The following is a 72,089-nucleotide window of genomic DNA, read 5'->3' on the forward strand; positions in this document are numbered from 1 at the left end:
AATTCCTAAACTAAATATTATAGCGACATAATAACGCCATGGCCTAATCTGAAAGTTTAAAGCTAACATTAAATAGGTGGACAATATCAAACTAAAAAAAAGGTCTTTTCAATAAAAGTAACGTTTTATGTTCCAATGACAGTCTGCTTTTCTAGAGCTTTGTCGGAATTGAATATCTAAGTGCGCTGATACGGCATGTAATATTATAGACCAGACATGGGCAAAGTACGGCCCGGGGACCAAATCCGGCCCGTGAGGTGATTAAATCTGGCCCGCCGATGCTGCCACAACCATACTAAAACCAAATTTCATTGTTTTAGCTAAAAATAGATGAAGAAATCCGTTGAGATTGCGATCAACTTTAGTTTTGACACGAGGCTTATTGTTTTCAGTTTTGCTTTTGTAACACTAAATATTGTTCATAAACTGTAATTTTTTACGTCTCACTTACATGGCCCGCCAAACTAGGTGGGCAAAATGTTTGGCCCCTGGTCCAAGAACAGTGCCAACCCTTGTTATAGACGTATCTAAACAAAGTCTTCAAACTGAATAAAATCGTTTTGTACGTAGAGTAAAGAAAAAAAAGTACAGAAAGGGGGTTTTCGCTCTACTAATTACTGTGATTTTAACAGCATTTCCTCGCCTGTAGCAATACTCGTTTCAGTGTGTGCTGCTTTCATGTGAACCGTTCTTCGACATAGTATAACTTTTTCTTCTTTGAGCGTTTTCGCTTTCTGGATGATGACGTGTCTAATATTTTCGGTCCTAACAAGGCTCTGTACAGCCAATAAAAGTGATGTGGAAAAGTAATATTGAATTCAGGATCTTTTCAAACCAACCTATTTAAAGCACTCTAAATAAAAAACGTATATACGGGCCACATATACGACTGAAGTGCCCAACTTCGGATAATGTAAATTCTTTCCAACAACAAGTTTTACAAAATAAACCTCTAAATACATTGCCACTGTGGTTCATAGTTGGTTATCAATGTCAATGTGCATTTTTGGATTCGTATTCCCCGTTCGTCTGCTTTCTGATGTCTCTCGTACAGTATTCCTATAATTAAATTACCCGATCTTTTTAACTAGATATTGGAACTTTGGGTGTCGCGCTTGATAACCAGATTTGGATCCCCGCAGCTTCCATTCCCTAGTAAAAATGTACGATTACTTGTTTTTTTTTTGAAAATTGTATGTGATTGTTTGTTGCTCGACAGGGCCATCGCCCTTCCTGACGCCACGGACAAAGGTCTTCACTTGGTACCATTCGCATTGACTGCGTTAAGTTTTAGTAAATTGATTGTATTCTTCTTTGATTCTTTGACTAATTTGCATTTCTTCTTTTTTACCTTCTGTTGACTTTCTTATCAATATTTTCACACGCATAAAATAACTGAAAGAAACGCGTTAAAGGCATTATTTTTATCACAAAGTCTTGAGAACACACATGTTTAACTTTATAATCTAACATTAGTGTCAATGAGATTCGTAATGCGTGTTTTCTTTAGACGGCTGTTCCGCGTTGTTGTTTGGGGTTTTCCGCGCGACAGGGATCGAAATTACCACTAAATTGGTCGCAATGGTATTCTCGCCGTAACTTCGGCGCCTCCGGGCCGTAAATTTGTCTCCGAACTGGCGACCAGCAAGCGGACAGGCCTTGCTATCTAAACGATCGGACGGACCACACTTTGACGAACGGCGTGGTAAAAAGCGTAGGTGTTTCGGGGCAAAATAAGTTCGTGAAACGCTGCATTAGAATATGTCCCAGGTGACCTATATTCGGCTTTCGGGCCATCCGTATACTTGTGTGTATGTTGTTGTTGTTGCATGTTGTGATGAATCTAACACAGAAATAAACAAGCTTGTACACTAGGTTTTTATTAACTCAGTCGTCAACTAAGAGTCTTAAAGCAGCACAAACTAAAGAGTGACTTTCAAATCAAAACACCATGCTATTAAACGACGAACAATATACGTCAGCATGGTATAATGTCGTGACTGTTTGAACTTTTTGAGCCGAATTTGTCAAGTCTAGCTAACAATAAGCTACAAATACCAGATAGTAAGGCGAAAGTATGTTTCATTCAATAAACACGTTGAAAACATGCGGATGAAACGTAAATATCCAAAATAAGACGGGCAAGATTAAATCTAACAAATATTTTTTATTTTTAATAAGCTTCACGCTCCCTCAAAAAATTGTCTACCCCAACTCGTGAGGCGCGCCCCACCGATTGAGAACCACTGCTTTAATGCTTTCCTAGATTTTAAGACACAAATCACAATAAACACATCTCAGGCAATATTCGCCTCCCCAGTCGTAATTATTGCAAGCGTATTCCATGTATCTCGGATTATAATGAGAACATGTCTAATTTCACATAACCTCTTTTACTTTGTCTATTTTATTTTCAAAAATAAAACGAGTGACGCATTATATTGATATACTAATTTTCCCAAACCTACGTTTCGTTGATGATCTCTAAAATGTAAATATTTAAAGCTATTTGAAGTGTGTCAAAGAATGAAAATCTTGTATCCCCGGGCGTTGAAAATTTCGCCATAATTGAACATTTTTGAATAGTAATTATTCAACCCGATATTTTTATAATATTTATTGCCCGCGAATTGCTTGCGACAACTAGCGGGATAATTAAAATTTGATAGTTGAAATTTAAGGGTCTTAAGGTCACTAATGTATATTGGGCCAAACTGGGGTACATGCAAAGCGTATATATAATATAAGCGAGGCAACGCTCAGACAATGGACGCCTTCTTGTGCCTATTGTTCACGGCAATTTAACACGGCGCCTTATGAGAAGTTACAACACCATTATTGAAACATACCTAATATTTTCACTAATATTTTATGTAGAAAAATTTTGAAGGTCGCATTTTGAAGTAGAATCTTAACTGTACATGCTTATATTTTTTCATGATGGCCAAATTACATTTATAGTACATTAAATTGTCTTTGAAGACAGGTATACCAGTTCCGAGTTGCTTCCAAAGTGAATTGGCCATTCTAATCGTCATAATTAACCATTTGAAAATGGCGTTCCTTATGACGTTACAGATGAAAAGTTGTATTTATTCGTCGAAATTACCGGCCGACCCAACTTTGCTTCAATGGCCGTTTCTATTTTCATGTTAACAGTTTTCGTCTGTCAAGCTCCATAATGCCCTACTGCTCAGCTCCAAGCTGCGCTAGAATAACAAATGACATTGTAGGATTGTTGCGAAGACATTTTTACAGCGTCAAAATGTCGAATCACTATAAAATCTTCCAAAAAATGCCCAAAAATGGTTCTACGTTGTGTTTGTGGTCAAATTTAACGCATTATATAGTTTTTTATTCTTAACTGCGTTATATATTTAGGTAGTACATATCTTAAAGTTCAAAATCCACCCTTCGGCTTTATTCTCGCCCTTATAACTGCTGGTTAATTCGATTCGGTACAACTACACGACGAAAATTTCCCATTAGACTATATTGTTTCGCGTTTTCCCAATATGGCACAAGGTGGCGTCCATGAATTTTTTCAACATTAGGCAAGTTGGTTGCCGGCCGTTGGGTAAAGTATTACTGGCTGGTTATATAATTATATTTGATATATAGGAAATCGACGACCAATGCTATCAGGTATGTCCCACATCATGACTTTCTCTGCTGTTTGTTTAAATACAACATAGAACTCCAGTAACTCAGGCCTTGTCTGATAACCCACTCAACATGAGGGAGATGACCAGCAGATTCTATACCATTGGTTCGAACTCACGTTGATCAAGCAGCCAACACTCTCAAATAAACCATTTTACCCAGAGTTCTTTATATAAGTTTGGCCGCGGCAAATCAAACAGATTCGAGCATTCAAAAATTAGTCTTTGTCAAAGGCTTTGTTATGGGATATGGCTTACTTCTTCACACATTTGGAAAGCCTGTAGTTATACATAGTATTGTGGATTAGTTTTGTTCCTATCTCTCTTTTAGTTCAAAGAAAACCATGGAGAAATATGATTCCGAGAAGAAAACCTGGGTGATGGTTGACATTCCCAAAGATATGAATCTTCGTATATGGGACTCAGTGGTTATAAAAGCCATGTAAATACTCGTACCCGACATATTGACTTTCGAACATTCCATAGCTCCGTAATTTTTTATTTTTAATTATTATGGCAGAGGATTTTTATATTCTGTATTTTTACCAATCAAACAATGTTATAGTGACAGTTATAACATGCCCCAAAATGAAGTTGTGGACTGTCAACTCCGATGTTTTTATGATTATGCTAACTTGAACTACTCATCTCAGTTAAAATTTAATGATTTTTGTTTTCAAAATTGCAATTTTCTGCTGTTGAGTGCAGTAAATTATTTGTGTTGAAACTATGATTTTTTTCAATACAATTCTGTCCTGAAATTCCCTAATAAAATCTGATTTTCTTTTTTTATTCCAAAATATGCAATTTTAATTTTTTCAATGTTGTTTTTGTGACCTTGAGATTATATATTTTAAATTAGTATTACTGTACTGCCAATCAAGTGCGATGCTTCAACAAAAGACTTGTTTATAAATTTTAAATTGCCATTGAAAAATGGTACAAAATATGTCAACATCTGTAGTCTCTATTTCTGTGATTTACTGAGTTATCAAGGCATTAAAATCAAAAACTTTGAATACTTTCTGAAATCCCAACTATGCAATTGTACATTTTTAAGTTTGTTATAAACTGGCATAAATGTTAAAAATCTTACTTAAATCTATGCGCACTATTCCACTGCTTACCAAATCTTTGATTTATTTTTGTTTCAAATCTCCAATATGCAATTATATTTTACTAAATGCTATGAATTATAAATTCTTGCAATAACGTTATGAATTTTGCTAAAAATCTGTGTGCTGTTTTGCTAAATGCTGGTCAATGTCATTGACTATCTACTATTATCTGATTTGAATACTTTAGATTAAATAATTTAAAGGTATACTTATCAGCATTATAAATTATGCAATTTTCATTTTCGAATGCAGATGCTGTGAGTTATATTTGTGTTATTCGTGCACTATTTCTCAATATGCAATTATATTTTGTTAAATGCTTGGCAATGTCATTGACTTTTTACTTTTATCTGATTTGAATACTTCAGGTTGAATATTTTGAATGAATAGTTATCAACAATATATTGAATTTATCAATGTTAAATCACTGTTTTATTCCGATATATGCTATAATAAAAAAAAGATTCAAGATTCCTACTTGTGTGTGTACAAGTGTTGCTCAGTGTACTTGTGTCAGCATCGCAAAAAAAGCTTGTTATAAGAACCAGACAGAAATACAATAAATAAACCTCGTATACATCAAAGATGTCTACTCTTATTTTCATTTCCCTTCATAGGATAAAATAGAAGGTGTAAGGCTGCCTGTGTATCTGTTTCGAATGGAAGAGGTGATATGCTCGGGACAGAAACCTGTGGGCAGGGGGTATATTCACTTGGCTAACACAGACATGCCCCGAACTCGTAATAGTACTAGAATAAGTAAAATCGGAATAAAATTATGCCCCAACCCTATCCTGACTGACACTAATTTTATTTTTCTTGTAATTTCAACTTAACTTCTTCAAGTATCACGGTATTATGTAATATTTCTATAAAGTTCCTTCCGACTCGCAACAAAGTTTCTGGATAGGGAAATCACAATTTATGCACATTTGCCTGAGTAATTTATCATGTCGGCGTCGCAAGTTTGAAACCCGATGTCTGAATCTGGGATAGGCAATACCGAAGTAAAAACGTTCAAACCGAACAATGAACAACTTTCGCTGTTTTACATTACATCTTTTACATTAAGGGAACACTGTAATATGACATCTGGTATAAATATTCCAAAATTGGGCTGAAGTCCTGCGGGCATTGCGGAAATAATTTGACCTCCATGGCCATATATCAGTGCATTACTTTCTTGTTTTTAAGTATAAATATTGTTAGGTTCATTAAAGCAACTCCGACATAAATGTCAAACTAAAATATGAAGTCTATGCAGAACTGAAAACGTTGACACTGAGCAATGAGTGAACATATTCTATTACCTTGTTTCAAGTGAACTTGGGAAACACAACATCGAAAAGAACTCTGACTTTCTCAAACACATAATCTTACCCTATCGATCAATTATTTACGAAAGCGGTCTTGAACTAACCAAAACTTGAGGTTTGCTTTATTTTGATATTCAGGGTGTTCACAAAGTCCCTTCGCAATTTCAATTTTGTTATGAAGTCGTTCTTAACCAGTTTTGTTGTTTTTTAATCAGGAATTGAGTATTTTTACTTCAATTTTAGATCAATACATCTGTGAGGGCCAAAACAATATATGGGGTATCGATAAAATCCCTTCGAATTTTAAAATTTTTTAGGATTTTATAGACACCCCATAGTTTTGCTTAGGACATCTAGCGTGTCAAATTTGATGTAACAACATAATAATATGTAAAATCAGAAAACCAGAACTGCAAAATCTGCAACCAGAAAAATTACTTGACTTTGATATATTTTTTCAAGTACCAGGGGCGCGCAGGGTTGGATTTTGACATGCTTTTATTGATATTGAAGTTGGGCAGAATTCATATTTTTTAAACTTCCCGAAGTCGATTGCGATATACCTGTAAGTCATTGCTTGTTTGGACGGTTGCTATAACAGCGGAAACGTGAATTACATATGCAAATACCCGGAACAGGGATAAGGCTACAGGTACCCGCAATAAAAACGCATAAAATCAACAGGTTTCTGTGCAATATCCACATTTTTATTATTCACTTTTCAACGAACATTTAACGTCAGAAAGATTCTCTGCTCATTCAATAAAGTAAACAAATGGTTGTTAATGCAACAAAAATAAACATAGTGGACTGGAAAAGATATAACAGTTGTTAATGGAAACCGGAAACTTTTATTTCAAAATATCCGGTATTTATCTCAATTACTGACTTTAAACAACCGAACGACGTGAAATTATGATCAGTCTTGTGAAAGTTGGATGGATGCCAAATTCAGTGAGCTTTAATAAGTATTGGATCCAACGTTGTTGGTATTTCAGGTTATACATCTCGGGTAAAATTCCATCTCCACACAAACGGCTTTCAAGCTATAAATTAAGGTCGTATCTATATGATCTTCCTATTCAGGTGTGGATGCCTTTAAATGGCTTTGTTCGAAGTGAAGGCGTATAGACATTGTTTATCAAATTATAGAAAAATTGTCAAACTCTTACCCACAAGATTACAATAGCCACCAATCGGAAAAGTAATTGGAGATAATGGGGAGCTTTTAGGTATTTGTCGTTTAATAATGATTAATTACATACACGCGATTGGACAGTGTTGGCCAGTAGATTCCGGATAGATCGTTTAACTATGCATTATTATTAAAATACAATAAACAAACGACGAGTGTTACATCCATCTAATAATGGAAAATATTGAGCATTGATAGTGATAAACTGAGAAGAAAATCGGAGAAAAAATAATTGAAGAAAGCCGGTAGGCGCCCAGGACCCCGCTGATAGTTGAGCCCACGCTCAAGCAACCGCTTGTCATCAATGGAAACTTGAAGATCTTTAACTGCGCGCGATTAAAAATTGAGCGGGTTATCAAAGGTCAGTTCATTTCTGGCGCTGCGCATTTTGTAGACATACTTGCGTGACTGATATAATGTGAAAATGGCGGAATATGGTGAGAAAACTGAAAAAAATTGACGGATCGGCGCGTTTTTTTGTTGTTACCATGGAAACGGAACATTAATCCTGAATTTAGGTGAAACGGATAATATTAGAGTGACATGATACCACATGTGAAAAATTTCATCCGGATCTGTCCAGCCATTTGGGCGCTACAACTGGACAGACAGACATACAGATCGACAGAGAATAAGGGTTTTTTATAGCGGAGATCCAATAATGAAACTCACTTGAAGGAGTTACTCAGACTACTAACTACATGTGCTCAATGCTGAAAGTTTGGGAACTAATCCAAGTATTTATAGGTTATACTAGTCGCAATGACCACCTTTGCAAGATGAAGTTATTTTACTGAATTTACTCCAGTCATTTCAAGCCATTCTCAAACGTTATGTATTTAGCTCGAGTTGAAGTTGTAAAAACGTCACCAAATCAACTTCGAATTGTGAGGTTCTATGACAAAACATTCCCATATTGCAAAATATTGTTTCTTTCAACGTACCATGTGTTACCTAATTATAGGCTTGCTTTGCGAGAGAATATTTAAAATATATGAACTAATATAAAAAATCCATTGCTTTTTACATCGGTTTTCTCAATTTCCACAGGTTCTGAGTTTTTAACCCATGCATTCTAATTTGCCGAGATTGTGCCATCCATTTTCTCCCTTACTCCCCATGTCGCCGAATCTTATTTCTTTGACCGGTAACTTGGTCTTGTCGGTCAGGAATCCTTCGTCTGCCCTGATGGTGCCGTCGTTCTTATCACAATTGCACTTCCATGCGTTGTCAGCACATTGGCCTTGAAATATAAAACAAGCTAAATTACGTTTAGAATGTCAGCAAGACTATCGCGTGAATTAGCGACTTGTGTTCCATTCCAGTGTGGATGCTTCTCTCCGCCTCGTAAACGATTGGTAAATCAAAGAAAGGCTTCGGGCTTCCGCGATGTATCGTCAATTGAGCACAAAGCAACGCTTTGATACCAAACACACATGCATAAAAATAGATTGGCTGCGTTTTTACATCACTCTGATTTCTGTAAAGATATTTAAAATTTACGCATACAGAACCGGATTTGCCATGAGACGAGGAACGCTCGTAAAAGCTTGTTCCAAAAAAAAAACGGTTTGAAATTTAATAAAACTAATATTTGATTAATTTTTAATCAAGTTAATAATTCCCAAATATTCACCTTTAAAATGTTGAAAATTAAATGCGATTGAATAAATTGATTTGTCTAAATTTAAAAAAACTCACCGCTTAAACTTTAGAAAAATATACTAAATTAATTAAATGAATTGAACTTGAAAAAGAATAAAAAAAATCGATATATAGCCGTACTTATTTATCTAGTCTAGACAACAACGAATTGAAGAATTACTGTATTTTCTACTATTCCGAATCTTTTATTATAGACTCATTTTTTTCAGCATGGACTGATAATTTTATTTACCAGCAATAATCATGTCATGCCATGTTACCCTGTCTGACTAGAACAGGTATTGTGTCGTCGAGTTTTCCCGAGCGATGGCGTTTTATTATAGACTTATGTTTATTAGTGCCTTCAAATTCAACTATGCAATCTACTCGGGTGATTAGCGTACATGTCTATGGTGGCCCATCGTTGTCACGCGTAAAATTGAAAATAAAAATAAAAAATAAAATAAAAATAAAAAGGTTGACAACGATGGTCCGCCTCGTGTCTGAGCAGTTAAGCAGCATTTTCCAATTAAATTACCTTCTACACGTAAAAACAAATTTTCGTATCCAATTCTATATTCTCTTATCCTTATTATAAATATATTGCTTGTGGTTGAACTTGTAGCATGGAGAATTTGTAGAACATTTTCATGTTGAATTTATTGGATATTGGTCATGAAAATCAGTAGTGAGTTAGAAACCCAGGAAACACATTTGTGCGTGTAGGATTAAGTCTGACAACGTTGGTCCCAAGCAGCATCAAATTTTCTAAAAATAAAAACGCGTGACAACGATGGGCCACGAGGCGGACCATCGTTGTCAACCTTTTTATTTTCTTTTTATCCAATTTTTTTTTCAAATTTTTTTTTTTTTTTAATTTTTTTTTTTAATTTTAATTTTTTTTTTAATTTTTTTGTTTGTTTTATTTTTCAAATTTTTTTTTTAATTTAAAATTTTTTTTATTTTTATTTTTTCAATTATTTTCATGTTTTTTCACAACTATTTTTTTATTTTCGCTTTTTCATTTTATTTTTTCATTTTTTTGGGCCACCATACATGTCTCGCCTTTCATTAAAATTTCAGTTTCCATGACCGTAAACAATCTATAATGACGTCATAGTAAATGGTTTGTAACGTCATCATTAAAGAGGAATTTCACAAATTACATAACCTCTTTCATCGTCTAAAACCTGCCCTGGCTGTATATGAATGTGGCAGAAGCCTCACAAAAATATTCAAATAGCTATATATGAGTTGGCTGTATATTCATATTGTTGCTTCTATTGCTTGCCTATTGTTGCTTCTAACAATATCACTCAATGTATTGGTTTATTAAGCAGAACTCGAGATGGTCAAAAGCCAGTGACGTTACCTGTCTCTCCACAGGCGCAGTAATGATTTCTCCTAGAGGTTGCTCCACCCCAATACAGCATTTTCTCTCCGTCTCGTGAAACCCACCATGCATAAGGGTTATTGTGAAATATCAGCATTCCTTGACAACGAGCCTATTTGAAAGGAAGAATTGATTTGGTTGATTAACTGTGGCATTCAAGTTTTTGTATTGTGTTTGTACGGTTCTAGAATAATTCGCCGCAGTAAAATTCGCCGTAGGAATTCTTGCAGAAGGAAATTTCGCCGCATAGGAAAAGTCGCGCATTTAAAAAGGATCGTTATAAAAAAGCATATCCTAACCTTATAATCCCAACTGTTTTTTATCGCAAATACTTGTTTTACAGCAATATGCTCTAGCGATTTTTCCTATGCGGCGAAATTTCCTTAGGCAAGATTGCCTACGGTGAAATTTCCTGCGGCGATTTTTCCGGGCACGTGTTTTTACAAGTAGTATGTAGATCTAATGAACCACCGCACAAGAAAGTATCTAATTTGGATATAGCTGCGAAGGCGATATTTTGATATGAAAACACATCAATCATTGCGACTAGTGTAAATTGTAGTTACTCGGAATAGCTCCAGAACTTTATAAATGCCAAATGATTTTTCAGCAGTGGGTACACGTAGTTGGTAGTCTAAGTTATTTTTAGTGAGTTTTAATAATTTTATTAGTATGGTTTTTCCCGTTTTCCCTTCAGTCTAATAACGCTTAAACCTATATGAACTCTTATAAAGAAAAGAATCTTTGTGTTAATGACCTGCTGTGGTTACAAGGTTTGACTCCAATTCCAAAATAAAAAACTCTGGAACTCTGAAATAGTAAAATTTGACTCCGACACAAAAAAAAATGACTCCACAAACCTCTAAATACTTGAAACATCTGTTTCTGGCTTTAAACAGTAAAATTGTCTAATTTGGCTCCAGCCTCATACTTCGACTAACTAACGCTGTTCGCTCGGCGAGTTGGGTATTACGTGAGATGCCACAGTGTTTTGATTTACGGGCTCTTTCTTAAATATTTAAGCAGCGGATTTTCAAAAATGCGCACTAAATGCGCTTTGCGGAAACAGCCCAACACCAATGTCCTCCCGTTAGTGGTCACGGGATAACAATGCACGATATTATTAACACAACGGTTTATTGAGAACTTCATATATAATTACCCACAAAAACAACCGGTTGATAATATATATTTTGATCCATTGAAATGAAACATATTCCAGTAAGTCAATTTTCCATTACGCTGCCCGAGTGTTTTTATGTATGTTTGTGTACATCAGGGTTCGGCAACCTACGGAGTAATATAATCCGGCCCTCGACGCTTCACTGAATATAGTAACAAAACATCGTTTCGACCATTATATTTAACAGCATTTATTGCGAGACACGCGTAGACTAAATTATATTATAATCTAACAAGTATAAAATTCACAATTACTCGTATATTGAGCCTATAATTTAATTATAATTAGAAACATGGCAACAAAACGCAGAAAAGTCGATGCTAAGTGCAAAGGGTTCAATGGCGCCAAAAATATTCAAATGAAATCTTTTGAGATGCAATGAATCACTGCTTGATTTATATTATAAAAAGTATCATCTGTTCGGTTTTCAACTTTCTAAAAATATGTGTGGCCCGCCAATGACTTGCATTTGCAACCCTTAATTTTGGCTCGCGAGTAACAAAAGGTTGCCGACGTCTGGTTTACACGGTAGTTACATCGAGCCCTCGGAATAAAAAAGTGTTTTGTGAAGATAGGTGGTTGGGGCATCCAAAACTTTGTCAAAAACGCATCTTGATAATGAGCAAAGTTGCAAACCTTAATATACTGCCGACATTCCCTTGAGTTGTCTATGATTTTGATCGTGTCATTCAGGCTAATTGTATAGCGAGGAATCTTAGAGTAACATCCCCGATTCTCGCAGTTAGTCATTTTCACCTCTTCCATGGAATCATGTCGAATTTCAGTGATTGCTGTGAAAGCAATATAAAATAGTTACCGGTAAGTATTCTACTTTCTAGATAAAGCTTTCAACTTTTTGTGAGACTCTCAATAAAACATATCTTCAGAATTAATTAAATTTTCTCAGCTTCAAATGAAACGTTTTATCGGTTTCGGCAAACGTTTTCTTGAGTAAAAATGATAGCAAATTAGACGTTTGAAATGAATTTCGTATAATCATGGCCATGAACTCATTCCATATCTCAGTGTTTGCTGGGAATACAACAATACAATATTCATTGGATAATTTTCAATGGTTTTGGGCTTCTATGATCGAATTATAGTTCTGTTGTATTTCAAAAAGCTCCCATATTTCAGTTTTTGTTCGTAATATAAAAGCTCAACAATTACTTTAAGGCTCACTATAAATTACTTTTGGCTTCTATGCTCCGAACAAGGCTTTACATAAGCTAACTACAATGTTTAAACCTTAAAGCACTTTGAGCAGACTTCAGTGAAATACCAAGAATAGAGCAACGTACCATCCGATCCAGAAAAGTCACAATGAACCTCATATTGGTTGTTGGCGGGTCCAAGAAGGTATTTCCCTGACGTTGCAATTCCGTCTCTTTCCTTCAATTGCTTGCACGTGAAAACATCTGTTCAAATAACAAAAGAGATTTTTTGCATGAAGCGTTTTGCCAATAATCTCTGCTAAAACCCATGCCCACCACTTACCTAACTTATAATACAATTGGGGAAGCATGTAAGGAATTAATAAGACTCGTTTCCTTTCGAAAACAGAATATTCGCAAATGAATCAGTCGCTACCCCAAACCTTAAGGCGTGAAATATTTATTGTTGTATGTCCGGAACACGGTTCTTACACTCATGTAATCTACACATATATTGTGTTTTATAATAATACCTGAGCAGTAATGGTATTTCGGTTCCATTGAGTTCATTCTGAGACGATAAAAGCCATATGTTGAAATACCGTAGCGCGATATGAACTCCTTACAATTCGATACGCCTGAAAACTAAACAAAGTAGTTATGAATATTTCCCCGTCTCTATAAGATATTCATAAATATTTTATGTGATTCAAGATCTTTACTTCACAAAAACACAAATGTATTTCGCACGGCCGATGACAGACTTCTTTCTACAAGCATATAAGCAAGACAAGCAATGAACACCAGGCATGAAAAAATCTAAATAGTTAGTCTCGCCTAACCAAGCAAATAGTTGAATAAATTGTTTTAGAAGTATTGGTTTGATAAAAAAAAAGGTAACGTAGAAATGTTTCACTAGCATAAAGCTTATCAGCGAAGACGTGATAACTTGATAATGCATTTCTAAAATACGGCAAAGTTTTTTGGCTCACGTGCCAAAATCGGCTAAATTTAATGACAAATTTTTTTCGCGTGCCGACCAAAATTGTCGAGAGCACACTCAGTTGCTACGTCATAATATATTTCTTAAGGAATTAAATAAGGGATTGTTAACAAATGATAATGAATGAACAAACACCGAGTTTCTCCAGATAATTAAATGTGTCGAAATTGTCCGTATTCTTCCGAAATCTTGAAAGGTAAAAATGATTCTGAATAAAAATGAATTCTCACATACCGTCATAAATTCTGAAGTCGCAGTAAACAGAGACTAAGGCTCCTGTACCAATCGTTCTTAATGGGTAGTATCCGGTTGTTGAAACTCCGTGGATTTCGTTCAGGTCCTTGCAGCTTGTTGCACCTAAGTAACAGAGATATTTTGATAACAATAAAGGTCAGAAGTGCGAAATGGAACCTTTCATGGAATTCGTTAGAAAGGAAAAAACAAAGTGTGACGTCACCAGCGACCACCAAAACTATTATTGTCAACTTATACCAGTGTTGGAGAGTTTCAAAGTCATCTGATCGAGATGACTCGACACGGATTTGACTAACATCCATAGACAACTCGACTTTAGATTTGAAAACAATTTGGGTAAGTTTTTAAAAAAAAGAAAAATATCTGACAAAGTAAGATTTGACATGCCGATTAATGCTGTGCTTTAAAAAAATATGGAAAATTCATCATCTTGATGCAGTAATAACTCATAACCTTGATGATACCGATGTAAATGTTGTTGACTATACGATTGAATTCTATTTCAATTTCATAAATAACGTTGCAATAACGGGAGTTGGACGTCCCTTGTGTTCGTGCCAATATGACTCATGATTATCAATTCACTGTTATTTATTAAATCTTACGACTCAGGACTCGACTTGTTACTCGAGCTTAACATTTGCTACCTCTCATACGTGGCTCTAGCTTTGAAGGACCCGTGACTCTACTTGACTTGCGACTTCTACCCAACACTGAGTTGAACTACACCGAAAGGCCAAAGTCAGTAAAAAAGCATGATCGGTCATGGCGCAACATTCTAGATTAGATTATGTCGTCAACGTACACATCTGGGGCGGAATATATGATTTCACAAGTAGGGGTAATTCTATACCAACGCACAGTTGTGCGTCGTGTCGGATTCGGAAGGTTTGGGGTTCGGTTTGAATCAGAAGACGAAAACTTTATTCAAAGCAGGGTCCGAAATTTTAAATTATAGCAGAAACATTAAAGCAGATGAACCCCGTGCCAAAGATGATGAATGCTATTTAATTCGGTTTGAATTTGGGTTTGAATTACAAAACGTAAATTGTATTCAGAAATTTTTAATTTTCCATATTGTATGTTGTATTACTGTCCATGTCCATGTTGTATTACTGTTATCGAGCGGGTTTCAATTCCAAAATAACACCAGCTCACTTGCAACTATGTCCGGAGTTATTAGGCGCCCTTTTAAAACAGCTATTTGTTACAAGTGTTCGGCAATGGATATTTTCTTTCTGTGTTTACATATAAACACATCTAAATGCACACATCCCTGTTTGTATTCACAACAATGAAGTCGGCTACGGTAATCCACGATGAGCCCATCATGTCTGGCCAATCGAAACAAATATATACTAGGGAGCGAACAGAATAAGAAAAAATTCAAATCTCCTGTCGCATATTTTTTTTAATCAGTTGGACATACTCCAAAATGGTCAAATAAATCAAAATTTCAGTAGGAAATTTATTATATATCTACGCTAAAATCATTTGCAAGCGTGTCGAGATCACTTTAAAACGGCAAATAATTTTTTTCCGCCTAGATATGCCAGCGATATTTGTCTTGATTTTTCGTTCGAAAGATTCAATACTCGTCGGCCATCCTATCCGAAAAAAGAGACCACGATTATTCGATTTGTGTCACTTCGTTCGCGCATTATATTAATTAGATTGGCAGAAATACCCTAACTTGATACCTGTATATTAACAAAAAATTTCGAACAAGCTCCATCGTAAACTTGATTTCCAAAATTGCGCTTCTGATTTTGGAATTGAAAATATTGAATAACAGAAATGTTCGCATGTGATTGCTTGATTTATGTGAGATTTAACACGGATTTTCTGTAATTGTTATACGTTTATCGATAACTCGAAGTACTGAAATATCCTATTCAACAAACAAATAACGTCATCAGAATGATGTATACTGGTTTTAAAAACCCTATGATCTCTAAAGTCCGAGTTTCGTGAGGAGGGGCTGTTCACCTCACGTCTTACATGTATGAATAGCGTCGCGGCCATTTTTGAACAGACAGGTAAAGAAAATATGAAAATAAACTCACTCATCATGTTTTGAATTCTCACGTAATCCGGCGCGTCTCCTTTTGCTCCTTTAATACCTTGAGGTCCCACTAGCCCAGTACCACCCGGGTCACCTTTGGGGCCAAGTTTCCCGGGCGGGCCTGGACGTCTAAGGTGTTGAGAGTCCCTTTCATCATTAACAGGAGCGACAGACCCGCAGTTGACTTGAACTACGTTGCATGAATCCCCTCCTTTTGACGGAAACGGCACCGAATGCTGGGCGACGACAATTATAGTTGTAATGTGGCAAATTATTAACAATATGAGCACCATGGATTTTTCCATCGTATAAGATTAGTAATTAATGATCTGTGAAATACGTTGTACAAAGTTAAAAATTACTCGAATGAAAAAAGTGTTTGAAAAATAATAAAAATATTTTTGATTCTCGAAACTCATTAATCTTCACTGAATTCTAAATGACGTGCTCTAAGTATTTACCACGGATAAGGTAATACTTTCCATCGGGTGTCAGGAACTAAATATTACTGAATTGTGGAAAATAGTTATATTTTTGTCAAAAAATTCTCTGAAACTTAAGACTTGGATTGCAAGTCTTAGAAATTACTTATAAAAATATATGACTTTGCACCCTCGATAATCATCCCGACCCCTCACCTATTCACTGCATGGCGTAAATGGCATGGCATTTGTAATTCGCAACTCAATATATATAAACTATGAATGAGAAGATCGGTTATTTCAAGCAAAATATTACTCATATACTTCTCTTCTTTTATCTGTGCTGCTTTCTTTAATAATGAAATAAACTACTGATTACTGGTGCATCATAATTTTAAGAAACCTATGCAGATCCTATCGTTTTGAGCACATTTATTGAAATACGCCCATATGAGCCTAAATACCTTATTTAGATAGCCGAAAAAAAATGAGCAGGGCGAAACGCGCTTGCGTCATTTTTACGAAATGAACATTTCTCCTTAACATTATCTTTTGTGTTTTAAGGTCAGTGTGTGTGTGCGGGTGTGTTTCAACTAACAAACGACTCAGTTCAATGCATACTCAAAGTGTGTTTTCAACAAAAAGATACAAACGAGAATATCGGTCAGAGACCGAAGACTTATCGATCGAAAGTTTGGGGATCCCCCAAAACAGCGCTCTTACTCCATAGTGACAAATTGTGTCCTATCACTAATTAAATAATAACTCGCTAATTATACGACATAATTCATCCCAAATCAATAGGCTTCTGGTCCAACATATGATGAAAGCACATGCGAAATCTGGAGTAGATTCGCTTTCGTGGGATATTGCGTGCATCTAACAGACAGACAGACAAACAAACACACAGACAGACAAATACCTACCGATCAATCAACATACTTACCGATTAAAATCGATAAGTAACAACTCAATTCAAGCTAGACATGGCTAGTTATTTTAAAATCCTACGCGATCCCGGTTTGCCTGACCTAAATAGCCTAATTATTATTATTTTTTTTGAATCAATCGTTGAAATTATGCAAAGTAGTGAACAAGTCTTTTACGGGAAATTGGCATACCCATATGATGTTCTAACAAACTGCTACTCCCATGCATGCACCTATTGAAAAATATGAGATCTGCTGTCAAAAACAAAAAGATGGTTTATGAAACGCTCAACATCAGATCATGTATGGAAAATTGTAACATAAATGTATATGCAAACGGCGTCAATCAATCATGGCCATATTATTGGACACGTTTAGTGGCCATAACGATCGTTTCAAAATTTTGTTGTTATTGGACACGTAGTGGACATAACGATCGTTTCAATATTATGTTGTTGTTGTTGTTCTTGTTCTTTGACACGTTTTTAAAAAGTCGCTTTTCTCTTCGAATACTGGACCAATTGCTTTGAAATTTTCAGTGGTTAAAGATTAATTTTTTCGCTAGAAGGCTATTACTTTTATTTATTTCAAAATTTTGCGTGAATTCTATGAAATTTGATATTTCGTCTAAAATTTTGCTGTATTAATTTTTAATTATGGGAACACGGTTTTTAATCCGCCAAGCGTGACGGCTGACTGTGAAAATTCTTGCGACTGAAAACCCGGAACTTTTCGAGGGTACGGTAACGGTAACGTCAAAGGTAAACCCTGCTTCGCTCTAGTCCACGTGTCCATATATTTGAGCGTTGCTCTCTTGTTTAGGAAACGGTTGTAAGTAACCAGTTATATTTTTATTATGCATGAAAATGTTGTTGTTGTTTTATACCGTTTATATTCTACCAAATGTTACTGGTTTCAACCGACGGAATTTTCTCAAAGTACACTGAGTCATTCAAACGAATATTGGATCATTTGTACAAAGCCCCCGTCACTTGTGAGAAAATGTGAGAGTTGAGAAAAACACCGCTGCCGTTCGGGTAAGGAATGATTTGAAAATTTAAATTTCCAGGGCAATCTGCATTACTGACCCTAACGCTAACTGGATAATTACCTCATAATTTTCTTATTTTTGAGCTTTGGCGGGGGTGTTAATTTTTTTTTTTTTTTGGCGAGGGACTTGGTACGAAAGATCATAAAAACTATGACTTACCCAACTATGACTTACCCCAAATTGAATTTAAAAACCCATACCATAAGCAATCATGCTTGTCCAAGTAATGACTGAGTCAGAATATGACAATCGATTGCAGGTAGATCGCGTAACAATTACACAACAATCTTTCAACACCCGCGAGGCAAAAAGCTTCCTGCGACAGAACGAGAGAAACTACGCAAACGCATCGGTATTACGTTCCATGTGAATGCAACAAGACAATACAAACGATTTCATTGTAAACATACCTGAGTTAGACATTTGAATTAAAGTCTTTCTTAGCACTTGAACCCGCTCTGCTGACCTTTATCTTGCCTGAATTTTCAAATCCAATTAGGACTCAACCGTCGAAATTATGTAGTAAACAATTCAGTCTTTTACGGGGAATAAAATTTCTACTTGATTTCTAACCAACTGCCCAAGCACGAACTAATTAAAAAAAAAAAGAATTCTTTGATTCGGCTTTGTTGGCCAAACCACGGGCATCGAGTAAACGTGAGATCTGCTAATAGGAACAGATAGTGTTTTCGAGGGAGACTCGGCTTCGCTTTAATGAACTTGTATTACAGGCCACCATGTATGCTTAAAGTATACTATTCACGGGAATAGACAAATAGTTTATATCGCTATTTTGTCTAATACGGCTGACGTTGATTACAAACTTTCCAACAATTTTTTTTTGAAAATTCTGTTCCAGCAGCCCATCATGGTAGAGAGAAAAGCAATTATCGCCTTTTTGCACCATCACGCGGAAAAAGACCTAAAATCCATTTGTAACTCGCGTTTGGACGGGGAGAAAAATATGTTTTTATAAAAAATGTCAAATGATTTCGATAGATCCGTCTGCATCATTGGGAAGCACTTGAGAAGTGGCGGTTACTTTCTGTAATTTTTGTTTGCGGGACCAAGTTGGATAGTCAAACGAGAAACACTTACCGTGGTGGACAATGCTTTATGACGATGTTCTTGAATTTCATAAACTTTCAATTTCCGTGTACATCGACGGCCAATCCCATATCACCATGCTGAACCCAACCCACAAGGTATTATTTAATGGACAGCTAAGTGGGATTGTATTGCATCAACTGACAATTGTTTTCTATCCTGCTAACAGGTACGCAATTAAAGGCAGAAAGTAGTTGAGTGATAACTGTGTGCACCCTCAGTGTTACGTTTGTTGTCGAAGAGGCTTTGACAAATAATAAAAATCAGTGAACCGCTGCCCACTAGCGGTGATATATCAAGGGTCTAATTCAGAGCCCCTGAATTCAAAAGCGGAGTTGTACACTAATAGTGAACCCAGTAACGATGCCTTTAAATGTTCATTTTGTGAAGCCTTGTTCATTGAACATTTTACAATTACAGGTAACTAAATATTCTCAGACTGGGAAAAGATTGTGGAACGTAACATGTACTAGGAAGTTTAAAAAAATTCATGCCTTAAAATTACAATTTGCGGAACCGTCCACTTTCCTGGAATGGGCTTGAGCCACCACAAAGTTTTAGGATAGGATATGATTTACATATTTATCCCGGGGGTGAGGAAAGCCAATAAGACGGCTTCTCCATATGGCGAACCACGGCTAGGAAAGGAAAACAACATGGAACCAAAGCTAGTTGTCTAGCAGCGACATGCGACAATGTTTTAATATAAAATGTCGGCAATTTACTTATGCAACTAGTATGGGTGTCGTTAAATGCGGCAAGGTTTTTACGAAATCAAACCAACATTATTCTCTAGACATAGTTATCAGAGATGTCTTTTTTTTTTTTTTTGCCAAATTCAATTCCAGAGTCGATATGGAATTATTTAATTATGTTTTTGAAGCCAATTAAATTTTCAGTTTTTGTTTTATATAATTTTTTTTTTTTTTTGGGAAACCAATTGCATGTATTGCGTTCCAATTACGGTAATTGAAGAAAATTAAAACAGTTGGATAAACAATTATTAATACATATCAAACCCAGTGATGATAATCCATTTTTCGTCATATATCCGTTTGTATTGAAGATTGTCCATATTTCGTCATAAATATAGCATTTTAATGTACATATATAATTAATTATTTTATATTAGCATGGAAAAAGAGAAGGTTTCAAAAAATTAGACAGAAAATTCAAAAACCTATCATGCTACTAGATTTTCATTTAATCTGTCTATGTTATGCAATCATTTATATAGTCAAACCTCCTAAATCAAGACAATCTCAATTTCTTCAACTCATTATCGATTTTTGTAGTACATCATCAACAATTTCGTCAGATAATATTCTTTGCCTATCAAAATCTGACATTAATCTGATTACACCCAGGAGTTTGCATTTAAAAATAGCTCGCAAGTTACATTGCATTTGGAATACATCATCATATTTGACACTACTCCTGAACTCCCATATGGCTGATTTTCCACATTGAATGATTAATGATACCACTTCACTATGAATATGTCCCCCGTAGGTAAACCATTATGTAAAATTTTCCAACTTAGAATTTTATATTTATTTGAGAGTTTATATTGCCAAATATTTGACCAGTCTATAGGAATATTCAAATTTAATTTTTGTGTAATGTACATATCATGCCGTGTAGCAATTTCTGTAATTTTCCTTATTTTCAATGAACTACTTATTTTTTTGATGGATAAATTGGAGTTCATATATCTATCGATTCCAAGTCTGTTTTCGGGTAAATTATGATTTCTCGATAGAATTTCTTTCCAGCTAATAGGTAGATTGCCCCAAACCTGTTGGATTTCACTAGAGCATCTATTTAAATAAAAGATCTTTCTTCTGTGATCCCCAATTTGATCAATAGAATACATTCTATTTGTTAAATAATGCACAGTGTTATCCACAATATCAGCCACAGAAATGACTTTTGCTTGGATCCATTTGGACGAAAATCTAAAATTTTGCTCTGAGATTAAGGGATTGTACCATAAAATTTCATTTTTTACCTCTGTAATATTAAAGGGATGATTTCTCTCCAACTTAATATCCTTGAATGAATTGATAATGGCGGTATAAAAATTAGGTATGGTAGTTACTTTGTCAAATTGGACTTTCAAATACAGACATTCCAAATTATCTTTGGACAAAATATTACAATAATTATTAATGAAATAATTGGCTCTTTTACTCCATGGCCTACTCTCATTTTGGGGCTCCCGAAGTATGCGAACCAAGATGGCGGACATCGGACTGTAATATGTGTACTAGGTTAGGGTTAGGCCATAATTTTAGGTATAAATACTACGGGAGGCTCTTGGCTAGTCTTCGAACTGATAATAGGACTAAAATAAGGAAAATTGTAAAAAAATTATCGCCTAACCCTAACCTGTTACCCATGTTACGTTCCGATGTCCGCCATCTTGGTTCGCATACTTCGGGAGCACCCTCATTTTTGAGTATTTTAAAAATCCATTTGACCTGAAGAGCTTTTATTTGGCTCCTGAGGTCTAACATATTCAAACCTCCGGATGTGAAAATATTAGATGTAATTTGTCGTGACACTAGTTGAGTTTTATTATTCCAAATGAATTTCCATATTATAGATTCTAATTTTCGGACGAAGTTTCCTGGCATAATTTCAAAATTGGCAATGTGCCACACTTTGGATAACATTAATGATTTGACAATAATAATTTTTCCTATCATTGATAACTTCCGTTCCTGCCATAAATTTACTACATTTTGAATTGAGTTAATGATTTTCAACCAGTTTTTATCTCTTGGTACAACATTGTTTCCTATATAAGCTCCTAGAATTTTAAGCTCTTCTTGAATTTGAATACCCTTGTATGAAGGTCCTAAGTTTAGTCGTTTTGCTGACCCACACAACATTATGTTGCATTTTGGAATATTTATTCTCAAGCCTGTAGCTTTTTCAAATTCTGCCATTAATTTTAATACTTCATCTATGAAGAATAAACTTTCTACTGTGACAATAGTGTCATCCGCAAAACCTTTATATTTCTCCCTATCTCCTGCACAATTTTGAAAACCTATTATTGCTCTATTGTATCTGATGCTGGATGCTAACAATTCGGACATTATAATATATAAAAGTGGGACAAGGGGGCAACCTTGTCTAACTCCTCGTGTTATACTAAATTGCTTTGATAAAAATCCATTTGTTATTATTTTTGCATTGGTGTTGTTAAATAGGGTATTGATCCATCGAATGAAATAATTGCCAAAATTAACTTTTCTTAATATTCTTAGTAACAAAACTCTATCAACAGTATCGTAAGCCTTTTCTTGGTCTATACTAAAATATATTAACAGTTGGTTTTGTTTATTCGCCCAAAAAATGTCATCTCTTATTGTTAATAAATTTTCATGAATCGTTCTTCCTTCAATAAATCCTGTTTGGTCATGATTTATTATATCAGGCAGTACTGTTTTTATTCTCAAAGCCAAAACTTTTGCGATTAATTTATATTCGAAATTAAGTAGATTAATAGGTCTCCAATTTTTATCATTTTTATCTCCTTTTTTATAAAGTAAAGTTATTACACCAAGACTTGTGTTCTGAGACAGACATGATTGTTTATGATAACTATTATAGATTAGTAAGAGAATTGGGCGCAATTGTTTCCAAAATTTAACATAAAACTCTTTTGTTAAACCATCTAGGCCGGGGGATTTATTTAACTTCATTTGTTTGAACGCATTTTCCAATTCCTCTTCTGTTAATTCGTTATCCATTTCTTGTGTTTGCTCATCTGACACTTTTTGCTGATAATTATTTAATAAATAATTTTGAATATTAACGTCCAAATTTTCATCACTTTGATACAGATTTTTATAAAATTGGACCTGTTCTTTCTGAATTTCTTTACATGTATAAACTAAAGAGTTGTCAGATTTCCTCAAAGATTTGAACATTTTTGCTTTACCTTTAGACTTCTCTAAATTCAAAAAATATTTATTCGATTTTTCCCCTTTTTCCGCCCAATTAACTCTAGCCCTAATTATTGCCCCCTTGGATTTTTGCGTTCATAATACTCCTTAATTTCTAATTCTGTATCATGTATTGCTTGAAGAGTGTCCTCATCCTCTATATTATCTTGCATTTCCCTGTATGCTTCTCTATATTTTACTAGTAATTTATCTTCCCTTTGATTATCTGATTCTTTTTTTATTTTACTACAATGGATTGCCCATTTTTTTGTTTTGGATTTACATGTGTCCCAAAAAGCTCCTTTTTCTGCATCATCCAAGTTACATAATTTAAAATGCCATGCCTGTAGTATTGATTCAATTCCCAGGATAAAATACTCAAATTCAATCAGTTGTGCATTAAATTTCCAATAACCCGGTCCTCTTTTTACATTTTTAAAGGATGAAGTAACAATTTGAAATGGATAGTGGTCAGAAAAGGTGGCCATTTCAACATCTGTTCTAATAACATTATAGATTTGATTTGAAGATAAATACCATCTATCTAAACGACTCTGGGCCATTCGCGAACAGCCTCTTTTTTGTTTCCATGTATATACTTTAGAATTTAAATTTAAATGACGCCAAATATCAACAAGATTCCATTTATCTACAATTTCCTCCAATTTTACAATACTATTATCTCTTCTGAAATTTTGTTCCATGTATTTATCTAGTTTATCTAACACGCAATTAAAGTCACCTCCCAGCCAAATTTGATATAGTGGAGTTGTTAACAAACTTATATAAAATTCAATTTTACTATCAATAAACTCAAAAATTTCTTTTCTATCCCTACAAGAATTTGGTGCATATATATTTATTAACATATGGAGAGATTCAGATGATTGCCAAGTCAAAATTATATATCTATCATTTATGTCAATTTCTTTAATAAATAATTCTGAATCCATTTCACTTGAAAATAAAATTGCTACACCACATGTTATATTAGAACTTACGGACCAAAATGCGTTATTCCCCCATTCCTTTGTCCATTCGTCTGCTTCTTCATCTGACCCACAATGCGTTTCTTGCAGGCAAATTATGTCTGATTTTCCCCTTTTTAAAAATTCAAAAATTGATTTTCGTTTAGCCATGTTTCGAATTCCCTTAACGTTATAAGTTAAAACCTTTACTCCCTCTTTAAAATGCATGATGTGTATCCTGTATGAAGAAAAAGAAAACTATGATAATATCTCCCTATGAAAGCAAAAAATACTTCACTTCTAATACGTGCTAATGTGGGCTATCAAATTGCATGTATCAGTGTAGTTGAGTTTCAACTTCCAGTTTTATCCAATGCATGTTGGTATTTTTTCACGTGCTTCTTGGCTATTGGAGGGCTGTCGTCTGTTGCCCTTTTTAGCTTTGGTTCTCTAAGTGTCACATATTCGTTTATATTTTCGATGACTACTTCCGCTCCTGTTGCACTAAGATGCATCATATCATCTAAATAATAGCTGTCCATGATTTTTTCTTCTGAGAAAGAATCTGGTTTTGGGACATATACTACTCCTTGTTTCGGTGCTTCTTTTTCAAGTTGTTTGTTAATCCTGTCACAACCATATTTACCAGCACTTCTTCCATGAATTGGTATGATGCCACAGATATAAACATTGTCACTATATTCCCTTGCTTTGTGTATCATTTCCCGTATATCTTGTTTCATTTCATCGTCTGTTTTATGGGTATCGTTTGTACCTGCATAAACAACAATTTTTCCAAATTTCCTTTGTTCATTTTCTATTTCGAAGGTTATGCGTTCAAAAGTTCCTCCTGAGTAAGTTCTTTTTATAATCTTTTTGTTTTTAATTTTTCTTTGCATGTGCGCCATCTGGGAGTCGCCAATGAGTAGAATTTCATTCTTGTTCCCCGACTGGTTGCTGGCTGTTAACATATTTTCAGTTTCAGTGGCTTCCATTGATGAGTCTGGTTTATTCTCGGCGCTCTTGTCCTTCCTGGGATTTATCTTCGCAACATTGCTATTTGCTGACCTAGTATCTATTGTGGTATTTGTTATTTTCTTCGAGGTTTCAGGATTTATTGTTTTTTGTATTGTATTTCTCATCTCAACGTTATTTATTGGTTTCCCTCTAGTTATTTCTTGCCCTGAGTTTGAGACTCCGGTATTATTCTGGGATATATTTTTATTTCCAGTTTTTGTTGATGGTGACTGTGTATTTTGTTTGTTTACACTTGTTTGTTTCTGTAATTCTTTTGTTATTTCACAGATTACGGAAACGGTTTGATCTCTGGCAGCTCTTTCATAAGATTTTGACGTATCTGTATTTTCAGTATTTTCTTGATTAGCATTTTGACTTTTTTGGATTTGTTTTTTCTCAATACAATCTTTCTCTAAATGGGATTTTCCTTTTCCTCCACAATATTTGCATTTCCTTCGTCTTGGACAAGCCTCCACTTCGTGACTTAGAGAATGGCATATGGAACACTAATTGTCAAATTTCCTCAAGTTAGCTGGTCTTGTGGTGTAATAAACCCCAAATTCATCACCTGTACAGCTACTTTGAAGTCTGACTATTGGTGGAATGTCACTATGCATGATTATTTTGCACTTTCTGATTCCGTTTTCCGTACCATCATCGTCCAAATATCTGTTGAACGACTTTATCTCTCTAAATTTTGATAAAATTTTATTAATTGTGTTGTCTATTACTTCCACAGGTACATAGCTGAGTGTTACCTCAGTGGCATTAGAATATACCTCTTCTGGTTTGGCATTGTATACATTTTTCTGGTGTTTGTAGGAAATTCCATTTTTGATTATTTTATCATAGAATTCTTTGGTTTTCAATTTGATCCTCCAGCAGCTCTTCTTATCCAAAAAGTATATGCTAGATATGCTTCCTATTGCCGTTTGATCATATATCAATTTCTTTATTTCTTCTCTTTTCAACCATCTGTTGTAGGGAAATTTGATGTTAAAAGTATTTACGTGTTCTACAAATTCTTCTTCTTCTCCCATTCTATCACTTTCTTCATTTGCCTCCTCCTCGTCGTCTCCGTCTGGCATACTTCAGGCCTTCTGCACTTTCATCGCTATTAAATTTTCTTAGTCAAAAAGCGAACAATAAACAGCTTAATTACCGCCCCGATCAAAATACGGTCCTTACTCAGCGACAACAAAAGCAAAGAGATGTCATTGGAGAGTGATGAGACCACCAGAATAACGGGGGTATTCTCCGCTTACTGTTGCCACCTAGCGTCTTTATACACTCTGGCTTGGGATGAATATTTATTTCGCATTTATTTACTCATTTGATATATTTATTTTTAATTTGCAATTGCATTGCATTTTTTTATTCAGCTTGTATACTTTGAAATCGTTAAGTGCTTAGCCCCGATGTTAACCTCGAGTCACAAATATCACGGGGGAACTGTCGTCTATACATCTTGCAGTTGTGCGAACAGCGATGGTATTTTGATTGAGGCCTGATACTGAAGCGATTAAATATTTTTTTTTCACATTTGCTGGCATTATTTTTTGTTACTGCAAATGTCTAAATGACAAAACACAGGCCGAGTCGAGTTCAATATCAATCCTTGGATATTTTAATCGTTATTCTCATCAACCCGATTTTTCAATGGAGATAATTCTTGCGTGCCAGTGTTGTCAACCGTCTATTATATAACGTTAAATGTTATTCATTTAACATGAATTTGTCACTTTCACTCAAATTCAATGTTCAATTTCGATGGCTTATTCTTCATTTTTGAAACTTTGCGACCGGTTTTCGACTCCAGCAATCCGATCCTTCCAAATTAGCATTGTTTTAGGATCATTGTCACCTACAGACGGGGATTTCCCTATAGTTTGTTAGTGTTTACATATGTTCATGTTTCGCAAGAATTGTTACTTACCCATAGCTAGATTATTCGGACACATATTCTCTGAAAGTATTGTCCGGTTCGGGAAAGTACCTCCAGTCACAACTCCAGTGACCGTTCAAAGCTGAGAGTTCTGCTTACCATACCTATCGTTTTGAGATAGAAAAACTAGTTTATCGGGTCAATTTGGCAAGTCTGTTTGGAGTTAATCGAGGAAAACAAAGGGAAACATGAGTGATTCTCAGGAAAATACATATTTTAAAGATTGTTTTGCTGAATTTAATGAGTAAGTTGTTTTTTATATCTATCTGTTAGCTTACCAGTACAGTCAGCAACATACACCGTAAAAGTGCCTATCTTCGGACAAAATTACGATATTTTCATCAATAACTCGACCATTTATCGTCCAAACAGTGCCAAAATTGCTCGGAAAAACATTGATACGGTACTTAACATTGCTCTGTAAAACATTGATGCGGTACTTAACAGTCACTGCAAATTAATCTAATGCAAACTGTTTTGATTTACAATGAAACATTTTAACCGGCTTGTAAGTCATTAGCATATTAATATTCTTGATGGATAGCTTTGTTGATGTTACGCTGTTATCTTTAAGTAATTAATTTTTCATCAAACACACGGCGAACCCAATTGTAAAGTTTAATCTTAAATTTAATCTTTTTAATTAACATAGAGATAGGCCCCGTGATTTTGGTTGAAAATAATTAAATTCTTTACGTGGCTGTATTCAATACAGGGTTGTCCAAAACGAATCGAATATTCGAATGTATTCGAATATCAAAGTATTCGAATACCTTTTCGGCTGATTTTCGAATAATTACGAATAGTAGCCACTTTTCGCCGTAAACGTGGTGTTTCGTTTTAACGGGAATCTTCAAACGACTTTTTACGCTGTCTCCTGTATTGTAATGACAATGAAATAGAATCGGCACTTTGATTGTTTATATTCTGTGCGACCGTACGTCTCATAGTGTTGCGACACATTTGCACGTTTGCGTGGGTGGACATTGCCGACATTCGTGTACGTGGCTTTTAATTTACAAATTCATTTCCATTACGTCGAAAAATTGAGAAAGTATGTTTATTTTATTTCTATGTGGCCTGCTTATTATTCGCACGAGTCTTCTCAAGCATGATTTGTGTAACCTTATATTTGGGTCTTAGGGTCTGCCAATCATGATATTTAATCGCAGGCTGGTTATCGAAACACGGCCACCGAGATAAAGTGATTTGTGACCCTTTCGTTTTGCCGATTCAGCAGAACACGACAGGGATAGGAAAACACAGCTGTGAAATAACCCATGGACGTACAGTGTAATACTTATCACATTCCAAAATTATTTCGACATTCGGATTAATAGGTTGTCTAAAATGATTGCCGCTTTACGACTTAAATTTACCACTCATTTGTTAAAAATAGTTAATTCTGTGAGTATGATTCTACCAAACTAACATGATCTGGTTCTAAACATATAAAATTATTAGTGCATAACAGCATTACTGAACAACAGGGACACAATTTTTCTGCCCGTCTTATTGGAGGCCTATATGGAAAAACCCCTTTTTTGAGTGCTAAAAATAGACATCGTCCTATTTGCCATGTGGACTTATTAGCCGGGAAATACGGTATTTATAACCGTCACGATATCCAATAAATTGTCACAAGTTGGAAAAACAAGTCGATTTATTAGAAAATAATTTCTGGCAAATAATTCTGATAACGATAGTTATAAGTATATATCCTTTACCAGGATGATTTTTTGTTGCGCAAAATAATCCAATCTATGACTGGTAACAGCATTTAAAATGTCATGCCGTATTAATTTAATTCTGTTCAACGTAACTCATGGTTGTATCGACAATCTGTGGACATAAAATGTATGGTAAACTGACCGATATTATTAAATATTGATTCCTATTTTTATTTGTGTATTTGTGGACATGAAATACGTGGTAAACTGCGCAATTATAATTAATTTCGGATTCGTATTTACAAAATAATAAAACTATTATAATTCTAAAATGCAACGGCGATCTGTGGCCTTAAAATGTGTGGTAAACTGCCCGATTTACCAACATTTGAGTTATGATAATAGAATTAAATTAACACGGTAAGGCATTTTAAGTAGTGGTATCGGTCATGGATTCGGATATTTTGCGCAGCACAAAATCATCCTAGTAAAAAGTCCATCATTCTAAACACAAACCAATGGCAACCATTATCCAAATTAGTTCCCAAGAGCGGGATAAAGTATAAATTCTTCTTCCGACTTGTGACAATTTTTCGTGAGTACGAAAATAAGAATCAAAAACTAATTATATTCGGCACAATATCACGGCAATCTGTGGACAATCGCAAACTCGCGATTAATATTAATTTTTGATTCCTATTTTCGTATTTACAAAATACAACGGCGATCTGTGGACTTACAATGTGTGGTAAACTACCCGTTTATAAATAGTTTTTGATTCCTATTTTCATATTTATGAAATAATAAAAGTATTATTACTCAAACATACAACGGCATTCTGCGGACTTAAAATGTGTGTTAAAGTTCCCGAATATAATTAATTTTTGATTCCTATTTTTGTACTCACGAAAAAATGGTCACAAGTCGGAAAAATACCTCATACTTTATCCCGCTTTTTGACAAATAATTCGGATAATGGTTGGTATTTAAAAGTATGGGCGTTTTACTAGGATGATTTTGTGTTGCGCAAATATTCAAATCCATCATCGATACCACTATTGCCGTATTAATTTAATTCTGTTAACATGACTCATGGTATATATAATATATACTGCAAAAATCTGCAAATATGAAATGCCTGGTAATTTGGCTAGGTTATAACTTTAGATAGCAGTTATTCCATTGCTTATTGTATGGAAATTCCTACATACATTTAGATAAGCTTCAATTAGTGGATTTTATTTTCGAAGTATTCGAAATTTCATATTCGAAAAAAATAATTTCGAATGTATTCGAAATAGTGAACTACTCGATATTGGCCAACCCTGATTCAATAACTGACGATTTTGAATTTAAAGCGTAGAATAGTTATTTTAGTCAGTATACAGTGCCATAAGAACGTTAGCATTTCTCCAGTTTTTTATTTTCAAATTTTGACGACATTGATTACGTAAGATATGTATCGATAAATGTGATTTTGGCAAATGTTCACACATGGACTGAATCAAATACAAAAATATTACACTGGAACGTGTCTTATCTTAATTGGAAATTGCCGATTTGGAGTCGAAATTCATTTTCGTGACGCAGTTGCGCCATCGTCTCGGAAGTGAGCGAAAAATGATTTACTATGTGAGGTTGACATAACTTTTGACACAGTGTGAAATCTTAATAAATTTACAATTCAGAGTTTTATGTTTTATTTAAATCTCGTACGACATCTTGCGATCACTGTGATAAATTATATACATTGTTATCGCCCGTTACAGGATGACGGTATTTTGACAAAGATAGCTTCAGTAGAATTGCCGCTCTGTGCCGCTGAATAGCGGGTTGTCATTTTTTGGCAAAAATTCCGTTTAATTATAAAAATAAATATGCAAAATAAAAAGGTCGAGAATAACAGTGCTAGCCATAAAAATTAAAACTGGAAAAATACCACGCTTTTTATCGGAGATATGGCTGTTTAAATTTTTTTTCCGAAGTTTGAAACTGTCCGAAGTTAGGCACTTTCACGTTACCATACCGCACTACCCTACCTATCTCTGTCTGCTGACCACTGTTACTGTTTTTCTCCGTTTTTGTTTGTTTATTCACATTTACCAAGAAGCATTTTTCACTTTTGAGTCACATTTGAGTCGCCACGACTACAGTACTATGGCCTGTCTAATATCAGTGCTACACAGTTTTCCGATTCCAAGAATAGCCCCTGCAATATAAAGAGACATCAATTATAACAGTGAGTGCTAGCCTCCATACCAGCACAAATTTTCAAGATGACACTACCTAATAAGTTTGAAAGAAGAGTAATTTAAAAACAATACCATTGGATTCTTCGGAAAACAAATGATACACTTTACAGTATAGAAAAAAAAATTACTGTGGCATTCAAGAGTTTCCAGCGATGCGGCTGTCGCATGTGTCGATTGATTTAGATATTGTCGAGACAAGCAAGGCCTGATCGGACGCATCTGTTGCAATGCCTTATTTCAGAGACACATATTAGTATAGCTTTATTCTATTAGAAGAAGTTTATGCACACTCGCTGGCTTAGAAGTAGAAAAGACCGATCTATTGGCATATTTTGGAACTTACGTGTGACTAAAATGATAACTAAAATGCAAAGAGCTATCTATAACTGTGTCTAAAAAGTAACGTTATAGTGGTGAATTGCGTTTTGATTAGTACTGCTTGTTGTTACTTGTTAGACCCAAACTACTATCCGCAGGGTGGTTCACGAAACCCCTGGTCAGTTACGGTTTCCTCCACCATCAAGGCCATGCGCCTAAAAACAAATGACTGGCTAATTATAATTCCATACTCGGCATGGACTGGTAACCAAACGAGATGGTGTGGTTTGCTGTATGATTAAGTCGTCTTATCGACTTTCCTCTCCTCCGGAATGAATTTGTAAATCATATCCTATGTTGTTAGGAAGATCATGGTTTCATTCCATATTCAGAACTAGGGTAACAAAGAAGACAGCTCAGTCATATGGCAATCACTTGCCGTTGGTAGGGTTTTTGTTTCAAATTCAGATTACTCAACAAACGAGTAGACATACACAGCAGCGAGGTAAAATTGGTCAGCAGCTAAGTGAGCCAGTCAGGTATGCGGTAGGGCAATCTTACCATGTGTAACCGTCCACTATAATTAATGAATCTGTAAACGTTGCACAAAGTCATTAATGGTGCGTGTTTAATTTTGTGTGCAAAGTGTTGAGCTCTTATGTCTCCAACTTTGTTCATAATTCAGCCAAACCTAGGTTCTGCTTCTGTCACTTTGTTCTCAAGTTTATTTGAATAATGAAAAATTTGCTCATCATTTGATCTTAATATCAAACATGAAATTAATTAGGAGCGAAACTGAACAGAAAAGTTCTGGGTTCGTTTCTGTTTTGTCAATCACTCTACATTCTGCCTGCAATCAAGTATTGATATATTTGAGAGTGTTTTGAAAAGTGATAGATTTAATATTACACAAAATTTATATCCATATAGAATGAATAACTATTAACTGGTTAACTATTTCCATACCTGACATGGTTTGGTATCTAGGGAACAGGCCATGGCACATGATATGGTTTGGCCTCTTATCAACTTTCTTCGCTCCTTCTGGATAAATATGAATTTTCTATTTTTATTGTTTTTTAAAATGGACTCAATTTGAGATGAGATTTATTTAGGTCCATTTTGAATCTTGAAATAAAAACTATTTCAAGAAAGGAATTTAAAAAATCATACTATTCGTATATTGACATATTAGTATCAGGGTCAGGTCTGCTTTAGTTCCATTCCTATTTCTGCATATCTGGGAATTAATGGGGAATGACTAGTCAGAATTGTCATCTCTAACAAAACTTATTAAAGCTGCTATTTTGTACATTTTACTCGTAAAAAAAAGTAGGTACTGACTGTTAGAAATTAGTGGCTGCTTATAGGCCTATAGGGTGTGTTGCAAAGGTGGATGAGCGTCATATATGTAAAAAATCCAAGCTATGATACGTTGAAGTCTCAGTAGATCTTAGCACTTCAGTGATTGCCTGTAACTTTGCTCAGAGATCGGTTAGTCTCCTTTATTTCTGGTTGAAAGTGTATGACTTTACTTTTAAAACAATTTCTTTTGAAAACTAAAAACTAATTTAGTGGCAAAGCTGAGATAAAGTCATAGTGAAGATTGTTTTTATGCGGAACAATGCAGTGTTCCCATATGTTATCGTATCAAATAAAAGTGTATAGCCTATTCTAGAAATCATTTTGGTGAATATACCATACAAATTAAAGATTGGATTAATTGGATAGTACTGTCTAACTAGAATATATAAAAGGAATATCTAGTCATTTATAAGGGAACACTATTTTCAGGTTTTGTTTATACTTGGTCACTAATCTTAAAATTAGGTCAACGCTCAAGTAAACTGCAAGTTTCAAGGTAGGGTTGTCATATTTATGTCAAGTAGAGGGAATTCGACAAGATGGCATACATATTTAATGCTTTTTTTATAAGTTGTTCTCAGTATGTCCCTCTCAATAAGGCTGTAGTGGTGTGGCAGTGCTAAGCGTTAGTAATACTGCATCTCTGATTATCCTGCAGGGTGAGAGGATTGGTGGACTTCTCGCTGCCGTAGGCACGAGGTCCATGTATCTGAAAACAAATACCTGGCTAACAAATCCCACACTCAATACGGATTGGTAACCGGACGAAGGCCGGGATTCACAGCATGATTAAACCGTCTCATCGCCTTTTCTCACCCCGGATAAATATGTAAAATGTAAATCATCTCCTACATCAAAAGAGAGAAGAGCTATTTAAATGGTATAATAGTACAGCATCCTTTTCATAAGTTTTTCTCACAATCTCACTCTGAATAAGGCTGTAAGGGAGCATCCAGTAATATGTAAAAAGCTTCTATTTTTTAAAGGAATAAAACATTCATGGATTTCAAATGCCCATCAGGTCAATGTGATGAAAGTCTGTGATGAAACCTATTCGAGTTTGCTAAGCCCTGGACCCTGATTCGAGTTTGAGTGGAATAATTAACAACCAATTATATATTTAATTTAGTGACAAACAAAGTCTGTATATTTGCAAATGTTTGATAGATGGCTCACTCAAAAAATTGGAAAAAATGACTATTGAGTTTACAATAACACAATTATGCAATAAATATTCTGGTTGGGACTAAGGGTGTTACTAAAATTTGCTTTGTAACAAATAAATATTTAACGGCACCTTCAATTTGAATTGTGTAGCCAGAACATCTAGTTATTGAAATTGGGTACACTATTATCAGGATAGGTTTCATAAATTTGGGAAATTTCTGTATACTTTCAATACTTAGTCCCTGATTTTTAATTTTCTATTTTATTAATTGATTGAAGTCTCCTTACCCTGAGTTACAAATCAATTAGATTTGTGGGCTATCCATGCTCTCAAGTCAGGTTTGAGTCTGAACTCGAGTCGTATCACTGGGCCATATCTACCTGGCAGTTAGCTCAGTATGGATACAAGTCATCTTATAATTTCACCATACAGTTACATATATTTTCAGTAACACTGGGCATTCCAGTGACTGCCATGAACTTAACTAATAAACAATGAAGCATACTCATAATACTCTGCCACCTCTAAGAGTCTTGGTGAACACTAATTTCAGGTATTTTTGTTTCCATTTGTTTTTTTGTAGAATAACTGTGGCTGGCACAGTATAATTGAATGAATTGAAGTAGTCTAGCTATTTTTGAAGGAACACTATTTTGATTTCTTAAATTACTGAGAACTGTTTATTATTGATGAATGGTCTCTGGCCTGGAAATTTCTTTTTGAATAAGGCCACAAAGAAGAAGTCGCTTATGTGTAAGAGCTTACTATTGACTAAGCTGATAAGGCAACCTATGGTACTTATAGAGGGCCAATAAAAATTCAGTGTTCCCATGTTTAAATTACCTTGCCTGCATGTAATATACTTTGCTTTTTACAGAAACTATTCTAATGAAAAATACCATAAGAAACTTTGTTTAGTGTAGTTTACCAAATAATAACTATTGAATAGTAAAGTTTATAGAGATTGTGTAGTCAGAAAATATTGTTAAAAGGGGAAACACTATTCTTGAGAAAAATTATAGTCTCTAAAAACGGTTTTATATAAGTATACATGCGGTCTTCGAGATATTGAATTGGATAATATTCCTGTGGTATTTATTACAGGTTGGGGTTGGATGCAGACATGTTCTCCTGCTTATTATCAAGTTGTGTTAATTAAGGGACTGAAAATCGGTATAAAATTATGGCCTAACCCCAATCTGATACACACCAAACGGCAGTGGTCGGCAACCTTTTTCAAGTGACGGATCGGTAAAGCCTGACCAAACTTTTGGCGGACCACCTTTATAGAAACGAACTAAGCCTATGCAATAAATTATACGCACTAGATAATTTATGTTGACAATATACTAAAAACGATGGTGATGCTATCTCTGTATTTGTTTGATGGCCATTGTTCCCATATTCGAGATATGGTCGACATTGACACACGTTACGTGTTTCTTACATCCAGCCTACTTCAATATTTCCTTTTTGTAGTTATCAATATTGAAAACCAGGCCTCACATTAATAAGATTTCGGAAAAATTAACAATGCCTGTATCATTTTGTTGTGGAGATCTTATTCGGACTGATGAAAGACACTCGCATACAGACGGAGGGGAAACAACCGACCCAGCATTATTGCGGCATACTGGCATGGCAATGGTTTATGAAGTCATGTTCATGTTCAACTTCATGTTCTTGTGGGCCAAATATACGGGCTATTCCAAGTGACACTACAGGACAATTCCAGAAATTTTGCATGTTGTTGGATGTAATATATTTTCACATTTTCAGCTGCATGTTTTGTTTCATTGTCCAATCAGTTGCTTTATTGAATATGTAAAAAATTGCACAAAAGTTACACCCAAGACTTACTTAGTAGATAAAAAAAATATAGTGAAATATAGCGTGACACTAAAGGACGGCAAATCCACCATGCACTAACAGTATGTTGTGTTGTGCTGTAAATTTTTGCGATGGTACAGTAGGAGCCCATAATATTTTCTGTTGCAGTAGCTGAACTACCCCTCTATGTGTTGCTCAAGTTACTTAATGTAACACTATAAATCCATGTCAATAATGTGCATATTGTATGTGACACTACAGGACGTGACACTACTGGACATTTTTCCACGTCGGAATAGCGGCCTCTATCATCTCTTAAAATTCTGGTAATAAATCGTTAAATGGGTGGTGAAGAAATGTCCTACAGCACTGCAAACATTCAAACTTTATTAACTTAAATCCAGTGCGTCAATTCTATATGAAATAACTGTACCACACAATCAAACACTTTGTGTCAGGAATCATCACAAAATATGTCAATTATACCAAAATTTCTACATATCAGGCCATTTTTATAAACCATCAAACCTGGGTGAAATTTTAAATTGTTCGATGAAATGAATGTAGTCCAATAAAATTCCAATGTCTTTTGGTATCGAAAATAAAAAAAATTACTTTGTTAGCTGAGATTACTTTCAAATTGTTTTATTTTTTAAATGTCGGGTCGTTTAAGGGCCGCAACAAATTAGCTCGCGGGTCGCCTTTGGTCCGCAGTTTGCCGTCCCCTGGTTTTGGTTTTGTTTGGTTTACTGTTGGGTGCTGTTTTTTAGTCGTAGGGTTTGTGGTTAGATTGTAGAAGTTTTATTACAGCCTTGTCCGTTTTTGTGTCACCCCTCTGCGGACCGGCAGTAACCTTTCCGCGGACCGCGATGGGCCGCCGCGGTGGTTGCCGACCACTGCCCTACGGGAGTACCCAAAGTTGAGCCATGGCTAACTGAGTTTTGGTTCAACTTCAAGTTCGACATCAACTTAATCACTGAGCTAAGTCTCACCAACAGTCAGTTGCATATGAGTCGCTGACTCAGGTCACTTTGAGTCTCTGACAAATGGTCCAGCCTTCCCAGGACTGATTTCAACTCAATATTTTTAGTTTGTGATTTAAAGATAGTTTAGGACCCATGCGCTAACCACTAAGCCATTGATTCAAGTTTAGTATTATCCAGTTCGAAATTGTTTTGGTTTAAGATCAGGTTTATCTATGTTTAGGAGGATTTTTAAAAATAATGTGAAGACAGATAAAGTGAATATTGTATTCAAGTGGAAAAAATTCAGTGTTCCTATTTTTGTTATTATCATAATTGTATATATCTTTTTTTCTATAAACGATTATGGTAGATATAACTCAGAAATTATACATATTGAATAGTACCTTCAATTTGAATTGCCAGCACATCTAGTTATTGAAATTGGGAACACTATTATCAGGATAGGTTTCATGAATTTAATAGTTTTTGTTTAATTTTAATACTTAGTCCCTGATTTTTGAATAGACAAGTAAAGTTGTGGGCCATCCGAGTCTCAAGTCATGTTTGAGTCTGAACTTGAGTTGAATCACTGGGCAAAGTCCACCTAGAAGTTAGCTTAATATGAATACAAGTCATCTTATAATTTCACTGATACAATCATATAGGTTCAGTAACTCTTGGTATTCCAGTGACTGCCGTGAACTTAATTAATAGACCATAAAATATACTCATAATACCGCAAACAAAATATCAGTGTCCTCATGTTTTGAATCACCTTAATTGTAAGTATACTTTCATTGCTTTGCCTTCTCTAGGTAATATTTACCGTAGCTGAAATTTTGAAATTTTTCGATTCCTATTTCTAAATAAACCATTGACTTTCACAGTTTATTTGGATGGAGTAGTCTAGCTATTTATGAAGAAACACTATTTCGAGTCCTGAAATTACTGAAGACTGTTTATGTTTGATGAACGGTCTCTGACCTGAAAATCTCTTTTTGTATAAGGCTGCATAGTAGCAGTCGCTGTAAGAGTTCACTATTTACTAAGCTGATAAGTCAACATATTTATAATACAACAAACAAAAATTCAGTGTTCCCATGTTTAAACCACATTGTCTGTATATATACTGTACTTTATACAGAGACTATTCCTAAGAAAAATACCATAAGGAACTTTGTTTAGTGTAGTTTACCAAATAATAACTTTATGGTACAGTTTATGGAAACTGTGCAGTCAGAAAATATTGTTAAAAGGGAGCACTATTCTTAAGAAAAATTTGTTAAATTATAGTCTCGGAAAGTTTTGTATAAGTATACCTGTGGTCTTTGAGATATTGAATTGGATATTATTCCTGTGGAATTTATTCCAGGTCTGGTTGGTTGCAGACATGTTGCTAATTATGAATACAAGTTAGATTTTGACCATGAAAACATAAAACTATTGCCTTAAAATAATACTGATGTACTGGTAATAACATACACGCAGAAAAAATTTCAAATGAAAAATATACAATCCCTCATACAGAAATCAAATCATTTTGTGGACGAGTTTTGAAAGACACGTGGTGGTATTATGCTCGAAAAAAAAATTAATATTGTAAACTGTTTTTCTTTCTGAATAAGGCAACAAGGAAGCATTTGCTGATGTGTAAGAACTTACTATTGACTAAGCTGATAAGGCAACTTAGGTACTTATAATATGGCAAATAAAAATTCAGTGTTCCCATGTTAAAATCACCTTGGCTGTATATAATATAATTTGCCATCTCTAGAAACTATTTCAGCGAAAAATGCCATAAGAAAGTTGTTTAGTATAGTTTACCAAATATTAACTATTGAATGGTACAGTTTATAGAGACTGTGTAGCCAGAAAATATTGTTAAAAAGGGGAACACTATTCTTGAGAAAAATTGTTAAATTATAGTCTCTGAAAACCTTTTTGTATAAGTATACCTGTGGTCTTCGAGATAATGAATTGGATAATATTCCTGTGGAGTTTATTCCAGGTTGGGGTTGGATGCAGACATGTTGCTAATTATTATATGCTATTAATTATATGTTAATGTTTGACCATGAAAACATAAAACTACTGCCTTAAAAAGATACTGATGTACCGGTAATAACATACACGTAGACAAATTTTCAACTGAAAAATATCCCTCATACAGAAATCAAATCATTTTGTGGACGGGTTTTGCAAGATGTGGTGGTATTATGCTCGAAAAAAAAATGAATATTGTAAACTGTTTGGAAAAAAAAAATTTGTCCTAGACTTGAAAACAACTACTTTTCGACAACCCATGTTGTTGGATACGGTACATTGAAATATGTGAAATCGTATTTCCTATTTGTCCCGTATCCATGCCTTTTGCCCTAAAGAAAGCCCTCACAAGCGTCCACTGATATTAGAAAATATGACTACTGATTTAAAAAAAGATTGGAACTTTCATGACTGGGCATTGCCCAGTAAATTAATTATTGTGGTTGCCTGTATCATTGCCTAGAGGTAAGAACTCCTGATCTTGCTTTAAGTTAATCTTTATTCTTTTTCTTTTCTATAATACTGATGTATGGAAATTAGTTACCAGTTGCAGCTTTGCCAGGTTATATTACGCCATGGGGTGGTTCACATAACCTTGGTCGCTTACCGCTTACTCCGCCATCAAGTACATGCTTCCGAAAACAAAATAACTAACTAATCCCATATCCTGCATGGACTAGTAACCGGACGAGAGGCCATGATTCGTCATATGATTAAGCCTACCTTAGTGGCTTTCCTCTCCCCCGGCATAAATAAATGAATCCTATCCCATATTAGACTTGACAGTGAGGATGGCGGAGATGCGTGATTTACTATTCCAAAGAAACATGTTCGAATGTAAAATATAGAGAATATTCCTAATTCTGTAATATTTGATATTGCAGTTCATGGTTTGTTTGTCTGGATATCAGTCTAGGTCAGGGGTGTCAAACTTGTGGGTTTTCGGGGGCCGCATTGCATTTTGGGAATTGTGCAAAGGGCCGCAGACAGTTTTTGATATATTTTTATAATGTATACTTGAAGCATATTTTAGATAGGTATAGTTTGTGACATATATTGTGATGCATTAAAACAGCTGAATGAAGTTTTATTATTTTCTTAAATTTCAAATGCCATTTACATATTAATTTTTCTGTATCTCACTGTTATTCCAATTTACTGTATTTATTACAAAAAATCATAAGTTTTTATGTACAACTATCCAAAACATTTTTGAACAAAGTATTGATAAGGAAAGAATAAAACATACACTAAAAATGCCTTAATCTAAATATATAGACCTAAAATTTACAAAAATACTACAGAATAAACTCAATGTTTTTTCATTACATATGTCCTGACGTTTGGCATCTCTTTTGTGCCACCAGCTTACAAATATCAGGCTTAAATGATTTTACAGTACCAACTCAATTAACGAGGTCACATGATCATCGGTTAATCTGGATCGTTGAGAATGTTCGATTAATTTCAGTAATGCCAAAATATTACGTTTATCATTTCATGTATAGATCAGTAAACAAACAAATGACTGACTTTTTGGACCAGACATTTCCCGCCACATTTTGCGAAATTTCTATCCATTAGGTGGCATCGGGCACTTGAGTTATGGTTGATATTGATTTTTAGTAACTAGGTAGTTGTATAATTATAATATTATACGAACACATAACAATTTTCTATTCGGAGTTCATCTTTGAATTTGTCATATTGACTGCTGAATTTATTCTGATAATGTCTACTTATATTGTATTCGTTCACTGAACTGATGGAAATGTGACAAATTAAACCAGGGGTGGCCAACCTATGGCGCATGCGCCAAACGTGGCGCATTGCATGATTAGAGGTGGCGCATTGCATCTTTAACCATTTTCATGCCAAAATTGTTAATTGCACTTGGCTTCTCCACGCCAAGCCGTTTTTTTTGCGATTTACATGGTGACTTTTGATTGTACCTAAAAACTATTCTCCTTACTCCACGTCGCCCACTTACGGCTTGTTGGAATTAGAAACAACAGGCGATTATCGACGTTAGCTTTTGGACGGACTTTATGACATTCATTCTAGACTTTTAGCAAAAATTAGTAAAATTTACTATTTTTTCCCTACTGAAGTAAAAAGTTCAGAACTTCTGGAAAAATAGAAAATCGTTATTTATCAGCTTGAAACATGGATTTTTCATTGCCCAGACTTCCCAAATATCTCCCAACAACCATTGAACAACCAGTTGAATTGCCCAAGCCTAAAAAATTTATTATAAATCAACCCACAACATGCTGAAAATGACCCCTAAATACCACCTTTTTCATCCAAACTTCAAATGACCGTTGTCTACAAAAGCGAAGCGTAAAATCGCTTGCTGTGACGCAAGTACTAATCTCGAAGAAGCCTGGAGTAAAATCACGCGACGCTAGGCCAAACAGCTGATTAGCAAAGGCCAATTAGAATCGAGGGTAGAGTAGAGTAGATATTGATACTAAAGGCCTGTTGTCACAATATTACGCCTAACTTTACTTCTTAATCGTACCTTTTTCTCTTCGTTGTTAAAAACAGCTTTATTGCGTAATGCTCATAAGACAGAATGCGTTTTTCACCTACTTTCAGGAAGGCTGTAGTTTTTACCTGAAGCATGGCGTCACAATGGTTCCCTGTTTCGTAATCAATCGTAATCTGTTTCATAAAGGCGGTACTTAAATAAAATTGATCAGTTTTATTTATTATACTTCCTTGCTTAATTTCTATTCATGTGAAGTTGTAAATTGTAAAAACTACATATATGTGTGTATAAATGTGTGTGTATTATAAATTTATATAATTTCAACAAGAAGCGGACATTAGGCGTGGGAATACAAGAAATTTACGGCGCATCTGAAACATTATGTTTAAAACGTGGCGCATGGTATGTGAAAGGTTGGCCACCCCTGAATTAAACAATGTGCTTCAGAATTTTGAGAAATGCAGAAACATTGCAACTCCAAGCTCCCAACTTCCTTCAAATATACTTTTTCTAGCTTGAGGTGTATCCATAATTGGGTCAAATTGAAAACAAATAAAATTTTGATTTTCAAAAACTACTTTCAGTAAATTGTCGTTTTGTGTGTGAATAATCAATTTCAATTTGAAAGGTTTGAAAAATGTATATCATGTAGATAATGAAACTTCCAAAATATTACAATTATTGTTAAGCGTTCGAGGGCCGCATTGGGAGTTCCCTGGGGCCGCATACGTCCCGCGGGCCGCGAGTTCGACACCCCTGGTCTAGGTCACTGTTTTCCAACCTATGAGTCATGTTGACACAATGGTTGTAGAAGCATAGTCAAACCTCATAAAAATTGTTGATGATACTAAAATTAAATATATTTTTATTTCAGGTACAGGAAAGCTGGTCTATATTGTGATTTTACAATCAAAGTTGGTTCAGAAAAATTCCGAGTGCATAAGATTATTTTGTCTACTGCAACTGATTATTTCAAATTAATGTTCCGACATGAGGTTAGTATATTCATAATATCTGAATACAAATATAATAGTTGGCATTATGGCTTAGTCAACCCAATTCAAATCTCATGCCCACCACCTCACCCAGGATGGGCAATTCAACCTGAAAAGATTCTGGTTGTTCCCAAAGTAATATATTCTTAGCTATTAGTGACTGCTCATACTGCTTTGTTTGCAATAAAAACCGTGAAATATAAGTCATAAAAAGTGAAAGCTAACTCGTAAAAAAAATCGAACAAATGTTCATTGAAATTTCCATTCAATGACCATAGTTCTGTAGTATGTTGTGATCCTGGGTTGACTTTCCACCATGCGAGACCAGGATTACTAATACATAATAATTACAAATACAGGGGATCCAGTATTGCCCCAAAAATACTTATACTAGGTTAAGATGGTGGTATTGGCCTAACCATGGAGTAAGCAGGGCTTAAACTCAACATAATATGACAACACACGAATCTGCCCTGGAAATATAGAAACCCTCCCAGGGTTCCCATAGACATGGATAGTGCAATAGAGGGTTTCAATAAAATAGTACACGATTGATATATGGGACAAATCTTGACAGTATGATGCAACTTATACTCCCAAAATTATTTTTCAGACTGTTGAGACTCTGTCAGGAGAAGTTGATATCCAGGGCTTCAGTGCGGATACTATTAAAAAAGTTATCGAGTATATCTATACTTCCAAATTCCCCATTGATGAAACATCTGATATCGCATCATACATGCAATCTTCTCATATGTTCCAACTGAAAAGTGAGTTCGTTTTTCCTTGAAACTCTTTATTTGAAACCAATAAAGTGGAGAGTCTTTTCTATAACAAGGCGTGACATTTGATCATAAAAACCAGGGTCGTGGAGTCGAGAAAAAATTACACACAATTCCAAACTCTAAACCACTCATGAGACTATTTCAGTTCTAACTATTGGATCCGGATTGTCAGAATTCTTGACTCCGACTCCAACTCCTAAATCCAGGTTATAAAAATATTTGCACTATTTGTGAGGTTCCAACTTTAAATCTAAATTTTGACCACACACAAGTTGTCGTGTGCGAGGCTCTTTGAATTGTCTGCTGAGACTACTCAGGCAACTTGATGCTTTTCAAGCTACTGTGTAACCTGCGGCCAGCAGTACGAAAGTGGCCTTCAAGGAAAATTTATGCGACCTGCAATGAAATGCCAATTTTGATTGTTAACAAGTTTCCAATGTAATTTAATTTGATACGTGCTAGTAATTCCAATCCCTTTGTGTTCCGAAGCCTATACCTGAGTCCAATTTATCTATGCCTATGAGTTTACAATGCCTTAACAGCTAGCTTGTGCAAACAAGGCATGTCATAAGATCAATGACCAACATTTTTGTGCCTGTGCCAATGATAAATAAAGGTCAGGCCCGCCAGTTTCACCAAGTTACTTTTATCTGGCCATCCTGTATTAAAGGTTGCACACACCCGACTTGTAGGATTCAATGGTCAACTGGTTAGAGCCATAGCGGGTTATATAATGTTGAAACTTACCACTGAATATTTCTGATTTTTCTTATATTTTGTATTTTTTAGTAATTAAAATTATTTTTTAATAAAAATTTTCAGAATTATGTGGTATCGTAACTGAATACCTGAAACAGCATTTGGGTCCCAAATCTTACTTCATCACCCTAAATATCTCGAAGTTTTACGATCTGAAACAGCTCGAAGCCAAATGTGATGAAATTGCTTCCAACAACTTCGCAAAAATTGCAGAACTGAAAGAATTCAAGGAAATGGATGAAAAAGAGTTGGTGGGAATGATCAAAGCCAAGGAAAACACGGTTAGTGGGATATTATCTCATTTAATATTTCAGTCACACTTTGATCGATATTCACACTAATATTGATGGGTAGCTGTAGGATTTAAGATTTATATATTTTTCCTGAGGGAGAGGAAAGCCTCTAACATTGGTGAACCATTAGTCTTTGCATCTCCTTCAGTCACCCCAGCCGCGATGCCGGGTATATGATCAGTTAGCCACGTATTCATTTCAGTTTTATGGACTTGATGGTGGAGGAAGCCGTAACTAACCCGCGTTTGCATGAACCACCGCACGGCGGCAAGGAGTCCAGCCATGTTCTCGCACATTACTATCCCTGCATTGAATTCGAATTTGCAAACCTACAGAGAGAAATCAGAGGTGCGATGAAAGCATGATTCTACCATCTCGCGCCAGACCGATGAGCCAAGCTCAGGTTTACTTGGCCCATAAAGGTTTGTTTACACAGGCCTTTTCTCCTTACTTTGAGAAATATTTGTTAGTCCACAATCTCTGGATTTGTGTTTTCATAATATTCAATGTTGTCCAGATAACCAGATTCCTGAACTTGAAAATATTTCAGGATTTTTTTTTGAAAGATAAAAAGAACCTTTATTTATTTTAGGCAACTGAAGAGGAAAAATGCTTGGCTTTGATGAATTGGACAAAATTCGATAAGAAGAAACGTTCAAATGGGTTTGTCAAATCTTTCAAGCAATTTGATTTGACCAAGATATCACTTTCATTCCGCAGAAATCTACTGGAGCAAGATGTGAGTCTCTTGGTTTTTCACCAGTTTCTGTCATTGTACTGACTGAACAAAAAAAAAATTATTTCCGAATTTATTTTCCAAGATCTTCAGTTATGTGGAATTAACTACCTTGTAGCTGCTTTCCTGATCATATTGACCTTGAGTTAGATTTTGCCAATTTATAAAGTTAGTGTTTCCCAGGAACTCATAGTTCTGTGTGTATATTATCAAGCGCTCCCATTTTATTCAGCTGTGTACCATGCTAGGGTTAGGCCATAATTTCAGATACAAATACCACGGAAGTCACATGGCTAGTCCCCGAACTCGTAATAGAACTAAAATAAGAAAATTGGATTAAAAGTATGGCCTAACCTGGTACCTGGTATACATACTACATTCCGGTGTCCGCCATTTTGGTTCACATAGTTGGGAGTATCTTTTATCCTCAGTAGTGTTTAAAGACATACTAGCTCATAAACATTTTCAGTTTTAATATTTTTTTTTTCAAATGTAATGTAACCTTCAACGTATTATTTTAATTTGACTGCACACATGACTAATATTGATTTTAATTTCTAATTTTTCAAATGTATTCAGAGTCTGATTGCTGCAAATCCAGAAACTCTTCGAATTGTAGCATTGTCAGTATTTGATAGCAAGACCTCCGCATCCAGTTCTTCTGCATCAGGTTCACAAGGTAATTCAACTCAAGATTGCTCGGTTTTTACCTTATCATAAGCTCGATATGTAGTGAGATACTGTTTTAGGAAATATGGTAACATAGGGTGTCCACAACGTCTCAAATTCATTTAAATTATAAAGGGAATTTATTTATACCACATATTGTTTCGGTCCTCATAGATATATCAAATGAAGTAAACATATTTAAATAATTACTGATGAAAAGAACAACAATCCTGGTCAGGATATATTGAGAACTGACTCATAACAAAATTGAAATCTTAAACGGGCTTTATAGATACTCTGTATGTCTGATTTGGCATTCCGTACCCTAGTTCTAGGTACCCATTCCCATGCATAGGTGCAAAACTGTAACCACTAACCTATCACCCCCAGATACTTACCTATTTTATTACAGTATGGCCTGCAGGGTAGCATCCACTCAGTGTTACGAAGCAAGATATATATTTTCAAATATCCATTGGTCGGGAGTCTGATTCATAATTTTTAATTCGCTGATGTCAGAATTTAGATGGCAATGATTGCAGTAATAATTTTTGACAAAAACTCAAAAGCATTGAGTTGACGGAATATTCTCAACCAACAATCAGAGAGGCTTGAATAAACCGGAGCTTCTGTTGTCGACATTTTCAAAGTCGAAATTTTGTTCAATTCTATATTTTTTACAAACCTGAATCTGGGAGCATAAATTATTTATTTTGTGAATCACAAGTTGGATATCAGGACCTAAGTAATTTTATGGCCCATAGTTTGGAGTCAGACTCATATTTAAATTTCCCCAGACTTCTCAACCCCAAATCAACGTTCTTCTGTTATAATTCACTATGAGCCCAAATTAGACCTTGGGCCAAGAATTTTATATTTCATTGTTTCTCGGTAATTGGTACGGGACAAAAGTACATTTATTAGCAAAAATGTAAACCAATGACTGAGAATGTATGATATAAAAGTGACAATTATCAGTTAATTGTTTATGGATAGTGATGCCACACATTATGTATCACAGCCTTATTGTTTGTGGCAAAATACATGTACTGGCTATGAAAAAAAACATAATTGCCGAATGAAAATTCTCAGTACCTGATTAGTAATCTTTGTGGCTTCATACATATCTAATACACAGCCTTTGTTCTTCATTCCAGATGACGCATTGGTCGTTTTTGACATGACCTCTTCCCATCTCAAACAGTTCAATCCAAGGTCAAATGAATGGAAGCAAATGCAGGTAAGCATAATCAGCTTTACATGACCAACTGACCACACTGAATAACCATTTAGCATATAGAAGGTCACAAATCTTTGCAAACATTATTGCAAATATACCAAATAAGCCTATTATAGTGAAGAAGGAATAATTGGTAAAGATAAACTCGACTTCATTTTAACATAAAATATAACTTTTTTATGGGGTCATCCTCGCCTTTGCTCTGAACAAAGAAGACATTGATACGAACACTGATGCTGCCAGTTTGGGAGGTCGAAAATGAGCATTAATAAACGATTATCTCATATCATAGCAAAATACTAGAATTTACACATTTTAATTTGATTCAAAAATAAAATAATCGAAACTAACATCCCTGGTGATAGTCATCAGGTTTGAACCATGGATCTATAACTTGCAACACGAACTTAGATCTCAGTAGAGTTCCCAGAAATCTCAAACTCCCATTCTGTATATGTGTCATGTAATGAGCTGAAACTCACAAAACTCTTTCTTTATATAGAAAATAAATAAAGACATGAATTCAAGAGTTTTAAGTGCTATCGCATTGAATCAGCATATTTATGTCGTAGTTGGAAAAACCTCATCCTATCGACTCAAATATGCGGATGTTAATGCTACATGGGAGAAATTGAAGAGTCCGTTGGAAGATCATGGCAATCACCCACCAATGACTTTGGTTGATGGTTAGTAGTACATATACCTCAACCTCAACGATGACGTTTGGTTGAATAATTCTTTATTTCAATTCATATTATCAAATACTGATGTTTTTTCAAATATTTACTACTTTATATGTTCAGTGTATAAATAATCTATATTTCAATATTTTGTCTGAAGTAATCACAAATTTAAAGCATTTTTAAGGTTTCTTACCAAATCTATATAATTTGGTGTCAATGACTAAATTTAGTTTTTGATTTATTAATCAACTAGGGTTAAAGCATGGCATGTCTTAGATACATTGTTTATAAAGTATCTGTAATATCAGAGGTTGGCAAAATACTTGAGTGAAATTTGTTCAAACCATTTTCTGCCTCTCAACACAAATTTTAAATATTCATAATGTCAGCATATTACGTTTCCATTGTAAGTAAATTGACCGATTTGTGTAATCATAAAGTCTTAAATTAGAGTGGAGCGATAAACCCAACTCTTTGTGCAGTAAAGTAACGGTATTTTATTGGCTTCTATTGTAAACAAATAGCATTGAAAATAAACAGAGGGTTATTTCCAACTAATCCAATAATAAAATTCATTTCCAATATGATTAATTTTAATGTAATATGGCAATGAAATTTTGGTACTCCCAAAGTATGCAAACCAAGATGGCGGACACCGAAATGTAGTATGTGTGCCAGGATAGGGTTAGGCCATAATTTCAGGTACAAATACTATGGGAGTCACATGGCTTGTCTTCGACCTCGTAATATAACTAAAATAAAGAAAATTGTAATAAAATTATGGCCTTACCTTAACCTGGTACGCATACTACGTTCGGGTTTCTGCCATCTTGGTTTCATACTTCGTGAGCATACTTCGAAATTATTACACGTTGGGTTGAATGCAATTATATCTGTGTTATTGTTTAACTAGCACGGGTACAATTACAAACCTGTCAGGTCTCTGGATATTGTTGTAATCCTTTGTCCATAATGATGTAACATCTTGTAAAATAAATATTGTACCATTCGGCATACTAAAATTGAACATGATGGTCATGGGCTGTGAACTCGTAAAATTCTCGATCCAGATAGAGCAGATGAATTTCGACTGCTGCGTTGAGTATTAAAAATTTGAATCCCACCACGGTGAAAGGTTGGCAATGCCCTTATCATTATGCCAATACCACCTTAATATATTCATATTTGAAAAATAAATCCATCCAAAAATATCCAAATTGAGGTTCTATTTACATATCAGGTGAGATCTGGATTGTTGGTGGATGTGGTGGATCTGACACAACAACAGTGGAAAAGTATGATTCTCTGAGAAACCAGTGGACAAAGATGAAGAGCAAGAATGTTAAATGTAAGGGTCCTGCAGTCATCTGCATGCAAGGTCAGTTGTCTTCAAATCGGTGAAGTTTTAATGACGAAAAAAGATTAAGAATAGAATAAAAAAATTTTTAAAAAATGTACTTAACATGCTGATGGAGATATATTTCTTTTTGTTGAAAAATCCCATCAAATGACTGTTTAAAACTGAATAAAGTGAAGCGCCTTGAAATGATTGCTGTCTAATAGAAGAAGGCAAACATCAATAGGCTATGTTGGAATGGTAGCTTTTTTGATAAAATTAAATTTCATTGCAAGAACCCTTGGAAAGATTATATATATTATAACATTTAGGATAGGATTTACATATTTATCCTGGGGGAGAGGGAGGCCGCTAATATGGCTTATTCATATGGTAAAGCATGGCCTCTTGTCCGCTTAATAGTTGATCTCCGGTTTGGGATTACTTAGTCACATATTTGTTTCCAGATTCATGGACTTGATGGTGGAGGAAGCCGTAACCGACCAGCAATTTTGCAAACCACCCTACGATGGTGAGAAGTCCAGCAATCCTCTCGCATATTATTATTCCTACATGAGCTTCGGATCTGCGAACCCACACAGGCTAGTCAGCGGTGCGATGACGAGTCCATTCCTAATGCTTAGCACATTAGTCACGTCGCAGAACATAATCACGTATAGTGCAAAAGAGCAAAGTATTTTCATTTTTTAATTCCATTATCATTGAAATTCAAGATAAATATTATTTGCGCCTGATATGAGATCGTCGAAACCATTTAACACAAGAAGTGCTGCCAAGTGACGAATATTAATTGTCCATGTGTGGATACATGGCGTCCATCTAATTAATTTTTCTCATGTTTTATATACTCAGCAACCTTAGCGAAGCTCGATTTTTGCTCGATATGGTCTAACAATCAAAAAAATTTTCTCCACTAGGTATTTCATATTAAAGTGTAAAAAGGATTTAATTTGAAATATTCCTATAAAATTTGTGAGATCAATAGCCAAAAATGCTGCGGTACTCAAACAAAAATTCAGTGCTTGAATACCAGAGTGCACCACGGAGTGAGTTCACCCAAAAAGCACAACTGCCTCTTAAACATTCAACATGAGAGTGATGCTCAAATATATGGACACAAAGACCAAATCGAAGTAGTACAGTAATACAATGTGTCACTGTAGACTAAGTACGGTAACCTTTACGACTAACACAAAAGCAGAGCCGGTACATGGTGTGCAATTTTAAAGACCCTCATTGCACCTAAAAACGAATACCATACGGAAATACGCTAAATCGAAACATAACCGATACCAAATTTTGTATTTTCATTATGTTTGAACTTCATAAAGTATACAGCTAAATAAATATGGTGGTTTTGATACACTTATTGTCAATAATTATTGTAGTTTGGAACTAACTAAAATTATTTCCATTATTTCTTGTAGCAAAAATATTTCGGTATTTAAACAAATCTGTAGTCAAACATCAGTTGAGAACTATTTATGTTCAACTACCGATGTATGTTACTTCATGAAGCTAGTATTTAAAACGAATGCTTTGTTATTGATGAACCTTTTCATTTTGAACAGGTGGTTGATATATTTCTTTGAACAAACTTTAAGAAATTACATCAGATATTACACATTTTCATTTAAAATCCCAATATTGTGTGCTGCCGTTATTCTAGGAGCCAGAATTTTTTTTTCCAATTGCAGGAAGTATTTATAGTTTGGGAGGGAAAGAAGGATCAACAAGAGAAACCAATAAAGCTGAATGCTTCAATCTAAATACGTCAACATGGAGATTCATTTCACCAATGCTGAATGCAAGACTGGCACCTGCTGCTGTTGAATTCCAGAATCGACTTTATGTGCTTGGTGAGTTGTACAAGTTCATTCAAGTCTAGATCAGTGGTTCTCAAGCGGAGATCCAGGGAGTCCGCGATTGAATTAGGATTTTAGGAAATTATTTGCAGTTTAATATCGTTTTTTCTTTTTGTAATACGCTCGAAAATTTGCTGCCTATGACAATGTGGCAATAGCCTACAAAAACTATTTTGATTCATCTCTCGTAGACCTATTGTGACAAATACGAGTAAAAACATCACAATGATAAATACGAAGGTGTAAATTTTGAATTTCATGTGTGTGTGTTCTCATTTTTACATTACGTTATCTCTCAGCTGTCAACTTTAGCTTCCTCCTCCGACTGCGCCGTCCTCCCACTCTCCACGGTCTTCGTTTAGTCTAGCCTAGTTGGCCAATGCCAATTCAAAATTGTCACTTCTCCGCAGACCACACAACTTTGCTTCGTGGGCTGCATTTGACCCACCCCTGGTCTAAGGCACATATTATGCTGTCAACCAACTTGATGAATATGAGATGATAAAAACCTGACTAAGCTTTCTTCTAAGCTTTAGATCGGACTTCTCAGTTTTACTCATACCACCCAATTCACTTCATCTACTCTATCTGGCATCTGATAATTTGACTTTATAAAAAAATCATCTTATGAAATAGATTCAACTTTCTTCGTTATTCTATTACACAACAAAACATGACATACCGGTATGCCGTTATTTTAAAAATTCGACATAAATTAAGATTGTACATATTCGAACATAATTTTTAGGCATATGCGCAGATAAAAATTATTTTGGAATTACTGAATTTTTTAAAATACAGGAATTTTATGAAATTGAAGGTTTTTTTCAAAATTCAGACAAAGGCTTAGCAAGATTCAAACAAACTATCTGAGTCACAAATTAATTTACGAACTCCGCAGTCACATCTGATTTATTTTCTTTTTAATCAAATAGTTGATTCAATTCCAAAAATATGAGTTGAAATCATTTTTTTAAATATAATGTTTTTTAGATATTTCTTGTATATGACTTGAAAAGCAATAACTTGATCTGGGTTTTTGCTAAAATTAATATTGCTTGCACTTGGCAATAAATTTATTGAAAAAAAAAATACACATGTTTTATGACGTATTACTTCTAAAGCAGACAAAGATTAGTAATTTTGATGCCTGTTTAATTCAGATCAATTAGCTGTGTGCCGATATTCACACAAAAATATTTATCCAAATATATCTCCTGAAGACATGCAAAAGCTGATATTTTGGATGTTTGGCTTACAAATGAATGACTTAGCTTTGTTCTGATATTGACACACTTTTACTCATTGTATACAAGGTGGATGGGATATGGGGAAGGATCTGAAAACTGTTGAAACATACGATCCATCATCCAATTCCTGGACCATGTTTGCACCGATGATATCGGCTCGATATCGCTCCAGAAGCTTTGTTTTCAACGGGAACATTTATGCAGTTGGTGGATATAAGTATGTATTGTTATGTTAATATATTACATAGTATTTAGTCCTCAGATATGAAATACTCGTGATCATTCGTGATGGAGGTTGCAATAACTCCAGAAATATATCTCTTATAAATGTTTTTCTAGTTATTCTTGATGTTTGGCGGATATCTGGTATACAGCTTGTTTCACATAGCGGATCCAATTTGTAACCCCCTCCTGCATGACGGCCGCAGCCAGGTCGTCCAGAAGGCAAAAAATCCTTGATGTGCCTCAAAAATTCCTCACAACATCTTTTGAAATTGAATCATACTCCACATCGAATAAAGACATGGTTTATTATTTTCAGGTCTATTTCTGTCATTATTTACCTTTACACAACATTATACCTACCCTTTATAAAAATTCCCCAATTTTTTTTAGTTTTATTCTACTGCGAATGAAGAGTCAAAAAACTACATTTAAACCTTTCAACTTGTCAAATCGCACACATATAGAGTGCTTTGTTTCCAGTAATAAAACACTCTGGTACGTTTTGGGCGACGGGCTGTATTATACAATTTGGAGTTACACCAAGGCCAATAACTGCCCTACAATGACGGAAGTTCAGCATTTCTCACGCACATAAACTTCCCCCACAGAATTCAACCTTTCGAATTTTCACAGGGTAATCAGGGGTGCGAAGGCCAGAGTATTCTTAAAGCTTAGCACGGTGTTTCAAATTGCCGGGCCAATATATAGCAATACTAGAATATATTGCTTTTGATATGATTAACAAATACCTTATGGCTGGTTCACATACATTAGCAAATTGATGCTCAGTGGTATTAAGTATTCCCCTACCATGAAGTTTTGTTCCTAAATAATGACTCCCACTGCTGTTTATTTAAATCCAACAAAGAACACCAGTAACTCAGGTTTCGCCTGATAACTCAACCTGAGCATGATGACCAGCAGATTCTATACCATTGGTTTGTACTCACGTTGGTCAAGCAGCCAACACTCAAATCTATGATTTACCCAGAATGCTTTATACCGATGGTTCTCAAACTTTTTAAGCCACGCCATCTTTTCAGAATTTGTCAAGGTCTAGTCTTGTGCCCAAGGGGATCAAATCTAACAAATAGTTTTATTTTCAATTAGTTTCATACCCCCTCTACGCAATTGTGGGGCACCCCAACCATATGAGAACCACATATGGGTTTGGCAATGGCAAATCAATAACAAATAAGTCTTTTTCACGAGTTCTAACAAATCTGGAAGCCTGTAGTTATGTATAGTATTGTAACTTATTTTTGTTCTTATCTCTCTTTCAGTTCAAGGAAAACCATGGAGAAATACGATTCCGAAAAGAAAACCTGGGTGATGGTTGACATTCCCAAAGATATTGACCTTGATATAAAGGACTCAGTAAAAATAAAAGCCATATGAATATTCGCCCCCAACATATTGACTTTCGAACGTTCCATAGCTTCTAATTCTTCATTTTAATTATTTTGACATATGATTTCTATATTCTGTATTTTTACTGATCATTTTTATATTTTGCTGATCATTCAAATATTCATTCTGTTGAAATTGTAATTTCAACTCAGTCCTTGAATATCACAAAAACTATTAAATTACTATTTCTGCATAGTGAGGGATGAAAAAAGATTTCTAAAATGACAGAAGGGAGGAATTTAACGGAAAATGTTGGGAACCACTGCACTAGGCTAAGGACTACTTGGTTTGCCATATTTTACACTTGGGCTCTATTTTTAATTACTGGGATGAATATAAAAATCTAATTTTACATTCCCTGATTTTTTTTAATAATTCCTGATATAATGAAACCCATTAATTCAATTTGCGAAAATAAGTTTTTTATTCTCTGATTTTTGTTTCCACCGTTTGTTAGATTTCCTGTGTGTATTCTGTTCACTTCTACAATAACAATCAATCTTATTCCTGGAAGTCCCCCATACTTGTATAGAAATAAAATTTGGAAAAGGATTTCTAGTTCGACATGGACTGAATTAACTTAGAGTTAGATTAAATGGGTTAGTTTGTAAAAATTGTCATATAATATTGTTCTTGTTGCAATATCATTCAGTCTAAGGTTATAATACGCCAGTAATATAGAATTTCAACATCAGTCCCATATCATCTGAATTACTTTCCATGAATGCGAGCATTCCTATATACCTATAATGAAGTTATAGATACTACACCTAAATTTTATGTTTATCCTTGAAATATTTGTCTTAATTGAAATTTAATGGTTTCATTCTCAATTATGCATTTTCTGTTGTCGGAAGCAATGAGTTATATGTTGAAGTTGAATAGATTTTCTAAGACGATTCTCGTATAGACAGTCAATTTAAATTGAATTAATTTTTTTATTCGAAAATACGTATTTAAATTTTTCCTCGATGCCGTATCAGTGAAATACACATGTTCCCCCTGCTACTATTCCAATCTGAATACCGGTGCTTCAAGTTATAAATTTTGAATTAATAGGACTGACAATCAAGTGTAAAGCTTCATGCAAAGACATGTTTTCGAAATAATTTCATATCTCTCTCGCCCACATGAAAAATGGTAGAAATTGTGCCAAGATTTGTATGCAATATAGACATGATTGCCAAACTCTTATGGGGCCACAATGTAACAATCAAAATCTTTTATTTTTTATAATTCTCAAATATGCGATTGTATTTTTTAAATGAGTTAGTGTTTCAAATTAATAATTAACAGCTGTAGCATAATTAATATTTTCCGCTGTAGAAATTTTACGTGTTTACTTTTGATAATCTGATGTATTCAATACTAATAAATTAAAAGTTCAAAATTCCCATCTGCGTTTGTAATGGTGTTCCTGAGTGTACTATGTCAGTACTGTATGCACCTATATGCACTAGTCTGGACTGCGACGGCATAATCTTTTTGTGAATTAGGGTTTTTATACCGTACCCTATGCGGCTCGGCAGTGTAGCGCATTGTGCTAACGCTCTTCTTCGCACCTCTGATTGATTACCCTGCGTGGGTTGAATCCTGTGGTTGATTATTATGTGCGAGAGAATCACTGGACTCCTCGGCGCCATAGGGTGGCTCTCATAACCACTTGTTGGTTACGGATTCTACCGCTATCAAGTCTATTTAAACAAAATATATGACTAGATAATGCAACCCAACGCCTGATTGGTAACAGGAGAGTCCTAGGTTCACTTATAATCAAATCTTCTTATCGACCCTACTGTCCCCCGAGATAATTAGATGCAGACACAAAATATTTTTTATTATGAACGTGCTGCCCACGTTAATAATGCTAAACAGTTCGAAAATTACATTTTTGATATTTTAATGACACATTGAATTTTCATCTTTTAGTGGGCATATTCGATAACAAAAACAAACACGCATTTATTCAGATGAACCCCACTCAACATTGTGATGGGCGCGACTGCTTTTTGCCGCGCAGCAAGTCCAGTTGTAGACGGCTGTTTGTTAATGCAGGCCACAATTATAATTAATTACGATGTTTGGCAACTGACGGCATTGTTACTCACTCTTAATGATCAAATTTGGCGTGAGGCAGCGGTTCGTGTGGCATTAACGATCACAAAATTGGGACCAAGTATGAGCACTAAGATGTCGCACAACCTGAACCCTAACCTGAGTTCAGGTTGTGCGCCATCTTGGTGCGCATACTTGGTCCCAATTTTGTGATCGTTTACGTGTACTTTATGCCTTTATAGTTTATAAACATGTAGGTCTAAAAAATGAAGATAAAAAGTTAACTCCTCTTCCTTATCACTGCCTGGTTTTACTTTAAAATGGTAAGCAAAATCACACATAAACTGCAGCAAACGAAATTGCAGCAAGGGTTTACATCTACTGTTACGTAACAATATACGCGGTGAACAAAGGTAAAATGGAGTTATTGATTCATATACACATCGTTTGAATCATATAAAAAAGAAAACATTCAGAATAAACCATGTAAAATATTTAATCATATATTAGTTAATATTCAACACAACTCTCTTAATTTTCAAGGCGCACTTATTGCAATTCGATTTCGGGGACCGATGGCTTAATAATTCTCGATAATTTTTTTTAATTCTTTAGAATCATAATATCACCGACATACACAGAGAGGGAATAGCTTGCATACAGAACAATAAAAATATATTTTGAATTCGATAAAAATAAAATGAAATAAATATCTTGTTTTGTTTAATGGAGTGTATTTGGGTTTGCCAAATACAATACTGTTGGTAAAGATAATACAAGGAGATCATTTATTGAGAGATTTTTATGGGAGAATTGACTAAAAATCCAACCTCAAAGGCTCTTAAAATATCATTGTTTATCAATGATTACGCCTTACTCACTGTGATTCAAAGGGTTTGAGCGAATCCGTTCTTGGAATGTTGTGATAATTAGCGAACCCGTTCTCGTTTTGTTTTTGGATTGGCACGGATTTATGAACTAGTTCGATGCAAAATAGTACCTGTTTTCAAAATATTTCCAGTTTGTGCGAAAAAGCATTAACGATTGGAGCCGACATTGTTACGCAAGCAAGCGCAAATCTGGTTTACGATCAGAATAGGTGTATAGGTAACAGAATATAAGCCTTCCCCATAAATAAAATGTATGAGACCAAGTCTATAGTGCAATTTTTTTTTAAGTAGTCCATAGAAAAATCTTTCCTACTCATTTCAAATGGTTAAGAATCTATGTTTAGCAGATATTTTAAATAAAAACGTGTTATTTATAAGTAAATGAAAATCGGTTTCCATATTTTGTATATTTCAAAATCTCGTGATTCTCTACTTCGTAATTTTGATTTTCAAAAATAAAATTGAAATGAATCCCCCCAAAATAAGTCCTAGTGTTATTTAGTGAAACAAAATTGAAGACAAGTCTTATTTTCAAAAAATAAAACGGTATAATGATGTATTCACTAGAGGAATCGTGGGATTTTGGTTTAAAACTAGTTTTAGGTGTTTCGAACCGAGTCTACAAATACACCTAAATAGATATAGTACCTGTATAGAATTGGTGTTTACGGCCCCTAAAATTGCTCTTTGCGGCACTAAAATACGTTTTGCGGGGTCGCGGCTCCTAGTATGGGAAGCCCTGGGTAATAGCACTGTATTTTACCGTATTTCAATGCTTCAGAAAACAAATAAGTGAATGACTAATCCATACCCGACATTGACTGAATATGGTTCGCCATATGATTAAATCGTCTTATCGACTTTCCCCTCTCTTGGGTTAAATATGTAAATTATACCTCTGTCCAATTTCGCGTTTTCATGAAATCCGCGCCTAATATGACATCCGGTTACATTGGTGTGTCATTCTGTTAGTGACAGATTTTTTAGGTGTTGTCTTCTTGCAGAATTGGGTGCTGGGAATTGGAGACCAGGGTACGGTGCAGTTTGACAAGTAAATCATATGGTGAACTGGTGTGACGTCACAGTAACGTAATATAGCCCTTCAAATAAGGATGGGCCGGGATTCGGATCCAGACTCAGATTCGAGTCGAATCCACGCATTTTTTGGACTCGGATTCGATTTCGAGTGTACGTCATTTTTACCGAATCTATAATCAATTTTTTTTTTCTAATTTACGCCTATGTTTGTACTTTTACCTTTATAAATCTCAATAGATATAAAGACAAATTTAATGACTAATTAATAAACGTATATACGGGTCACATATACCACTAAATTGCCCAACTTCGGATAAATTAAATTCTTTCCAGCAACAAGTTTTACAAAATAAACCTTTAAATACATTGCCACTGTGGTTCGTGGTTATCAATGTTAATGTGCACTCTTTGGATTCGTATTCCCCGTTCGTCTGCTATCGATGGCTCTCGTACAGTATTTCTATAATTAAATTACCCGATCTTTAAACTTGATATTGGAACCTTGGGTGTCGCGCTTAACACCCAGATTTGGATCCACGCGACTTCCCTTCCCCAGTAAGATTGTACGATTACCTGTTTTTTGAAAATTGTATGTGATTGTTTTGTGCTCGACAATTTTTTTAAACTGGGCCATCGCCCCTTCTGACGCCACGGACAAAGGTCTTTACTTGGTACCATTCGCATTGACTGCGTTAAGTTTTAGTAAATTGATTGTATTCTTCTTCGATTCTTTGACTAAGATGCATTTCTTTTTTTTTTACCTTTTGTTGACTTTTATATCAATATTACACACGCATAAAATAACTGAAAGAAACGCGTTGAAGGCAGTATTTTTATCACAAACAATATTTGAAAAGGATTTTTATTACAAAATTTTAAGAAACACAGGTTCAAGTTTACAATCTAATTTTAGTGTCAGTACGGTTAATAATGCGTGTTTTCTTCGGACCTCTTTTCCGCAAGTTTCTATATGGTTTTCCGTGCGACATACTACTTCGTAATATTTCAGTGCCTCTGGGCCGTAAATTTGTCTCCAAACTAGCGACCAGCAGGCGGGCAGGCCTTCTAAAGCGGACGGACGGACCTCGGTTGGACGGACTGCGTGATAAAAAGCGTAGGTGTTTCGAGGAAAAATAAGTACGAAAAACGCTGGATTAGAATATGTCCTGAGTTACATATATTCGGGTTTCGGGCCATTCCTATAGTTGTGTATAGGTTGTTGTTGTTGTTGTTGTTGTTGTCGTGATGAACTTAACACAGAAATAAACAAGCTTGTACACTAGGCTTTTATTAGATCAACCGTATCAAAGCAGCACAAACCAAAGAATGACTTTCAAATCAAAACACCATGCTATTAAAAGACGATCAGTATACGTCAGCAGGGTATAATGCCGTGACTGTTCAATGCAGTGCCTCTTAAACTTTTTAAGCCAAATTTGTCTCGCACCCTACTTCAAAAATAACAGATAGTAAGGCGAGAGTATGTTTTATTCAATAAACACGTCAAAAATACGTGGATGGAACGTAAATATTCATAATGAAGAAATACAAATATCCAAAATGAGGCGGACAAGATTAAATCTAACAAATAGTTTTATTTTTAATAAGCTTCAGACCCCCTCAAAAAATTGTCTACCCCAACGTGTGAGGCGCGCCCCACCGTTTGTGAACCACTGGTTTGATGCGTTGCTAGATTTTAAGACACAAATCACCACACATCTCAGGCAAAATTTGCCTTCCGAGCCGTATCTATTACAATCGTATTTTATGTATCTAGGATTATAATGAAAATATGTAAAATTTCACATCATCGTTTTACTTCATCTTTTTATTTTCGAAAATGACGCATTATATTAGTATACTAATTTTTCCGTTGATGGCCTGTAAAATTTTAATATTAAAATGTGTTGAAAAATAAATATCCTATATCCTTGGGCGTTGAAAAATTCGCCATAATTGAACATTTTTAAATGGTAGTTATTCACTCGATAATATTTCTTGTCCGCGAATTGCTTGCGACAACTAGCGGCTTAGTTAAGGGCCAAAAATTTTCCCCACTTAAACTGTCGGGCCATGTAAGTGTGTGTAAAAAGTTGCATTTTTGAATAATATTTACATTGTTACAAAAATAAAGGTGGGAAACAGTAAGTAACACAAAACTAAATTTAATCGCAATCTCAACAAATTCATTGAGATATTTTTAGATAAAACATCAAAACATGGTCTTAGTTTGGTTGTGTCAGCATTAGGCGGGCCAGATTGAATTACCCAGCGGGCTGGATTTGTCCCGCGGGCGAAAGTTTGCCAATATCTGCTCTAGAATGTATTGCAGTTCACTATATTTATAAATTCAAAAATTTCGCGTTATTGACTAGGTCTTATTTTAAGGGAAGGTAAAATCAGGCTAAGTCTTATTTTCAGGCTAGGTCTTATTTTAGGGAAAACACGGTACCAACGACTTGCCAATTTGGTATCTGATAATGCTGACAACGAATGAATAGGTTGTGTACGGCGAAGATGTTTCAGACCGGAATGACATGACTTGACGTTTGACGCATAAATAAACGTTCAGATTAAGATTGCCTTCTAACGTTTGGTTCCACCGCATGGCAGTTAAAACCCCGAATTTGTGTGGAAAAGGATTGTTCCTCGCCGTCGTCGGGTGGTTCACATAGCACCTGTTGGGTTCCTGTTCCTCTTCAGCCGCAGTCCACGCGCCTAGTGCTGATTTATTAAATTAACTGTTGTCATACACGATCTGAAGTACTAAACGGGATGGAAACTGTGAGTTTCATTTGCTAATTAAGCCGCCTTATCGATCTTCCTCCGCCCGAAATAACTATAGGAATTCGATTCTATCCCAACCTGTACCAATTCGCAGTGCCGTCCCGTCTCGTGGAATAAGCTTACTGTTGCCACCTAGCGCCTGTATAAGGTATGGATGAGATAGGATAGGATTTACATATTTATCCCGGGGAGAGGAAAGTCGATAAGACGGCTTAACCATATGGCGAACCACGGCCTCTCGTCCGGCTACCAGTCCATGTCGGGTATGGGATTTGTTAGTTATTTGTTTTCGGAAGCATGGATTTGATGGTGGAGGAAGTCGTAACCGACCAGCGGTTACGTGAACCACCCAACGACGGCGAGGAGTCCAGCAATCCTCTCGCACCTAACCATCCCTGTATTGGATTCGAACCTGCGAACCTACGCAGAGTAATTAGAGGTGCGGTGGCGAGCGTATTCCTAACGCTTAACCCGTTGAGCCACACCGCCGCGCCAAGTGAGGCATGTTGGTTGCGAATTGTAAGGAATATTTTATTATATGGAGAGGAATCACGCAAAAATTAACTTGATATGTTTACAGCAGATGATTTACTGTCTAACTAGATTTCAAAGCAGCTCAGAATTTGTACAGAACATTCGCGGCGGTGTGGCTCAACGAGCTAAGCGTTAGGAATACGCTCGCCACCGCACCTCTTGGTACTCTGTGTGAGTTCGCAGGTTCGAATCCCATGCAGGAATGGGTGTGTGCGAGAGGATTGCTGGGTGGTTCACGTAACCGCTGGTCGGTTACGGCTTCCTCCACCTCCAAGTCCATGCTTCCGAAAACAAACAATATAACTTATCCCATACCCGACTTGGAATGGTACGGTAACCGGACTAGAGGCCGTGGTTCGCCATATGGATAAGCCGTCTTATCGGCTTTCCTCTCCCCCGGGATAAATATATAAATCCTATCCTAACATTATCCCATCACCGTGTCCGTACCCCTATCAGCCAGTCTGGATTTCATGACCTTTTTGAACGAGAAATCGGCCGTGCAATCAGAAATTTCTGCGTTCAAATAAGAATTCCTGGCGTGCAATTATAGCTCACGGCATGCAAAACAACTGCGCCCGCGTGCAACTGACTTCGACATTAGATACCTCTCAATACATCTGCGTAAAATTAGGTACCCGTATTTCATAAAAAAATATGTTGAATCAGAGCAAAAATGGACGTTTGACAATTGACCCCAAAACATTATTTCTACAGTTTGTCGCTAATTTTGAGAGTGTTTGTGCGACTTTAGATATCGGTACTGTTCAGTGCATCCGTGTAAAATTATTGTATAAAAAATACGCTGAATACGAGCCATAACTGGCCAGCGTCGGTGAGGAGGCGATCTTCTCGCTCATAACTTTTCTTACAAGATTCCTATCATCCAACACGATATGGTTTTTTTTGCTTCGCATTTTTCGATCAGGCCAAACTGTGCAACTGGTCGACAATTATGGAGTTCCAATTCGTTGGCGTCTTTATATTACTGGATTATTGATTCGAAAACCATTTAAACCGATTTTCATTGGTGAGCAATTGCAGATTTTCGGCGTGCAAATTTGAATTCGCTTGTGTGTATTTTTGCGGAGCGCTAGCGCCCTCGGGCGTGCACCTGCCATGGAATCCAGTCTTGCCTAACAGGTTGTATATACTTTGGCTTAGGATGGATATTTATTTTGCATTTATTTATTCATTTGATATATTTTAATTTGCAGTTGCAATTCATTTTTTCATCTAGCTTGTTTACTTTAAATTTGATTCTTTTTCTGCACTAAACAAATATATTAATATTGAGTCACAAATTTCACGAAGTAACTGTGGCACCGCATACAGAGATGGCATTTTGATTAAGGCCAGACACTGAATCGGTTTATTCTTCACATTTTCTGTCATAATTTTTACTGTTACTACAAATGTCTAATTGAAATGAGAACGGGCCGAGGTCGAGTTTGATTCTAACTAATCATTGGATAATTTTAATCTTCATTCTCGCCAACAGGATTTTTGAATGGCGATATAACTTGAGTCACAGCCACATTGTTGTTAACAGTACATTACAACATTAAATTTACCTATTTAGCATTTGCTAATTTGACTCCAATTTAATGTTTCTGTCGAAGGCTCATTCTTTATTTTTCAAATTAAAACCGGTTGTAGACTCCAGTAATCCAATTCTCTATGATTAGCATTGTTTACAGAATCATTGTCACATACTAACGGGGATTTCCCTTTTGTTTGTTTTTGTTTACAAAGTTCACTAAGAGTTGGTTTGTTGTTGGTTACTAAGAGCCAGATTATTCAGAATAAATTCCTCGAAAGCTGTATTCGGATTCGGGAAAGTATTTCCAGCTGAGAGTTCTGCTTACCATACCGATATCGTTTTGGGATACAAAATCTAGTTTATCTGGCCAATTTCTCAAGTCCGTTTGGTGTTAATACAAGAAAACAGAGGCAAACATGAGTGATTCTCAAGAAAATACATATTTTAAAGATTGTTTTGCCGAATTTAATGAGTAAGTTGTTTTTATATCAATTTGTTAGTACTGCAGTACAGTCTTGCCTGCCTGCTGAAACGGCTACCGGTACCGTACTATTTTACTCCATTTTTGTTCGCTTATTCGAATTTAACAAATAATTACTGTATTTCAAAATAATTGCTGCAATCATCACCGCAGATTCCAAGAATAGTCCCCACATCAAAGGACATCAAATTATAACAGTGAGAGCAAACCCATCTTTTAGAAGACAGTCCATATCGGCACAAATTGGCAAACTGGCGCTGCCAAATAAACTTGAAAGAAAGTTCAAACTAAAAACGTCATCATTGGATTTCAAGAACAGAAAGTAAAATTAACCGAGAGTTCTGAAATTTTTAGCTAAAAAAAAAACTTTGGTCGTGGTTAACAATACGATTGAATTAAATCATTATCAAATCAACGAGACAAGCTTGCATTCTATGTTCAACACTAGGTTAGGCTAAAAACTCTTGAATGTTTTTTTAAAAAAATTTTTTTTTGGTAATTCTCCAAGGTTTCTTCTGGTAATTCTCCAAGGAATCTAATGGTGACGGTATTAGATTGCGCTTCCTTTTAGTTTATTTCGCAGTGCCAGATTGCTGATAGAGAGGCCAAGACTGTCTCGTAAATGAGAGGTTTGCATTCATCTATTATAATTGATATCTCTCAAAGTGGGGGCTATTCTCGGAATCGAACAACTATGAAGTATTGACATACTTGGCAGCGAAATAAAATTGGTCATCAGTTAAGTGAGCCAGTTAGATTCATTTTTAATCTTGAAATTAGAACTATTGCAAGAAAAAATTTTATAAAACCAAACTTTTCGTATATTGACAATTTGACACCTATAGCATCAGGGTCAGGTCTGCTTTAGTTTCAATCCTATTTCTGTATCTCTGAGAATCAATGGGCATGATTAGTCAGAATAGTCATGCCCAATATTAAACATTAAGTTCATTCTGTATTTTGTAAATTTTTGGTCTATATTTTAATATTATATCATTTTTAGTGTATGTATTATTCTTTTGTTCTTTTCCTATCAAAAGTTCGGATAGTTGTAAAGAATAAGAACTTGCATTTTTTGTAATAAATTATTGAATTACAATAATAGTTAAATGCAAGAAATTGTTACGTGAATGGCATTTGAAATTTAAGAAAATAATAAAGCTTTATCCACTGTTTAATTACGTCACAATATCATTGAAATTAAGCAAAAACTGTTTGCGGCTCTCGGCACAATTCCCAAAATGCAATGCTGCCCGCAAAAACCCACGAGTTTGACACCACTGCCATATGGTAACGCAAGCTACAGTCATAGACAGCTATCAGACTACTGAGTTTTTTGTATATACTTTTCAACTTTCAGAGCTTTATTGAAAATAATAACGGTATAAAAAGTCGACTTCGAGCACTGCATTGAATTAATATAAAAAAGGCGAATAATAGTGCTCATGTTTTTCAAGTATCCGGCCTTTTGTATGTAAAAAATCTGACATTAGTCAAAGCAATGTTTTTATGGAAGGAATTTTCGAAAACTGAATTTTTGTATAGAGAGCCTTTCGTAGATAGAATCCCTACTGTATATGTAGGCTTACCATACGTCCCGCTTTAGGCGGGCAGTCCCGCTTTTCAGCGTCCCGATAAGTCAGCCAAAAGTCCCGCTTTTCCAGCATAATATACAAACATGTTCTCGTTACTGTTGTTTCTGTGTAGCGCAGCGCTAGCCTACTTACTGAAGGTGAATGCGTTCGTTTCCCGCTGATTCTCATTGATGGCAGACGTATCGCATGTAAAACCAATACTAATTAGTCCAAATTCGAAATATTTGTACCGGTATCGTTAACGTCAATTCCTTCCTATTTTTCGAACTGATTCCCGTTATTTTGACAGAGAATATGCGCATGAAAATTCGATAACAATATGGTCAATAAAAATAGCCGAGACAGCTTTAAATGTAGGAATGTAGGCCTATGTAGTAAAATCGGAAAATGTGAAGTTATAAAATCACAGCTAAGGGGTCGTGGTCTTTCGAGGTGTCTTTTTGAGTTTTCATTTTCTGACTTACTGGGATTTATTAATCTTGCAGTTTTGATATCAATCCAATATGATTGAGTAAGGTTCGGTTTTTGTAAGATGAGAGAGAATTGAGTAAATAACAATACTGAGATAAATAATGTCCTAGTTAAGATTGTTTTTATGTAAAATACAGTGTTCCCATTTCAAATCCTATTTTGGTGAATATACCATACAAATCAATGATTAAATGTGCCATGCAAAGAATATTAATTTAATAATGCTGTTTAACTCGATTGTATGGACAAATATTTATTAAGATAAAAGGGAACCCTATTTTCAGTTTGTTTTTTTTACTTGGTCACTGATCTGAAATTAGGTCAATGTCTAAGTAAACTCCAGATCAAGGTAGGATTGTCATATTCATGTCAAAGAGAGGAAAGAAAAAGATGGCCTACATATTTGGTGATTTTTTTATAATTTGTTCTCACAATCTCTCTCAATCTATTTATATGTATTATTATACTTAGACGAAATGAGGTTTTCACGGCTTCCAATGACCACACGGTTGTATTGCAATTGTATGTTAGATTGATGGCTCCATAATCAGCATAAAAGACAATTAAAGGGTTTAAAAAAAAATAAATAAAAACTGAATATGAAATAAGGAGAGCAAACAAAACCTCAGCTAAGTCCAGAAGCGTACAGTCCTTATACTGTAAATTGTAAAAAAATTAGATTTTATTGCTTATTATTCATTGGAATTGCTTTAGTTGGAGGTAATATTTAAATAGATCTATTTTGAATACCTGAAATCTAAAAACATACAAAGTTGATTCATGGCTATCCTGAGTCTTGCTTCAAATTTGAGTCTGAGTGCAAATTGAGCGACGATTATCCAAGTCTCAATTCAAATTCAAGTCTGAGTGCAAAGTTGAGCCATGATTATCCAAGTCTCAATTCAAATTCAAGTCTGTGTGCAAAGTTGAGCCACGGCAATCAGAGTTTTCAGTCGCTTGAGATGAGAATGAGTTACCGAAACAGGTCACTTAGAGCCTTCGATAAACAGTGACTCAAGCTGAGTCAATAACTTAGCTTCCCCAGTACTGGTTTCCACTAATTTTTTTAGTTTGTGTTGCCTACATATTTACAGATCTAATGCACTGACCACTAATCCAATGACTCTAGTTTAGTATTATCTTGTTTAAAATTGTTTTGGTTTAGGATCAGATTTTGATGTTTAGAATGTTTTAAAATTAATGTGAAGACAGATAAAGTCATAGTGAAAATTGTATTCTAGTGGAAAAATTCAGTGTTCCTATTTGCTAAATTATCATAATTGTATTTTATACAGATATTTTCTCCTATAAGTTACTGTGATGGATATATATCTCACAAATTATTACTAAAATTTGCTTTGTAACAAATAAATATTTAACTGGTACCTTCTGTTTGAATTGTATAACCAGCACAATAGTTCTTGAAATTGGGAACACTTTTATCAGAATAGGTTTTATAAATTTGAAAGTTTCTGTTTAATTTTAATACTCAGTCCCTGATTTTCAATTTTATTGTTGGATTGAAGTCTCCGTACCCTGAGTTACAAGTCAAATAGATTTGTGGGCCATCTGAGTCTCAAGTCAAGTTTGAGTCTAAACTCGAGTCGAATCACTGGGTCAAGTCCACCTGGCAGTTAGCTCTGTATGAATACAAGTCATCAACTCTTGACATTCCAGTGACTGTAATAAACTCCAGTAATAAACTTTACTCATAGTCAATAAAAGGTACTCATAATACTTTCCCTTCTCTAGGTGCTATTTTAGTGAATACTGATTTCACATATTTTTGTTTCTATTGGTTTGTTGAAAAATAACGTTAACTGGCACAGTATAATTGGAGGAGTTGTCTAGCTGTTTTTGAAGGAACAATATTTCGATTTTTTAAATTGCTGAGAATTGTTTGATATTGATGAATGGTCTCTGGCCGGTGTGTAAGAGCTTACTATTGACTAAGCTGATAAGGCAACCTACAGTACTTATAATATGGCAAATAAAAATTCAGTGTTCCCATGTTTGAATGACCTTGCCTGTATATATTATACTTTGCCATCTCTAGAAACTATTTCAGTGAAAAATGCCATAAGAAACTTTGTTTAGTGTAGTTTACCAAATAATAACTATTGAATGGTACAGTTTATACTTATAGAGACTGTGTAGCCAGAAAATATTGTTAAAAAGGGGAACATTATTCTTGAAAAACATTTGTTAAATTATAGTCTTTAAAAACCGTTTTAGATATTGAATTGGATATTATTCCTGTGGAATTTATTACAGGTTGGGGTTGGATGCAGACATGTTGCTAATTATGAATACAAGTTAGAGTTTGACCATGAAAACATAAAACTACTGCCTTAAAAAGATACTAATGTACCAGTAATAACATACACGTAGACAAATTTTCAACTGAAAAATATTCCTCATACAGTAAATCAAATCATTTTGTATTTCGCAAGACGTGGTATTATGCTTGAAAAAAAAATGAATATTGTAAATTGTTTATAAAACATATCTTTGTCCTTGACTTGAAAACAACTCCTTTTCGACAACCCATGTTGTTGGATACGGTACATTGGAATCTGTGAAATCGTATTAATTATTTGTCCCGTACCCATGCCTTTTGCCTCAAACAAAGCCCTCACAACCGTCCACTGATATCAGAAAATATGACGACTGATTTTAGAAAGGATTGGAACCTTCATGACTGGGCATTGCCTAGTAAATTATTTATTGTGATCGCCTGTAACATCGCCTAGAGGTAAAAACCTTTTACCTGTGAGTGAGTGATCTTGCTTTGAGTTAATTTTTATTCTTTTCTATAATACTGATGTATGAAAATTAGTTACCAGTTGCAGCTTTGCCAGGTTATATTACAGCTAGCTCCCTATAGCCAGCTGAGACAGCGGAATTTTTTTCAATGTCCAAACAAACTAGAATATATTACAGTACTATTCAGATGTAGTTTCTTTTAGGAAATGTCCGATATATTTAATTTGAAATGTTAGATTTATGCCAGGCTTGGCGGTGTGGGGCATCTGGCTAAGCATTAGTGATGTGCTCGTCAACTCACCTCTGATTACCCTGCATGGGTTCGCAAGTCTAATTCAATGCAGAGATAGGTATGTACGAAAGAATTGTTGGACTCCTCGTTGCCATGGGGTGGTTCACATAACCCTGGTCGCTTACCGCTTACTTTGCCATCAAGTACATGCTTCCGAAAACAGAATAACTAGCTAACTAATCCCATATCCTACATGGACTAGTATCCGGATGAGAGGCCATGGTTCGCCATATGTTTGAGCTGTTTTATCGGCTTTCCTCTCCCTGGAATAATTTTGTAAACCCTATCCTATATTAGAGTTGACAGTAGGGATAGCAGAGATTAGTGATTTACTATTTTAAAGAGATATTTTCAACCTAAAATATCGATAATTTACTCAATTCTGTAATACTTGATATTGCAGTTCATGGCTTGTTTGACCTGATATCAGTCTCGGTCAGTGTTTCCCAACCTATGAGTGCTGTTGACACAATGGATGTAGAAGCATAGTCAAACCTCATACTAAAAATTATGTTGATACTAAAATTATATATTTTTATTTCAGATACAGGAAAGCTGGTCTATATTGTGATTTTACGATCAAAGTTGGTTCGGAAAAATTCCGAGTGCATAAGATTATTTTGTCAACTGCAACTGATTATTTTAAGTTAATGTTTCGGCATGAGGTTAGTGTATTTATAATATCCGACCTTTAAATATAGTTATAGTTAGTTTATAGGTTTGAATCATGACTTGATCGTTATGGAATCAAAACTCATGCCCACCACCTCACCAAAGGTTTAATAAACTGTGTCGACCAGTGTTTCTCAACCTATTGGTCGCAACCCAAAACCTGGGTCGCCTGATAATTTTCTTGTGTTTTTCACTTGTTTTTTTTTCAATAAAAAAAACTTCAAAGTAAATTTATAGTAAATTTGGTACTGAAGGGTTGCCCTAATATTACTTACTACGTATGTGTGGGCCTCGTGAGACTTGACAGCATTCATTTTGCTTAGTAAAGCTATTCATCAATTTTAAAAACTTGCAAAATTATTTTTGCATAGCTAGCCTAGCTTATTTGCATAGATAACTTCCTATTTTTTTGTAGGGCTCAATATAATCAAAATATCTTTATCGACACCTCTGAGCGATAATAGGTGCATGTACCGCACGCAAGCGCAGACCATATGATTTTTCACGAAGTTTTTTTTTTTAAATATAAGGAAAAAATTGCTACCTGCGTACGTACGGTATACTATGTCAAGATGGTTTGGATTAACTCTGGAGTAAGCAGGGCTTAAACTCAACCTAATAAGGCCAACACACGAATCTGCCTTGGATACAGAAATCTTTCCAAGGTTCCCATGGACATGGATAGTGCAATATGGGTTTCGATAACATCGTGCACGATAGCTTAGTGCATTGCATTTGTTATATGAGACAAAGTGACAGTGACAGTGTGATGCATATACTTACAACTGCAATTTCTGTCAAAATTATTTTTCAGACTGTTGAGACTCTGTCAGGAGAAGTTGATATCCAAGGCTTCAGTGCGGATATTATTAAGAAAGTTATCGAGTATATCTATACTTCCAAATTCCCCATTGATGAGACATCTGATGTCGCATCATACATACAGGCTTCACATCTCTTACTACTGCCAAGTGAGTTCATTTTTCTCTTGAAACTCTTTATTTGAAACCAATAAAGTGGATATATATCATTTACGGTAATTATAAAAACCTAAACTGAGGAGTTGAGAAAAAATTACACATAATTCCAAACTCCAAACCATTCATAAGATGGGTCTCCAAAAATTTTGACTCTGACTCCGGCTCCCAAATCCAAGTTATGAAATTATTCAGGCTCTTTGTGAAGTTCCATCTCTAAAACGAAATTTTACTAGGACAAGTTGGCCTGCGCAAGCCTTCTTAAATTGTCTGTTGGGACTACTTGGCAACTTAGTGCTTTTCGAGCTAATGTGTAACATGCGACCTGTGGATCACATGCTGCCCGCAGAGAAATGCCAATTTTCAATGATGGGCCTGCTAAACGAGTTTCCGATTTAATTTATTTTTATACGTGCTAGTAATTCCAATCCCTTTGTGTTCCGAAACCTATACTCGAGTCCAATTTATCTATGTCTATGACTTTACAATGCCTTAACAACTAGAGTGTGCAAACAAGGCATGTCATAAGATCAATGACCAACATTTTTGTGTCTGCATCTACCAGAAAATCCATGTAAAATAAAAGTGCGGCCCGCTAGCTTCACCAAGTTACTTATTAATGGCCCTCCTGTATTAAAGGATGCCCCACTTGACCTAAAGGATTTTAGGTACTCCCGAAGTATGTGAACTAAGATGGCGGTCACCGGTACAAAGTATGTGTACCAGGTTAGGGTCGGGCCATAATTTTATTCCAATTTCCTTATTTTAGTTTTATTTCGAGTTCGCGGACTATCCAAGTGACTCCCGTTGTACCTGGAATTAAGGCCTAACCCTAACCTGGCACACATACTACGTTTCAGTGTTCGCCATCTTGGTTCACATACTTCGGATTTTTGTGGTAAAATGGTTAGAGCCATAGTGGGTTAAATAATGGTGAAACTTACCACTGGATATCTCCATTTTTGTTTATATTATGTAATTTTTAATGATTTATTTTTAATTTAATAAAAATCTTTTTCAGAATTATGTGGTATTGTCACTGAATATCTGGAACAGAATTTGGGTCCCAAATCTTACTTCATCACCATAAATATCTCGAAGTTGTACGATCTGAAACAACTCGAAGAGAAATGTGATAAAATTGCTTCCAACAACTTTGCAAAAATTGCAGAACTGGATGAATTCAAGAAAATAAATGAAAAACAGTTGGTGGGAATGATCAACGCCAAAGAAAACACGGTTAGTGGGAGATTAGTTATTGAGACCATAATTTAGTGTTTCAGTCACACTTTGATTGAAATTTAAACTTTATTATAAATGCGTAGCACTATTGGATAGGATTTGCATATTTATTCCGAGGGAGACGAGTCCAGCAATTCTCTCCCACATTATTACCCCCCAATAGATTCAAAACTGCGAACCAACACAGGTTAATCATAGGTGCCGCAAGCGTATATTTCTGATGCTTAGCACGGTGCGGCAGTCCGCCTAGCCAGGCTCATGTTTACTTGGCCAATAAAAGACTGTTTTCACAAGCCTCATCTCTTTACTTAAGAAGTATTTAGTATTTACTTAAGAAGTTAGTCCGTGATCTATGGATTTGCGTTTCAATATTATAGAGATGGAAATGCAGTCTTCCATCCACCTAAATTGTTAACTCTGTAGTTATCTATATGGCAGCCCTATAACGGGTTTGATATTCAGGGAAATCTCATTCATTTTAGGCAACTGAAGAAGAAAAGTGCTTGGCTTTGATGAATTGGACAAAATTTGATGAGAAGAAACGTTCAAAGCAGTTTGTCAGATCTTTCAAGCAACTGGATTTGACTAAGATGTCGCTTTCATATCGCAGAAATCTTCTGGAGCAAGATGTAAGTCTTTTGTCATTTGCATCCCTATTCAAACACTCGTGTATGCAATATCTGTATTTAGTGCGGTAAGGTTTCATAATATTCTAGACGTTTGCATAATGCTTGATGTGGGACAAAGGCCAAGTCCTGAGTGTTTGCGATGCCAAGATTCCACGAATCTATTTGTATCTCAGGGGTTCGTATTTACTTAGGTGTATTGGTATATGGAGGGATAATAAAATCTGTCATGTGGCAATCAAACTCATAAGTTGGGGGTCAAGTACAATAAATTAGGTATTCAATTACCACATTTAGTTGGTGAAATGCGCTAGTGAAAGATTGCACAATCACCAAGGGGTGCCAAGTGGTCAAACAACATT

The 72,089-nt window shown here is 35.2% G+C and overlaps 2 protein-coding genes across 3 annotated transcripts; one reads left to right on the plus strand and one right to left on the minus strand.

Annotated features, from left to right (window-relative positions):
• Positions 1-6,804: 6,804 nt before the first annotated feature.
• Positions 6,805-16,309, minus strand: LOC144428235 (contactin-associated protein-like 4). Its single transcript, XM_078117176.1, has 7 exons — positions 15,990-16,309; positions 13,903-14,025; positions 13,199-13,303; positions 12,813-12,929; positions 12,148-12,302; positions 10,308-10,440; positions 6,805-8,534 (listed from the first exon to the last, which is right to left on the minus strand). The coding sequence occupies exons 1-7, from the start codon at positions 16,291-16,293 to the stop codon at positions 8,353-8,355; spliced, it is 1,119 nt and encodes a 372-aa protein (XP_077973302.1). The 5' UTR covers positions 16,294-16,309; the 3' UTR covers positions 6,805-8,352.
• Positions 16,310-27,330: 11,021 nt separating this feature from the next.
• On the plus strand, positions 27,331-55,143 carry LOC120340814 (kelch-like protein 24a). Of its 2 annotated transcripts, none has more exons than XM_078117507.1 (12): positions 27,331-27,630; positions 42,366-42,486; positions 43,100-43,256; positions 44,094-44,311; positions 44,916-45,062; positions 45,639-45,738; positions 46,886-46,968; positions 47,471-47,654; positions 48,892-49,029; positions 50,706-50,867; positions 52,190-52,340; positions 52,739-53,536. In XM_078117507.1, exons 1-12 carry the CDS (start codon positions 27,575-27,577, stop codon positions 52,941-52,943), a joined length of 1,722 nt encoding a protein of 573 aa, XP_077973633.1. In that variant the 5' UTR covers positions 27,331-27,574; the 3' UTR covers positions 52,944-53,536. The 2 variants fall into 2 exon arrangements, with proteins under 2 accessions (XP_077973633.1, XP_077973634.1); XM_078117508.1 differs by lacking the exon at positions 52,739-53,536 and adding an exon at positions 53,632-55,143 and having other exon boundaries at positions 27,338-27,630.
• The last annotated feature ends 16,946 nt before the right edge of the window (positions 55,144-72,089 follow it).

This window comes from Styela clava, chromosome 10 (assembly GCF_964204865.1).
Source record: "Styela clava chromosome 10, kaStyClav1.hap1.2, whole genome shotgun sequence".
Lineage (NCBI taxonomy): Eukaryota > Metazoa > Chordata > Ascidiacea > Stolidobranchia > Styelidae > Styela > Styela clava.

What these genes read in the sequence shown, in the direction of transcription:
- LOC144428235 (XM_078117176.1), bottom strand. Translation starts at nt 16,293, where the DNA reads ATGGAAAAATCCATGGTGCTCATATTGTTAATAATTTGCCACATTACA. An exon ending in GAGAATTCAAAACATGATGA is followed by an intron (nt 14,026 to 15,989) that starts GTGAGTTTATTT and finishes TCTGTTACTTAG; the next exon opens with GTGCAACAAGCTGCAAGGAC. An exon ending in GAAATACCATTACTGCTCAG is followed by an intron (nt 12,930 to 13,198) that starts GTATTATTATAA and finishes TTATTTGAACAG; the next exon opens with ATGTTTTCACGTGCAAGCAA.
- LOC120340814 (XM_078117507.1), top strand. Translation starts at nt 27,575, where the DNA reads ATGAGTGATTCTCAGGAAAATACATATTTTAAAGATTGTTTTGCTGAA. An exon ending in AATTAATGTTCCGACATGAG is followed by an intron (nt 42,487 to 43,099) that starts GTTAGTATATTC and finishes ATTATTTTTCAG; the next exon opens with ACTGTTGAGACTCTGTCAGG. An exon ending in TTCTGCATCAGGTTCACAAG is followed by an intron (nt 45,739 to 46,885) that starts GTAATTCAACTC and finishes TCTTCATTCCAG; the next exon opens with ATGACGCATTGGTCGTTTTT.